Genomic DNA, 70,903 nt, shown 5'->3' on the forward strand with positions numbered 1-70,903 from the left:
AGTGAGATGATTTCCCGAGTCGGTTCTATATTCAAATCTAAAACTCGAGTCTGAAGATTCTTGTATATCCCTGAATTTCTGGACAATCATATCAGCGTCGTGCTTCCCAATGTGTTGTTTAATATCCCTGGCAAAGTTCTTAAAATCAACAACAGTAGCTCCTACATCTTCATATGAACCGATCATTGATTTAAAAATTGTATACGCTCGTGAAGCACCAATGTTTGATTTGGACGCATCAAAGATAAATGTTCTGTGGAACTCGGTTAGAGACCTACTACACCTTAGGAATTGCATTCCTCCCTTTCCTGCAAAAGGGTGATTGTGCGATTCTGTGAACTTTTTCACATAAAAACCACCTAGTTGATGTGAAGCAAGCACAAGGTCTGCATGGCATTCACACTTTGTTGAAACCGTTCTCCTCCTCTTTTGGAGTTTTCCATCAACATTTTTGTCGTCAGGACGTTCGGATCTTGAGCAAACAAAATACTTCTCTATAGTATTACCATCCTTGTCACTCCTTTCAGTGGAACGACGTACATCAAATCCAGATGATCTACCGTATTCTTTGTAGAAAATAAAAGCTTGATCAAGATCACTAAAACGCTGATCAATGTATGGTTTCAATCCCTCGGCACATTCAGGGATCCAATCTTTACCAAGCTCTCGCAAATCAACATCAAAATTTTCATCAATCCTATGGTGATCAAACACAGTATTGCTACAAGCATCTGTAAACAATAAAAGAATGAAACGTAACGGTCTAATCTCGTAGACAAGAATTCAGAAGAAAGTAATATATTATTAAGATACATAGTTCAAAACTTTCGCGAAAATGGAATCAAACCAGAATTCGAATGCACTTCAGTGTTCCTGCTAGTATTCTCCATCGCATAAAGCTCCAGTTCGAGGGCAAGGAAAGAGACGCTTGTACAGATACAACTGTATGGACACAAAAAGGAAACAGATTAATTAGAGGTAAGAATCAATCAAGGAGAGTGTAATTTGGTAAGTTTTGTAATAAATCTTAAATCGATTCAAACAAATATACGTATAGAGATTTTTTTGTTTTAAATTCTTCCGTATACTACCCTTAATCATAATTTAATACGATTTATACAGTACGTATAGTATTTGCTTAGAATACAAGATCAGGACTGATCCAACGGTCAGCATTCACGTCCCTCACGTCTCTCGCTTATGCCCCGTCTCTTTTGAACCTCCCCCTATATATATATATATATATATATATATATATATATATATATATATATATATATAGGAAACCGGTCCACAGCCATCGGTGGATAGGGTCCGGTTTCCAGCCACCAGATCACGTCCCTCCATTTTGTGATCCTACGGCTAAAAAAAAGGCTCCCTGCAATGAAACATTCCAACCCCGCAATGAAACATTGCGGGTATGAAAGACCCCGCAATGAATCATTGCGGGTATACAAGTCCCCGCAATGTTTCATTGCAGGGAGTCTCATTTTATTCCCTGGACCCTTTTACCCCTTCCTTCACATATCATATGCCTTGTAGAGTTTGTTATATTAAATTGTTATCATTTAACATTTTTAGATTAAACTAAAAATATTGTTAAAGTTTGTCAAAAAAAAATATATGTATATTGTTAAGGTTAGAAATAAGAGAAAATATTGATTTTTCTTAGTACAATATATGAATAATTTTCTATCTAATTTCTATATATTTTTATCTTATTAACTATTTTATGTCATTTTGTTATACTAATAATTTTACTTATTTGAATACTACTGCTTGTTTCCTAAATATATCGAACACATGTTTGAACTATGTAGCTCACATGCTCTTTTAAGGTTAATTAACTTTTTGTAGTTAAAGTTGAATTATTTTATTACAAATTATTCACTTTTTCCAATTCTCTTTGGTACTGGTAGTGTTTTCAAATGTACTCGAACATATTCAAATCAAAGATAAATATCGAAATTATGAATAAACATCACTTAAATTGGTTGAATATTAGTAAGAACGCATATAATTAGTATAATTTTTGACAAATTATTAACTTTTTCCAATTCTCGTATGTACAAGTAGTTTTTTCAAATATACTCGAACAAATACAAATCAAAGAAAAATATCTAAATTATTATTATATGTCACTTAAATTATTTAAATATTAATAAGAACACATATATTAATATTCTCTAGCTCAAGTTGAATAACTTCTTACAATTTATTGAACTTTTTCAAATATTTGGAATAAAATAAATAATATTATCTTCCCCGCAATGAAGCATAGCGGGGATAGTTTACCTAAATTTCATACCCGCAATGAAACATTGTGGGGATTATGTACCCCGCAATGAATCATTGTGGGGTTTTATATTTTCATTTGAAAGGTGGCTGAGTGAGTTGGATAGGATATTTATTTTAAAAGGCACCCGCCATGGGTCATTGCGGGTAGTTTACTTTTTAAAAGATACCCCGCAATGAATCATTGCGGGGAGTATGTTATACTCCAAGGCACATAGCTCACGATTCGAACACTGCACTTTCCGGTTCTACGACATTGTGAATGATAAATAATAAATAAATTTTATTGTATATTGAAATTGGTAATTTAACTTAATTTTATTTCTTATTAATTTGACATTATGAATAAGAATGTTATTTTTCTATATATTTATTTAAAAATTATGGTTATAAAAATTCAATTTTATATTAATAACAAAATAATTTAATTTAATTAATAAAATGAATAATAAAATATTTTTTAATTTTAATATTAGCTCAAATGATTTCGAATAAATAAAACAATTTCATAAAAAGAAATTAAATTAATTATATAATATAATTAATAATATACTTTAATTTTAATAATAATTCATATGATTTTGAATAATAATAAAATAATACCAAAAAATTAAAAACTCAATTAAAAACATACTTTAATTAATAATATAATTTATTTTAATAATAAATCAAATGATTTCGAATTATAATAAAATAATTTCAAAACAAAAAACATAAAATTTAATTAATATTTTATTTAAGTTTTTAAAAATTCAAATGATTTCAAATCATAATAAAATAATATCAAACAAAAACATAATGTATTACATTAATAATAAAAAAAATCAAACAACAAATAATAAATTAAATTCAAAAAATGAAATGAGAGAAGGTGATAGAGTAATTTTGTTGTTACTGGCAGGTAAAAACATTAATTACGATCCCCGCAATGTTTCATTGCGGGAAGTAAAAGTTCTGTGCAATGAAACATTGCGGGGTGTATTGGTACCCGCAATGAAACATTGCGGGGAGTATTAGTACCCGCAATGTTTCATTGCGGGGATGGGAGATGGGATAGTCGCAAGTCTACAAATAATTTCGTTGCGGGGTGATATAATATATTAGTATCATAATTAAAATTAAAATTTTAAACAAATATAACATATAAAATAATTAAAATTTTCAAAAAATATTAAGAAAAATAATTTTGTAATTTAAAATTATAAACAATTAAATATTTTAAAATATTTGTGATATACAAATAATTTAATATTATTATACATTCTAGTGATATAATTATTTTGAATAATAATATTTAAATTTTCATTTATATATATATATATATTGAATTAATGAAGATAATCGTATATTTAAAATGAATAAAAATAATTTAAAATTTAAAATGAAAGTAAAAATGTTAACTAAAACTAAAGTAGTGGAAGGATAGTTTAGGGAAGTAAAATGTTTCAGAGTTCCCCGCAATGAAACATTGCAGGGACTGAAGTACCCACAATGTTTCATTGCAGGGACTTAAGTACCCGCAATGAAACATTGCGGGGTCTTGAGTACCCGCAATGAAACATTGCGGGGTCTTGAGTACCCGCAATGTTTCATTGCGGGGAGTCTTTGTCATCCAACGGCCCAGATCTGGTGGTTCCCTATCCAACGGTGGCTGTATAACAGCCCCCATATATATATATATATATATATATATATATATATATATATATATATATATATATATATATATATATATATATTTATACTCCTCCGCCTCACGAGGAAGTTTACATCTTAGGTGGGCATAGAGGACAAAAAAGCATATAATAGCACACATACACCGTAGAATTAGTCACTCCCTTTGTCCCTCTCAGTAGTTTACACATGAGACGGACACAGAGACAAGGCGAATATTCAGGGCCAACCATGGCTAACGGATGAAATGAACCCCTATATCACAACGGAGAATCGAGCAATAGGGAATAATAATGTCGCCTCTCTGATGTGCATAAATAGGCTAGCGTGGGATGAAGAGGTAATAAGGAATATTTTCAATGAACGAGTTCAAAGTTGCATTCTGAGTATTCCGCTGGATGAGCTGCAAAATGAAGACATGTTATATTGGAGAATGGAGAAATATGGAAAATATTCGGTTTGAAGTGCTTATAACCTGTTGCAAACGCGGAAAGGTTGGTGGAATGAGACAAAGAATGATATTATTTGGACGAAGCTGTGGAAAATAAAAGCTCCTTCGAAGGTGCTTAATACTCTTTGGCGTGTTATTTCTCATTGTTTACCAACTTTGACTCAACTCCGGCAAAAGCATGTCTCGGTAAATACAACTTGTCAAGTGTGTTTGTCTAGTGCAGAAATGATTATGCATGCTTTAGTCTCATGCCCAAGTGCAGCCCAGTGTTGGAAGATAAGTATGCCAGATTTGACGTTTGAGGACACGCATGATTATGCAGAATGGTTTCTACAGGTTATGGACAGAAGCCCAAGTGAAAAGCAAGCAGAAATAATTACAATTTGTTGGAATATTTGGAAACACTGTAATGAGTTAGTGTGGAACAAGAAGCGATCTTCAGTTAATAGAATAATTGCATCTGCAAACCAGTACCTTATGCAATGGAATTTTGCCTAGGATAGATCTACAAGTGCTCTTCTTCAATCTTTAAACAGGGAAGATGGAGCTTTTACTTGGGTCAGGCCACCATCGGACACATTTAAGGTAGCAGTATATGCAGCTATTTTTGAAGACAGGAGAGAGTATGGTTTTGGATTGGTAGCTAGAGACTCATACGGTGAGCTGGTGCAGGCTAGAGCAGGTCTACGGCATGGACAGGTAAAGCCAGAATTAGCAGAAGCAATGGTTGTAAAGGAAGCTTTGAGTTGGATAAAAAATATGAATTGGCCAAAGGTGGAAATTGAAACAGATTGCTTGGTTGTTGTCCAGGCATTCAGAAGCAAAGTGAGGCTGAGATCTCCATTTGAAATGGTGATAGATGAGTGTCGAAGACTCACTTAGAGTTTAAACAAGATTGCTTTGTTATTTATTAGACGGACTGCTAATATGTTGGCCCATCAATTTGCTAGGGCAACGTATGTTTACCCAGATCGAGTTTTTGATAGGAGTTCTGTTCTTATTGACTTGAAGAAATGTATTGAGGATGATTTAAAATTCTAATAAAATTTTCTTTCATTTCGTCAAAAAAAGAAATGAAAAGTTAAGAGATCAACAATTACTTGCATATAGATTACTGTAACTTTATGGGGGGAAACAAATTAATATAGCCCGCCTAAATACAAATAAATTTTACCAAATCTGTATACATAGTACATAAACAACTTTACACAACAGCTTTTCACAAACAACTTTACACAGGTGATTCTCAAAATTACAATCAACAATACAATTTTGTCTCACAATCAGCAATGGCAGCAGTATCCAACATTCCAGACTTAAATGAAGATCCAAGCATATATGATTCTGCCATTCCAGATTTAAATGAATATCCAAGCAGCTTTGATTATGGTATTTTTGTTAACTCCTCAGTTGTTGCCTCTATAATGACCACTGAAAAAGGAAAAAGATTGATAGATATAGAGAAGAAAAAAAATTGCTCATCAGCTATCATTGAACTACAACAACATCATGCTAAAGAAAGGAACTATCAGCAAAATTGTCTCTGAATTTGGTGTCAGCCGGATGACAATTTCTAAGATATGGAAAGTTGTTTTACAATCAATCAAAGACGGAGAAGATCCTAATGTGCAGAGGAAATACAAAGGAGGCAACCAAAGATATGTTTTGAATTTACAACAGGTACAATCAATTCCTCTACATTTAAGAAGCAATATTCGGACTCTTGCTTGCCAATTGAATGCATGTAAATCCACTGTCTATAGACTCATTCAAAAGGAAAAAATTAAATCACATTCAAATGCCTTAAAGCCTTATTTGACACCTTTAAATATGGAGTCAAGGGTGAAGTTCATTTTAAATCATATAAAAAACCCAACACTTCACACAAAATCCAACCTATGGAGACATGTTGGATGTAGTTCACATAGACGAGAAGTGGTTCTATATGACACGAACATCACAGAAATACTACCTACTGCCCGGAGAAGCGGAACCACATTGAACATCCAAGTCTATTTATAACTAAGGTCATGTTTATGAGTGCGGTTGCAAGGCCTAGATATGACAAGGATGGAATTTGTACCTTTGATGGAAAAATAAGAATGTTTCCTTTTACTATCGAAGAGCCAGCAGCGAGATCAAGCAAGAATAGAGCAAAGGGTGTTATGAAAGTTAAACCTATCGACAGCATTACCAAAATTGTTGTGAAACAATGTTTGATCATAAAAATCATCCGGGCTATTAAAGCTAAATGGCCATTAGACAGCAACAAACATATAGTCATCCAACAAGACAACGCAAGACCACATATAAATGACAATGACTTGGATTTCATTGATGTTGCCCAATATGATGGATTTCACATTACATTAGCTAATCAGCCGGCTAATAGTCCGGATCTCAATATCAATGATTTGGGTTTTTTTAGAATTATACAAGGACTACAACATGAGAAAGCGCCTAAAATGATTTGTGAGTTGGTTAGTGCAGTGAATACAACATATGAAGAAGTAAGTCGGGGAGGAGAGTCTGCAACATGCCGGTTGGGTCATCGAACTTCAATTTTTTTGCTGAAAAATTGCTTGACTAATGTATTACCATGCGTTTCTTCACCCTCTCCGGAGTATCCTCCACGATTTCAAAGATATCTAGATAATTTTTGATTATATATACGCGTAATTCAGTAACCGGAGATAACAAGGATGGAGAAGATACAATTTCGGAGTCAGAATCGGAAATCTGGGCTGAATCATTTATCATCTGGGATTCCATCGGGTATATTGAATCGATAATATAAAAGGAGAGATGAAGTATGGTTTCTAGGGTTCATGAGGAAAAGTGATGGAGCGAGCTTAAAGAACGTGCGAGAGAGAGTAGAGAGTATACGTGGTCTGGGTTAAGCGTGAATAAAGTAATTGTTTAATTAAGTTAATTAAACTTGATTAACTTGTACTAATGAAAGTATTTGTGGGGATAGAGAAATAAAAACATGATTTTTATAATATTAGAAGGTTGTTGTTTTGGGTAATGTAAAGAAATGAGGGGGACGGACCACAATAGAAACTGTAAACAAATGAGGGGGACAGAGTGAGTAATTACAAAAAGTGCAGGAAGGTACATGTAATTAGCACTGGCGGAAAGTAATTACACAGTCCTGTCTAATTTACATAATTTTATATAGAAAAACTAAGAGTGTGCAAAACCGGATATCAGGTCCGGTCGTTAATAGTTAAAATGGATATTCGATTTTCCGGATCATAAAAAATTAATTTCGGTTGTGGTTTAATCAAATATATGTTTTAACCGGATCGAAAAATCTGATTATCGGGATCGGGATTGTTTACATATAATTAAGTTTAATTTAGATTTTTTCTTCAATTTAATTATTATTTTAATCAATTATAACTAAATATAAAAATTATAAATGATTAGTAGCAACTTAAAAATCAAAATTTTAACTTTTAACATCTATAAACTTATTTTTCTTACATTTATATTAATTTAGTAGAATATCTCAGTCAATTCTTATAATAGTTCTAATAATGATATTTGTGATTATCATATTGATTATAATTTTAATCAATCAAAGCGAATTCTTTTATATATACATTGTATTATCGGTCATAATGATTTATATCATTAATTACTACTTTGTTTATTATATTATGTGTTACATTTTTTATTTTTAATAAGTAAATTAATCATGAAAAAGATAAGAAATCAAATACTGGATCGGATCCAAATATCCAATTTTATCGAAAGTAATGATCCAGATCCGACTCCGAATCTATAGAAAAATTCCAGATCAGATATCCGGTTCGGTATTCTGGATAAAATATCCGAATTTTTGGATTTTTTAACCGGACACCAGACCGAAAATTCGAATAATCCGATTTTCAGATATTCATGCTAACCACTATAAGAAACTACTCAAAAATGACATAGTTAAAAACGACAGCTTCCACAACTCCATATTCAAGATAAGATACATTTTCAAATTCTGGAGAAGATGCAAGAGGTGTTTTTCTTGATACTTTAATTAAAGCCCCTACAAAAGTAAGTCGATTCAAACTCATCACTTAACAAGTAGTAAAACCTTAATTTAATCATCAAACATCAACATGCAAATCAGATTGAAGTTAACAATAAGCTTTAAAACACAAAATCACATAGCTCATAACTTGAAACTATGGTCATGGCTCCCAGCTTAGGTCATTGTCATAACCGATTCTCGTTCTCGAAGGGTCGATTCTTTCGAGTCTCAACTCGATTTAAAATCCCCAACAACCAATTTCTGACAAAAGTCCTTCCTTCATTAATACCGTAGGCATGCAACTACGAAAGCTCAACCCACCACTGCAAAACCACATGTATACAATTATTTATATGCACACACACTTACTTACATTTGAAGAAAGAGCAAAGTTGCGAGAGTAAGAGACCATCGAGAGGTGCAGAGAAGGATGGTTCGAGAATGAAGAGAAAGAGTATGGAGAAGAGAATGAAAAAAAGGCCTAGATCTCAAGAAACACACATATAATGTCTAAAATAACATATTTAAAAAAGATTACCACAAATACCAGTCAGTAACACTGGGTAATCTAGCGTTTTCAATTTTTGTGTGTCTTCAATTTTTATTTTTTTTGTGGGTGAGGTTTGTTGGGGGGGGGGGGGGGGTGTTAGTGTAGGTGCCCTAGAGGCAATACATTATTCTTTCAAACCTTTATGTCAGTTGTTCATTCAATAAATGTATTTATTATGATTTAAATTATTGCGATATTTTGTTAGCATAATAAATGTCCTTAGAATCATGATACACATTATATAGTTTAAGTACATGACTTGAACTTGAGATTATATAATATATCATATTCTTAAAGGTCCCTAGTCGAGTACTATTATATATAGGACGATAATAATACATATAAATAGACTAGTATGTTGTTTGACAAGATAACCACATCTCATTGGTTATAAGTATGGGGATACTAAAGTCAATACATAGGTACATGTAAGAGTACATGATACTGGACAGACCCACAGTGAGATTCTTCATGTTTAATAAAGTCATAAGAAAGACTCACAGTGATAATGGTGTAATGATCCTTTGACTTGACATCATTATATTTCTATGCGAGGATTAATATACTTTGACTACATTAAAAGTTACCTTTGACCGGGTGATGATAAAAGTGGACATCGGGTATATCATGAGTCGTATGAGAAATATGGATGATAGATAAAGGATTTAACCCTTCTTTAAAGAGGAGAGATATTATTGGCCTCTTGATTGAGTAAGACTATAAAAGCATGGCCATGCTCAAATAATGATTTGTCTTGATAGTCTACTCATGGATCAAGTAAACCCGGATTAAATGTTGAAGAGGATGACTAAATACATGCCTCGAGTTTAATCTATAATATATATGGTTAAAGGGATAATGTTACACGAAAAACATTAGTCACGAAAGGTTTTATCTAATCACGATTTAATTATTGTTTAATTGGGTAACAATGATGTATTACTAGATACCGCTCATTGTTTATAATTTTATTAGAGAATAAAATTATTGCCGATTAAACGATAGCCTATAGGGTTACACAAATAGAGCACTTAACGGAATAGTTAATTTAAATTATTGATTTAAATTAACTGATGATTATTTGAATTTTATTATAATTAAGTGAGACTTAATTGAGATAATATAAATTCGAATTAAAGGGAATGCTTTTGTCCATAATAATTAATTATGACTTAGTTATTAATTAAATAATAGAAATTTGTTTTATTATTTAATTCTATACCTACTAGGGTTGAGCTTTGTTGTTACGGGCCTTCCAACCAGTCATTATAAATACATAACGATGGTGAAGGAGGTCATTACGTTTTGTGAAAAAAAACCCGAGCAGCAAAAAGAGGCAAGGCAGTTCCGATCGTCGAGAAGGAGGCTAGTACGTCCATCCGTCGGTGCTCGTGTGGATACCATAGAGGTGTTTTCCGAGAGGTAGACACAAAGCGTGATAGCTAGGATCTCCGTTGAGTTTGTGAAAGTCAAGCTTTTTGAAAGGTATAATTTGTTATCTCCATAATCTGCCCATAATTATACATGGATCCTGTTATTGGGTTTCGAAATTTTTCGTTTATCCGCTGCGTTTTGTGCCTCAGAACCCAACAGGGGGGGGCTAGATCGTAACCCCAATAAAACGCTACACGAAGTATTGTTCCGTTTTTTTAACTCAACAGAATGCTACATCATATATCATTATGTTCTTTTAATCTTAACAGAACGTTACATGAGATAGCAACACTAGACAATATAGCGTTTTTGATAATGATCCAAAACGTTGCATTACGTTAATAAATGATATTCATGGCCATTTTTCAGATCGTGATAGTCTGGGCATTAATAATGGATTTTGTGATAAGGGGTACCAACGCTGAAAGAGAACGGGGTTTTTTTAATTTTATTTTTAAAAGCTTTTGGTTAGTAAATGTCCCCTTTTCATTTTCATGTTTTTTACAGAATATAAAATGTTCCTTAAACTAAATAAATTTATTGATTTTTAATAATATATGAACATCAAGGTCCAAGTTTTATGAAGTCCACAAAATATTAAAATATTTGAGTCTAAAATTGGATAAAACATAATATAATCATTTCTAATTTTAAATTTATTTTGTTTAGCATATTTGTAAACTTCCGGCACCCTGCAAATTATGTATAACAACATAATTGTTGTAATCAAAAGGTAAAGGTTGAACAATTATTTTCATAAATCGGAGACAATATGTTCTACAATATAACTCATAAGTACAAAAATGATCTTAATGATTGTTAAAGTTGAAAAATGTTAGTGATTCATTTGATTATTATGTTTAAGACTATCAATAAATACATTAAATTATATATAAATAAATAATTTAAAATATTATTTATTGATTAAAATAAAAATTTATGACTGGTATTCCTCCAAATAACTTAATACTAAAAATTGATAATATCTAGAATATAAATAAAATTCAATAAATAAAATAGGAATAACAAATCGTTAACAAATATTAAAATGAAGATTACTTAAGCTAGAATTTCATAACATGATCGCACCGATCAAATAAAAGGAAATATTTTGAAAAAACTTTATTTCGTTTAATATTATATATTATATACGTGATTTATAAATCTAGAACTAACTCTTAGAAGGGTCTTTCCCGTGTGTGCCATGACAAATACTTTTTGATGAGGTGAAAGACTTTTACTGATCATGATTTTTGTGCATATGTAGTGACCATGATTATTATAAGATTTTGACCAATAAAAACCATCCATGTCAATAAAAAGTGGTTGTTAGGATGCGCAAATCCGGTCTAACAAATTTTCATTTATTACCGTTTATAGACACACGAAATCAACTAATCCCTCCGATTACAACTTTCTGCTCATTTTTTCCCTCAACTTCCTCAACAAATCGACCATGTTTCGGAGGTACAATTCTATACACACGCACGCACAGATATATAGTGTCAATACATTCAACTTTTCTGAATGCGAATCGAACAATTAGACTTATTAATTCAGTGATGATTAAATTTAGGGTTTGTTTTTGCTTTATATATTTATTTATTGTTCTTTTAGGGCTTTTTGATGAATTATTTATGGTTTTTGAGTTTGAGAGCTTGATTCAGTTGCGTTTTGATGATACCTATTTCATGTGATTTTTTGAAGGTCTGTTTTGGGGATAAAGCAAATTAGCAGGATTCCGACACGAGCTCAAACGCAGGCAAGTGTTCTTTTTACTGAAGTTTGATTGCGGTTTAATTTTGTAATTTTGTCATTGCAAGTGGAAAAGTTATATTAAAAGCTGTGGTGTTTTACGGGATTTGTATATGTCATAATGTGTTGTGTGTTGAAGGCTTGTGATGTTCGGTTTGTGATAATATATAGTGGAGCTTCTAGAGAACAACTTAAAATGTGTAAAAACTTTGTTGAGGAGAAACTTGACAGTTGGTGACATTGTCTTGCTCGTCTGAAAATCATATGCTTATTACCTTTTGATTGGTTGTCACTTGGTTTCTGAATTAATATGAGAGATGTAAATAGCCTTTATGGCATATTAAAGTTAAAGCTTACTTATGTAAATGTGTTGATCGTGGGAAAATTGAGAACCGACTAGGCATTTATCAGTCCTTTCATGGAATACGATATTGTCCACTCTGCTACTTTAGTGCATTGGAATTTGGTTAGCCCTTTTTTAACTAAAATATTCATTTAAGAGTCCTCGCTTTACAAAAACACTCCAGTTGCCTTTTATCATGATATAAAATGACACAATGCTCATAACTTCGATATATGAACTACATTTTTATACTATCAATTTAGTTTAAAACTGCTTCTTCGAGCTTATCAATTAAAAATTTAGCGTGTCTCTTTTTGTGGATGATATAAGTATCTACTAATTAATATGTTATTTCATAAAGGGAAGTGGATAAATGCTGGGTGGTGTTGATGGTTATAGCTTTCTTTAAATTGCAAAAAGAGCAATAGTGACAGGACTAAGTAGGACTGCATAATTAAAAAACAGCATTTCTGCTCTGTGGATGTGAAGACATATATAAGACCGTGTTGTTGTCATAAGTTATAGAGCTTCCCTACAGCCCCAATAGAGGGATGCAAATTTTACGCCTGTCATAGTCTTTTGTGCAATTTTTCATAAAGCAAGACTTCTAATATAAAGCACTACATTGAAGGAAATACCCGTCACTTTCGTGAAACTGCTTAGCACTCCTATTACCGTTAGCAAGTTGTGGAGACTTAAGTATACGGAAAGAAAATGCTATAAAAATTAATATATGTGGTTATAACGCGGTCTAAAATTACAGAGAAACCTAAGCAATGTGCTCACGGCTACGAGGTGAATGATAATTTGGTTGTTATATGATAATGAACCTTTGTCAAACAGCCACAAAATAGTGTTGGTGTAGAAGACTGCGCGGCTGACAATTAGGATTTGCTAATTTCTATTTATTGTCGGTGCTGAATGGGATGTATAAATTGAGAAGGAAAACATAGTAAATCACTTTAGGGGTGCTCTCAGGAATCAATGATTCCTGAGACAGTTTTTGGGGTATTTTTGTGGTTTTTTGTAGGTTAGTGTAAGAACAAGGCAGAAAGAGTAGAATGTCGAGATGGATTCAGGTGCTTAGATGCAGAAACAGAGAAGAACAGATCTGAAAGGTGAAAAGATAACAGAATTCAGTTAGAAACTTGCAGAGAGACAAAGTTTTAGAGAGAGAAACAGTAGAGAGAGAGGGGGAGAGAGTTGCGTGTAAATAAGTCTCCTTTTTATATATTACAATCTTAATTTGAATTGTACAATGCTATCGGTATTTATGCTAGCACAAATATGTAACTAATCCTCCTAATATGACCTACCCTTAGAACTCTACTAATATCACACTACTAATACCTATAGGGTTACTAAGACACACAGATCCTGACAGGTGCAAGTCTGTACAACCATGTTACTGCTGATTAAGAGACAAGGGTATTCTGCCCAGCAAGCCTGAACTTCTGACTTCGAAAATATACTCTGGCAGATCAAAATCGCTTCATGTTTTTAATAGGCAGCCACAGCCTTTTTTCTTTGGAATTTTCTATTTAAAATTCTGAGAAATCTGGTCATTCCATCATATATCAAGTGCTTTGACATTTCCTTGGCTGTATAAATCGCTGCAACATAAATGTTTTAATTTATAGTTATTGTTGGATTTGCTTCTTGTTCAAGAAGGACCGGAAAGTATGACTTTCCTATATGCTTATAATCTCTTTATCATGAAGAGCATGTAATATAAATATAATTAGCTGGCACTAGCTTAGAGCGTTCCCTCTCGATTCACATATGCATTTTGTAGTGTAGTTGGTCATGCTTAGGCTTATTGAGCTCTGCATTTGTTTATATAACTGAGTAGAGGAAGTATTCGTTAATATGATAGCTCAGGAGAAGAATTCATTTGCTACTCTATATGATGTTCAGGCATTTTTTTTCTGTTAGTGTACACCACTGGACCAAAAAAAGTCAATTTTCTGTGACATACCTGTCTTGTTCTAGGCATCTAATGATATGTATCATTTCAATTGATTGCACGGTTGGAGCAGATACCCTCCTATCTTTTTGCGAGGAAAGATTTCTCAGCTGCATCTAAGAATAATGCCTCTGGAGAATCTGGTGCTCCAAGTGATCCATCTGGGTCAGGAAGCAATATGTCAAAAGCTGTCATCGGAAGCCTTGCACTTGGTTTTGCTGGTATAGCAGCTTACCAGACTGGTTACTTGGATAGGTTTCTTGTCAACGAGCAGCATAACACTTATGATGACAAATCTGGCAGCGGTGATCAACATCGTCAAGTTTCAACTGAACAAGGCCAAAACACGGAGACTGCTGAATCCTTGAAAGGTAAAGTACCGTCAGAACACTTTTTGAGATCCAACTTTATAAAGTCTATGTGGAACCTGATCTAAAGCACAGTAATACTATTTCAGATACCATTGACGTTAATACCTCGAGCAAAAGTAAGGATTCCAGTAACTCGCAAGCAGCACTGCCACCAGGATCATCTCAGCCCGATGTTTCTCCAATTTCTGATTATAAGTTGGCTAGCTCTGCTCAAAGCAGTGAGGCAACTGATCCTGGAAGTACCAACAATGTGACTCAAGATGAAAAGAATCACCACTCAAAGAGTCCAGATGTGAATCCTGGTGAACAGCATGAGCCGGTTGATACAACTGTTGTAGTCACTCATGCTAATGAAGTTCCTAAAGAAGTCGAGCTGAACAAGCCAACCCAGCAGACCCATATAACTGCATTAGAGGTACATCTCATCAAGCCTCCTAAACTATGTTAGAATTTTTTTTGTTTAAATTAATGCGAGAGCTTCTTGCTTTCTCAGGATAATAAAGGTAACAGTAAGGAACAATCGATTGCCCTCCTAAACGAATATCATTTGTTAGACAAGACTGAAGAAACCTCTGCTACCTCACATACTGAGCTTAAGGTTTTTGGCCAGAGAGCTTACGTTATTTTCTTTTATGTGCTCTGTACATCTGTATTTTATGCTTAAGGGTGTTTGCTGCATGCATTATGACTTATTTTATTGGATGAAAATGAAGGATTTGGATGGGGAAGTTAAAGATTCAGCTGATGTTCACGTAACCAAGGATGGCCAGTTGATCCTCGATTTCTTACAAGCTATTCATGCAGCTGAGAAGAGACAAGCTGCATTAGATGCTCAAAAGTTTGGTGAAGAAAAGAGGATAATGAAGGTATTAATTACGCTATAACCACACATTAGTATAATGATAACATTTGGTTTATATTATTCAGATTTAACTTCTAAAATTTTCTACGTTAAAAGGTTCAATTAATTATTTCACTTGAACAATGCAGGAAAAGTATGAGAAGGAGCTTAGGGATGCAATTGCTAGGGAACTAATGTATGCTGAAAGAGAAGCAATATTGGACAAGGTTTGATGATTTTGGTTCCTCTTACTTTCTTTTACTTGCAAATTGCAATCATAGCATGTTTAAGGCACTTTTTTTAAGTGTTCAATTTTTGCAAATAAAGTGATATATTTCTACTTGGCATGAAACAGAAAAAAGAGCAAGTAATGCGTTTTTTACTGATTTTGTGTCATCTTTTTTATCTGTTCTTGAGCTACACTAGTCTACCTCTTCCTATTTAACCAAAATTTTGTTTAAAATAATTCTCTACTTCCATTAGGATGTGATAACTACTTTAAAATACTACTACATGCACAAAATGTATTTAACTGGAAAAGTTGAAGGGACCAAAATTTCTTTTCATGCTCTTGTGACGATATAGTGATGCTTGGTACTAGATGTATTGGGTTACTGGGCCTATAGTTGACCTTAAGTTAATAATTTCTTTTTTACTGATTTTATCATTTACATGTACTTTATCAGTTTATCTCTACATTGATTTGATCAAAATATATATATGATTCTTATAGTAAGTCTTGAGTCTTCTAGTCAATATTGTAACTATATATATATATATATATATATATATATATATATATATATATATATATATATATATATATATATATATATATAGAGTCCTACTCCAATACATACCAAGCTAAAATACAAACTAAAAACTACTCACTCATCTACATATATATACCTTATATCTACACATACAATCTATATATATCATCACAATCATCCAATATATACTACCAAAGCCGCTACAACCATCAAATAACATCAATATATTTGATCATCAAAAATAGGGAATCACCATATTCTGTCCAGATTCTGTTCTCTGTTCTCTTTATTTCACTAATTTCTGAAGTAGTGATCACTAATTTATAAAGCAGTAATCACTAATTTCTGAAGCGAATATCACTAAAATATATAGCAGCGACCAGCGAATTTATTAGCAAATTTGCCGACTAGTGGGGCTGAGTGGAGGGGTGGCAGGGTGGTGTTCGGGACCGAGATAGGTGGTTGGATGATGGGTCATGCAAATGGGGTGCGTAGATAGTGTAAAATAAAAGGTTCTTAGTTTGTATTTTAAGAATGGTTTGTATTTGATCACTAGCCTATATATATATATATATATATATATATATATATATATATATATGTTTTGCTCAGTTTATTTGCTTTGCCGTCGTGGGTGTTAAATTTTTTAACATTTTTGAACTATTTCCTAGTTGTTCTGGTGACGCCCCTCTTGCTTGTTAAAGCAACTATGCTAGTTTCCTGAGTACATTTGTGATTTTGAAATACCTATACCTGCACTACTCTGGAATAATATTCTGGTATTATCTTGTCACTAAATATATTAATTATAAAATGTTTTTAGGAATTGAATAAAGAAAAAGTTAAAGCAGCTGCTGCTCTCAAATCCCTTGAAGAAAAGTTAGAAGAACAACTTAAAAAGGAGCTTGAACAAAAGGTAAATTTTTAGTTTATTATGCACTGCTAGCAGCATCTGACAACTTGCAATATTGAAATAATTTATTGCATTTGCAGGAAGCTGAAGCAGCTCTAGAATTGAAGAAATTTGAAGAGTTAGGAAAAGCAGAATTGGCTTCAGCAATTGCAAGTGAGAAGGCATCTCAGATTGAGAAAATGGCAGAAGCAGATCTCAATGTATGATATCTATTAAAATATCTTTTGCTATATGTAAAGAGTAGAGGCGCCTATAGGTTATAGAGTATAGACTATAATTGCAGTTATACATGTTATCAAAGATCTAACATGGCATATAGTTTGAACCAATTGGAAGTTGCACATAAATTTTCATCTTCAACCTTCAACAAAACTTCATAAAATAGACAAGCTATGTGTAGCTTGTAGACTGTAGTAGGTACTTACTAGAACACGTGTATATTAGATTATTTAGTGTATGTTAGAAAGATCTAACGTGGCATATAGTTTGAACCAATTGAAAGTTGCACATGAATTTTCACCTTCAACCTTCAACAGAACTTCATAAAATAGACAAGCTATGTGTAGCTTGTAGTAGGTACTTACTAGAACACGTGTATATTAGATTATTTAGTGTAATTAATATTTTGCATATTGCTTTGCTTGATCGTGTGCTCAGAGAATCTTATTTACTTGATTTGTAGTGATGGAAATTATTAAAGTTTGCCTTTCCATGTGTAGATCAGTGCCCTGTGCACGGCTTTCTATGCAAGATCTGAAGAGGCCCGTCAAAGTCATTCTATTTATAAGCTGACTGTGGTAAACCTTTACCCTTACATATTCGATGATTGCTTGACTTGGGCTTAAAATTTATTAATGACTCATTCATATTTGTATAATTTTGCATGTGTGTGTATTTATATGTGTGATTGCTAAAGTATGGAAGATATATACGAATTTTTGTTATGAATAAATATCAGTAGACATTTCGTCTGAGTACGTTAATATTTTTGCGGAATTTGATGTAGGGTAATTAGTTCTTTCTCCATCGACTCTTGTTGTTGTATAGTTAATAAGTTTATTTCTGATTGAATGATACCAGTCATAGTTCCTAGACTGAATTCTGAAATTATGCACTCTTTTGTGTTTGCTAGGGTACTCTGGCTATACAAGATGCACTTTCTAAAGGACTACCTATTCAGAACGAGATAAATGCTCTGCACACTTACCTTGAAGGCATTGAAAAAGACTCGCTTTTAGATGTGGTTTTATCATCCTTTCCTGAAGAAACTAGGACCGGTGGAACAGATACTCTATTGCAACTGAATCAAAAGGCAAGATCTCTTACTGACTCTTTCCTGGTGAATTATCTCATATTTTGAACACTTCCATTCCTAATTTCCTTAGATAACATTTGTCATGACTCGTACCAGTAGCTTTATTGCCTTTTACATACATATCCATGTGTCACTGGAAGTGAGCGTGGGTGTGTAACTGTGCTGACCCACAAACAAGTTCAAGGTGCACTCACGCGTGTCACATCACTTGATTACGTGTGTAATATTTATTGAAAGTTCAATCCATTGCTGAGCTATAAGAACTAAAATTACGCAATGCAAATTAATTCAAAGAAGGTTAAAATGCTGAGACATGTCTAAATTATTTAACTAGTGGACTGGACTAGTTTCGCCTTCACATTTTGTTTAGTAGACCAGCACCGTTCATCTAGTAGGCAAATACTCTGATACGAGATATATACACCATAAATTTCTTAGTCTTCTCCAAAATGCATCTTTAAGACAACTAAATTATATAATGTGTAATATATAGTTGACATTTTACCACAAGATCCATGCTTTTTGATTATGAAGCACAATGGTGGAGCAAAAATCAGACTCATAATGGTCAAAATATCTTTTATTATAATACTTGAGTCTACCACATATCAGTTAACCAATCAAAATATTTGAATTATTTTAGGACCAATCAGAGAAGACTCTTAAATTTTAGACCAATCAAATTAAAACAAAGTTTTAATTAGTTAACTCAAGCTAAACTACATATCAGTTAACCAATCAGAAAACTTGAATTATTTTAGGACCAATGAGAGAAGACTCCTAAATTTAGACCAATCAAATTAAAACAAACTTTTATTTAGTCAACTCAAGATAAACTGTACTACAGTTAAATTCATGAAATTATAATCAGAAAATGCTACTGAATTTTAGACCAAATAAATCAAATTAAAATTTAATTAATTACCTCAAATTAAACTGCAGTTGAATGAACTTAAATATCTACTTGACTACTTCTACATCAACCTCTTTATCACGTCAAACCTCCGCATATCAATATATGATCATTCACAATAATCAAGGTGCAATAATTTTAACTTGGACACAAAACATATGTGTGTCCATTTGTAATACACATAAGGTCATTCCTTTGTGTCGTAAATTTTTATTAACAAAGGAGTAATATATCGGAAGAGTTTACGAGAGAATTACATGGTCCACTGTAATACCAAGGAAAAAGAAATCACTATGCTTCCATCACTAAAGTAATTAATTCTTATAAAAAATCTATTAAAAAATTTCCTTTAATATGATTATTATATATTTATTTTTTGATTTATTTTATAAATTATCTTAAGAACATTTAATACGCTTATTCATATACTGTTTCGTAATTCAAATAAATAAGGAAAACGTATAAATTTTAATTTATCGCTACCTTACTACTCACAAGATTATTATAAATATGAAAAGGTGGTGGTAGCACTGTCATAACAAACACAAACTCCAATGAAGAATAAATTATTGTAAACTGTCTGGTTATAATCGTAAAAAGGACTTGCAAGACTTTGTCAAAAAAATTTAAAAATAAATTAATTTTAAATTTATTTAATTTAAAATCTCTGTTATAATTCTATATTAATTTGACAAATATCTATCAATATTAAATTTACAAGAAATTTAATTAGCGTTGCATCTAATAATATTTATTAGACGTCTCAAACAATTATAAATTAAAAAATTAAGTTGTACGAACGATTGAATACCCTCTTGGCCATTTTATATATGTTGATTTGCTTTTTTCCCATCTATTTAGAATAAAAAACAACATAATGATTTTATTAAAATAAAACGTACCATTTGAAAATAAATTCATATCATAACATGTATTCTGAGAACATATTTTTTTTGAAAAATAAATTTAAACATAATTAAATATCAATATGTTAATGCAGAATAAGTTTTGTATCTCAGCAATAATATTTTAAATAAGTATATGAAAAATATTATATTTCCAATATATAATAAACTTAAATAAACAAAATATTATCAGACTAACACTGAAGCAGAATATCTATTGGTTCCACTTCCTGCCATAACTATGAGAATCAAGTATTGAGATTCACGGGTTAAAGTTCGGGAACCAGAAAAAAATTATTTCATACTGAAAATTTTACCCTGGAAGAAAAATATAAATTTATATTTGTTGAAATGGGGTTTAGGATCGGGTGGATTCGTCCCAGATTTCGGACTCTGAAATTAGAAACATAGGTTGTGCTCCCCGATGGCCGATACTAAAATGACATAATAGTGGTCGATTTTGGCACAAAATAAAAATTTATCATATAAATATTTGCTCTGGAAAAATTTATCAAAGATTTTATGGGATTTTTAATAAAATTAGAGTGTAATCGGCAAATGGGTGATTTTTTTTAAAAATTAATCAGGAATTAATTGATAATTTATATTAATAAATCGGAGATTTTTAGAACATCAAGTTGAGCTTATATAGGGCCTTTTGGGTTATTTTAAAATAAGTGCTTCTTACTTAAAATAAATAAGAGTAGAAGTTAGAAGTAAGTTAAGACTTATAAGTGATTAAAGTATTTGGTATATAAGTGTAAGCCCCGAAACAAAACTAGAAACCGGCTTCTAAGTCGTTGCCGAACAGCCCCATGATACTAAAATTATTTTTGTTAAAAAAACAACATTCGATGCGTAGCACAGGTTGAGAAGGAATTATTTTAACACCAATAGGAGGTCATCTCTAAATTTTAAACTACTGATATCCATTCTCCGACTTTCTTTCCATAAAATTTTAACCAATATATTAATTACATACAAGTTACAGTTAACCAATACAATTTTTTTAAAATAAAATATAACTAATATTTCAAATGTTATGAATTTAATTATTCTTTCGAATTCTTATACTTATAAATAATGAAAAAGAGAACTGATTTTCCAAAATATATTGCAATATATAAATTAATCAGTTTTATATTATTTAAGATTTTATCAAATTCTTGCGCGATCTTTATCCCTGTTCAAACGGCAACGGGGATCAAAAAGCACATTAATACTAGATAGGTGTTGGTACAAATTCAGAAATCATGATGAAACTGAATCCAAATTATTCAGATTTTTGGTTTGAAATTGGGTGCAGAAAATTGCATTATATGATGTTTGAACCGATAATCGATTTATATGTAATATTTATTTGAAAAGTAAATATAATTTTCTATTTTTTATTTAACATAATAAGGGGATATTTTATAGTTGATCAAATCTAGAGTATTAAAAAATAATATTTGTTTAAAAAAAAATTATATCTATGTTTATGTAATAAAATTGTGTAAATGATGACAAAATAATATATAATTAAATTTATATATTAACATAATTATTTTTATTTTAAAAAACATTCGGTGCGTAGCACGGGTAAAACCCTAGTAAAGGTAAAATACCTAGACAAGGATAATAAAGATTCTGATCAAACTGATGATCTAATCCCTATATGGACCCAAGACCCACTAGTTTTAAAAGAAAAAGGTTAGCATTTTTTCTTTTTGTGATCAGTTGAGTATTTTTTTATATTGAATTTAAGACCTTAGAATATGATTGGAGCGATGTGCATGAGATTACAAATGAAAACCAAAGTGTAAAGTATTTCTTGTCTCTGCATAATTTTTTTTGGTTAAACAGCTATTAATATCATTGTAGTATAGTGTAGGTACACAAGTAGAAGTTTTTTTTAGCTTTAGAAATGGTAGTCTGGAGTGATCATCAGATATTATGTGTAATTAAAATGGCACATATGTTTATTGAATTGCTTACATATAATTGTGTCAACCTCTTGAACATGTATATTAACCTTCACGGTGTTCAGTTTGATGCATTGAAAGGAACACTTCGTCACTTTAGCCTGATTCCACCAGGTGGTGGCGGCATTTTGGTGCATTCTCTTGCTAGTGTTGCTTCCTTGCTGAAGGTACAAGATGTTTATTATCTTTATCTTGCAATAATGGTTTTACAGTGTTTGTACGGTGAATGGTGACGAATACCGTGCTTTATACTCTTTATTTTGTGTTGACATTCAGGTTAAGGAGGCTGACCGATCAGGTGATGGTATTGAATCTTTAATTAACAGAGTTGAGAGTTTCCTAGCTGACGGGAAACTCTTGGAAGCAGCTGATACTCTAGAGGATGGCCTTAAAGGTAGTGAAGCATCAGGAGTAGTTGCTGATTGGGTTCAAAAAGCAAGAAACAGAGCAATCACAGAGCAGTCATTAACTTTTTTGCACTCTTATGCTACTGCAGCCAGCCTCAGTTAAATCCAATTATGTAGTCTATGGCCCTAACTTGGGATAATAATGAGAATACACTTTGCGCGGCATGTCCAAATCAATTCATTTGTAAGTTGATTGCACTCATTTCTCAAAGTGGGTAGTTTTGTATGATCAATATATGAAAGTTACATCCCAGAAAACTATTGCTTCCAGCTCCGTCATCCTAAAGAGCTGGATCGTCACACTCGAATCTCCAGCATACACGGTCATGCTTGGTTGAGTGGTATGGTATAGGATCCGAATGCTAGGTGAAGGAAATTGCAGCTACAAGGGAAAAGCTTTCTTTTGGCTTCACCTCTGTCTCTTACAACGATTTCACAATCTATTCTTGTAAACTGTCTGTACTCCATTCACTCGGCAACTTGAACTTTAAAAACAGTACCAAGTAAAGACAACACTGCATTATATTAATATACAAAAGTGTTGGCAAGAAGGAACATGCAATACTCGACTAAAAAAACAATTTCTACAGGCACTATTGAAAGGCTTATTAGGTGTATCTTACTGGATATTTGTATTTATTTAAACTGTCAATTTAGAAGCATGTCTTTTACATTCTCTTAAAAGTAACGGTACAGTATTTGGATATTCTCTGCTATTGGTGCTTCACTCAAATTCAACTCTCCTTGGCTTAGTTGGATTTTAAAGTATAAATAATAATTGTGAATAATTGAATATTATTGCCCAGCCATCTATATAACATACGTATAATTGGTTCGTCTCATGGGCCTCACATGCAGATTTTCCTTCACAATCAAATATACCATGTGAAATCCGATGTATAGTCGGTTTATATTTTAAATCTTTAATTAAAGTCCCGTTATTTCCTTTATCACGAAATCATGAATCAGCATAGAAAAAGATCAATAAATTTAATTCATCCCTGTCCTCCCAAAATTTGAAAATTTTAGGTTATTGCTTATTTAATCAAAATGATGTTTTTAAATTGAGATATCAATTAATATAGTATGATAATCAATGTTTAAAAAATTCCCGATTTAACCCATTAATCTCCTGCAATGTTGCTGAGCGTTTCGATTTTTGTAATCTCATTAATCTCTATAAGTTTTTCTTAATCGAAAATATATAATAATTTATTAAAATTATAATACTATCACCTTAAATATGAGAGTAAATATATATTTGTTAATAATTAACTAATATACTAATAAATAAACATTAACTAATATTGTAATATTAAAATATATTCGATTTTCACTCTGATTAATCTTTCCGATTAATTTCTGATTTTCAATTAATCTTAAATTAATAATTTAATTAATTAGGTCCAATTCGCTATTTACGTAGGACAGATGATAATATGTAATATTGTAATTCACAGATCACAATAAACAACATCAGCAAAATTCAACCACCAGCTGGGATTTTTTTTTTGTTGAAGCACCACCTTGAATTAGTAAAAGGTATAGTCCATTAAAAGAAAAGGAAAAGAGTGTGCGAATTAATTTGTAGGCGCTGTCGGTGTTACTCTCACAGCACAGCTTCTAGTAGTTAGCATCTCTCTCTCTCTCTCTCTCTCTCTCTCTCTCTCTCTCTCTCTCTCTCGTGTAGACATACATTATATAGATATACACACTCTACCATCTCTCTCTCTCTCTCTCTCTCTCTCTCTCTCTCTCTCTCTCTCTCTCTCTCTCTCTCTCCGTATATACGCACAACAATATCTCTATATCATCCATATTGTTGTGAGTCTTGAGCTTCAACTATCTTTTCTTCGCTTCTTTCCTACGAAATGCATTGACAAGATCTCCCTCCCTCCCCTTTAGCTCTCTCTCTCTCTCTGCGTTTATACTGTCCCAATTGTCAGCTACCTACTTCATTCAATCTGTTCTCCAGATCTTCCTAGCTTATCTCAATCCTCACTTAACTCATTCATGTGTAATGTTCTCAATTCTGTATAATTTCTCATTTTCAGTTCATATTTACCTGCTCTTCTGAGTATTCCCATTACTTTCTCAATTTGTTGTTACTACTGTTACTTTGATTAATTCACTTGCACTGATCTTCAATTACACAATCTATATGTATTAATGTATGAATTAGAACTAACCTGCCATGATTTAGATGCAGATCACTAGTGATTCGCATTTGAGCACGAGTCGTTACTAATTTGATTGATTGCGATGTGATATGTGCGTTTTTATTTATACCAGTTAATGTGAGTTAGGTTTCTAAAAGTTTTGGTATTGCAGGAAGCTAGCTTCGCTTTGTAACTGTATTTTGGAGGTAGATCTTGAGATCTAATTAGCAAAGCTGGCGGCTACAGTAGCTTGGAGAGGGGTTGCTGCCAGCAATGGCACAGCCCTGTCATCTAATGATCTGGTACGGACTTCATTTATACTTCGATGTTCTGATCTCACATCACTCGTATATTTTGAGTATTAGTTTTGGAAGTTGGATGGCTGGTCAGTTGTGATCACAATGTTATGTTAAGAAATTTGCTATTTGGTTGTGTTTTTAACTTGTTTCTTCAAATGGAGTGATAAGGGTTGTTGTAGATGCTATTATTAGGTGGAGGGTCTATGTAACAACTTGATATATATGCCATTCTAGATATGACGACCAGCCAAATCTTGAAAATGAATATACAATTAAGATGTGTGGATTTTTGTGGTCGGATTCAAACATAATGATGAATTGGGAGATTTGTGAATCTATGTTAAACATCTGAATCAATGTAGTACAAACATCTGTATCAATGTAGGAAGAATTTGCAAATCTAGATCTTGAGAATCCCATAGTTATAGAAGGTTTTTTGCTCTTAGATTCTGAGTTTTTGCTTCCTACATGTCAATATCTTTATGGTTGTACTTTCATCCTACATAATCATTCTTTTGCTGATATATTGTATTGTTTCAGGAAAGAAATGGGGATGCTAAATCTCATGACCAAGAGCCTCCAACACCACATTCACTCTTAAAGATGAGTTCGAGGTTGGTTATACTTGCTATAAACATTGCCAATGCAATGAAATTCGTCATCTGTAACTTTAACCAAATAAGACTTCTTTCCATAAACAAAATGTGCTTGTATTATGGATGATTAAATATAGGGCTAAAAAGCCCCAACTTGGAAGTAATTTGAGCTCGAGAGCGTGTCAATTCTTCTGTTTCCTTAAGACTTCTTTCCATAAACAAAATGTCCTTGTATTATGGATGATTAAATATAGGGCTAAAAGGCCCCAACTTGGAAGTACTTTGAGCTTGAGAGCTGTGTCATTGCTTCTGTTTCCTCATGTTACATATCCGTCCTTGCAGATTTAGTTATATATATATATATAAACTAAATCTAGCTTTGAATCCTTTGGTCGGGTTCCCAATTGCATTTGTGATCCAGATATAAATTGTTTATTAACTCTTCTTGTCAAACTAGAAGATTTTCACGAGACTGATTTTTGTTGGAGTCGCTGCAAGTTTTATTTAATTGCTAAGCTCTTCTCTTATAAAAGTTCTGATGGCCACTTGGTACATGTATCCATAATGTTAAAATACAGGACTTTATCTAGAACCAATAAAAAGCACCACAGATTTTGTAAATCTGCTTTAACAAGGACTTGTCTAGATTTTTTCAACCATTTTTTCCTGCGCAATGACAATTGCAGAATTGCAGGCTATCACTTTTGTTTTCTAAACATTTTCTCTATTTAACACGGATTCAGTTGCTTAATCTGTTTAGGTTATACAATCTCTTATGGGGTATAGTATATTTTATAATTTTATGATTGAGATTTTGGTTATAAATATCTTTCTTTCGAAATTAATTGCAGGGAGCGCAGTAGCATGGAGGATCCAGATGGAACTTTAGCTAGTGTTGCTCAATGCATTGAGCAGTTGCGCCAGAGTTCCTCATCTGCACAAGAAAAAGAGTTCTCCTTAAAGCAACTATTGGAGCTTATTGATACACGTGAAAATGCTTTCAGTGCTGTTGGATCACATTCCCAGGCAGTTCCAGTGTTGGTATCCCTTCTTAGATCAGGATCACTTGGGGTAAAAATACAGGCTGCTACAGTTTTAGGGTCACTGTGCAAGGAGAATGAACTAAGGGTGAAGGTATTGCTGGGGGGTTGCATTCCACCACTTCTTGGTCTACTCAGGTCTAGCTCAGCGGAAGCTCAGATCGCTGCAGCGAAGACGATATATGCTGTTTCTCAAGGTGGTGCTAAGGATCATGTTGGCTCAAAGATATTTTCAACTGAAGGAGTTGTGCCAGTTCTGTGGGGGCAGCTTGAGAAGGGATTGAAGGCTGGAAACGTGGTTGATAACTTACTGACTGGAGCTTTGAAAAACCTTTCAAGCAGCACTGAGGGTTTCTGGTTTGCAACAATACAAGCTGGGGGATTAGATACACTTGTAAAGCTGCTTGCAACTGGACAATCTAACACCCAAGCAAATGTTTGCTTTCTCCTTGCATGCATGATGATGGAGGATGCATCTGTTTGTCCTAAAATTCTGGCCGCTGAGACTACCAAGCAACTCCTAAAGCTACTAGGGCCCGGAAATGAAGCCTCGGTCAGAGCAGAAGCTGCTGGTGCTCTAAAATCTCTATCTGCTCAGTGCAAAGAAGCAAGGCGGGAAATCGCAAGTTCTAATGGTATACCCGCTTTGATAAATGCTACAATTGCTCCTTCAAAAGAGTTTATGCAAGGTGAGTATGCACAGGCTTTGCAGGAGAATGCAATGTGTGCTCTTGCAAATATATCTGGTGGTTTGTCATTTGTCATCTCAAGTCTTGGCCAAAGTCTTGAATCCTGCACGTCGCCTGCACAGGTAGCTGACACGTTAGGGGCATTAGCTTCTGCACTAATGATTTATGACAGCAAAGCAGAAAGTACAAGAGCTTCAGATCCTGACGATGTTGAGAAGACTCTTGTGAAGCAGTTCAAACCTCGCTTGCCATTTCTTGTGCAGGAGCGTACAATAGAAGCTCTTGCCAGTTTGTATGGAAATTCCACACTTTCTGGTAAACTTGCAAATTCTGATGCAAAGCGTTTGCTAGTTGGTTTGATCACAATGGCAAGCGATGAAGTTCAGGATGAGTTGATACGATCACTTCTGGTATTGTGTAACAATGAAGGTACACTATGGCATGCCCTTCAGGGACGTGAGGGAATTCAATTATTGATCTCTCTTCTTGGGCTGTCATCTGAGCAACAACAGGAGTGTGCCGTCGCATTACTTTCCCTTTTATCCGATGAGAATGATGAAAGCAAATGGGCCATCACAGCTGCTGGAGGTATACCTCCACTTGTTCAGATATTAGAGACAGGATCTCCAAAAGCCAAGGAAGATTCTGCAACAATCCTCGGAAACCTCTGTAATCACAGTGAAGATATTAGAGCATGTGTTGAAAGTGCTGATGCTGTTCCTGCTTTGCTGTGGCTATTAAAGAATGGAAGCTCCAATGGCAAAGAAATTGCTGCAAAGACATTGAATCATCTGATCCACAAATCAGATACAGCAACCATTAGTCAGCTCACCGCATTACTTACAAGCGATCTACCCGAATCTAAAGTGTATGTTTTAGATGCACTAAAAAGTTTGCTATCTGTGGCCCCTCTTAGTGATATGTTGCGTGATGGAAGTGCTTCAAACGATGCTATCGAGACAATGATTAAAATATTAAGTTCTACCAGAGATGAGACACAGTCTAAGTCTGCATCAGCTCTTGCTGGAATATTTAATCTTAGAAAGGACTTGCGTGAAAGTCCCATAGCTGTTAAGACTGTTAGGTCGGTCATGAAGCTTTTACATGTAGAATCCGAAAGCATATTGGCGGAGTCTACTCGTTGCCTTGCTGCAATATTTCTGTCAATTAAGGAGAACCGTGACATGGCTATGATTGGGAGAGATTCATTGCCTACACTAGAGGTGCTTGCAACTTCGTCTTCACTGCAAGTTGCAGAGCAGGCCATTTGTGCTTTGGCTAACCTTCTTTTGGATAGTGAAGTTTCAGAAAAAGCCAAGCCTGAAGAAATTATTTTGCCTTCTACTAGGGTATTGCGTGAAAGCACAGTTACTGGAAGGAGCCATGCAGCAGCAGCAATTGCCCGGCTTCTGAGTTCTCGTAAAATTGATGCTGAGATTGCTGACTGTGTGAACCGTACAGGAACAGTGCTTGCATTGGTTTCGTTCCTAGAATCAGAAAATGCCGGGACTGCTGCCATATCAGAGGGGTTAGAGGCACTTGCCATTATATCGAGATCTGGAGGAGATAAAGGACAGAACAAACCTGCATGGGCAGTTCTGGCTGAATTCCCAGATAGCATAATCCCGATCGTTTCATGCATTTCTGATGCAAACCCCTTGTTGCTTGATAAGGCTATAGAAATATTGTCACGGATTTCTTTGGCTCAACCTGTTGTTTTGGGGAACAATATTGTGAGTGCTTCAGGGTGTATCTCGTCAATTGCTAGACGGGTAGTTAGCTCTTCAAAGGAAGCAGTAAAGATTGGAGGCACCACCCTTCTTGTTTGTGCTGCCAAAGTAAATCTTCAGAGAGTTGTAGATGATTTGAATGAATCATATTCTTGCGCATATCTCATTCAGTCCCTTGTAGGAATGCTGACCTACACAAAAAATCCTCTGGTTGGTGACCAGGGAAGTAATGAAGGCGTAAATATTCTTGGGCATGCTGAAGAACTAAAAGCTGGTGAGAATGAGACGAGTAGATATGTCATCTATGGTTCAAATACCGCAATATGGCTTCTCTCTGCTCTTGCTAGTAATAACGAAAAGAGCAAAACTCAGATCATGGAAGCAGGTGCCATTGAAGTTCTAACTGAGAGAATCAATCAGTGTTTATCAGAATATTCTCAGGTATCTGTATCTGGTTTGTTGGTCACCCCTGTCCTCTTCTTCTCTCCGTCTCTCTGTGTATATTATATAATCAGACTAATAATGCTTGCCTTCTCATTTGATCTTTCTTAAACTAGAGATTTAATATATATAATTGCTTTTGATGGGGCTGCTTAGCATTGATAAATCTGTAGACCCTAAAAAACCATAAAATATGGTCATAAATTTAATACAGAATTGGAATCTGTAATCCCTCATACTTTTATCTCAGTATATCCCTTTCATTAAAAAATTTCCAATATATAGGTCTTTTTGTTTTCATATTGGTCCTTGCTGAATTTGACTGTACATTTTTGAACCAGTCCTTACAGTTGTCTTATTATGTTAAACTATGCAGGTCGATTCTAAAGAGGAAAGCAGCATTTGGATATGTGCTTTACTTCTAGCAATTCTATTTCAAGATAGAGATATTATACGTGCGCATGCAACAATGAAATCTGTACCTGTACTGGCTAATTTGTTGAAGTCAGAGGAGGCAGCAAACAGATATTTTGGTGCACAAGCCATTGCCAGTCTAGTATGCAATGGTAGCAGGGGGACTCTTCTATCAGTCGCTAATTCAGGGGCTGCAGGTGGACTCATTTCACTGCTTGGGTGTGCTGATGCTGATATATGTGATATGCTTGACTTGGCAGACGAATTTTCCTTGGTGCGGTATCCTGAACAAGTTGCTCTTGAGAGGTTGTTTAGGGTTGAGGATATCAGAGTTGGTGCTACTTCAAGAAAAGCAATACCTGCACTAGTTGATCTACTTAAACCGATTCCAGATCGTCCAGGGGCACCATTTTTAACCTTAGGGCTTCTGCTTCAGCTTGGTAAAGATTGCCCTTCGAATAAAATTCTTATGGTAGAAGCTGGTGCTCTGGAAGCATTGACCAAATACCTTTCACTTGGCTTACAAGATGCAACTGAAGAAGCAGCTACGGATCTCTTAGGTATGTTATTTAGTACTGCTGAGATACGTAGACATGAAGCAGCATTTGGTGCCGTAAGCCAACTTGTAGCAGTATTGCGATTGGGTGGAAGAGGTGCAAGGTATAGTGCTGCTTTAGCATTGGAAAGCCTTTTTTCTGCAGACCATATTAGGAATGCAGAATCTTCCAGGCAGGCTGTACAGCCTTTAGTGGAAATCCTTAATACAGGTTTGGAGAAAGAGCAGCATGCTGCTATTGCTGCATTAGCTAGGTTACTGAGTGAAAATCCATCAAGAGCCTTGGCAGTTGCTGATGTTGAAATGAATGCGGTAGATGTTCTTTGCAGGATTCTTTCATCAAACTGTTCACTAGAGCTGAAGGGGGATTCGGCTGAGTTGTGCTGTGTACTTTTTGGAAATACAAAGATCAGATCCACCCTGGCTGCAGCGCGCTGTGTGGAACCTCTGGTTTCTTTGCTCGTGGCTGAGTATAGTCCTACTCAGCACTCTGTTGTCCGTGCATTAGATAAACTCGTTGATGACGATCAATTAGCTGAGCTCATTGCTGCACATGGAGCAGTTATACCTCTTGTAGGCCTTCTGTATGGCCACAACTATGTGCTCCATGAGGCTATTTCCAGAGCTCTTGTGAAGTTGGGAAAAGACAGGCCTTCTTGTAAGATGGAGATGGTGAAGGCTGGGGTGATTGAGAGTGTACTTGATATTCTCCATGATGCACCAGATTTTCTGTGTGCTGCTTTTGCAGAATTGCTACGAATATTAACCAATAATGCTACCATTGCCAAGGGTCCATCTGCAGCGAAAGTGGTTGAGCCTTTCTTTGTGTTGTTAACAAGAGCAGAGTTCGGACCTGATGGACAGCATAGTGCTTTACAAGTTCTTGTGAATATCTTAGAACATCCTCAGTGCCGTGCTGATTATACCTTAACATCACATCAAGTGATCGAACCCATCATTCCATTACTTGATTCTCCTGCACCGCCAGTGCAGCAGCTAGCAGCTGAACTTCTTTCTCATTTACTCCTAGAGGAACATCTTCAGAAGGATTCAGTTACACAGCAAGTAATTGGCCCACTTATGCGAGTTCTTGGTTCTGGTATACACATTCTGCAGCAGAGAGCTGTTAAAGCTCTTGTTAATATTGCACTGATTTGGCCCAATGAAATTGCCAAGGAGGGTGGCGTCAGTGAGCTATCCAAAGTGATATTGCTAGCTGATCCCTCTTTGCCTCATGTCTTGTGGGAATCAGCTGCTTCTGTTTTGTCCAGTATTCTTCAGTTCAGTTCTGAGTACTATTTGGAAGTGCCTATTGCGGTTTTGGTGAGATTGCTTCGATCTGGTTCAGAATCTACAGTAGTTGGTGCATTAAATGCTCTTCTAGTTCTGGAAAGTGATGATGCTACAAGTGCTGTAGCAATGGCTGAAAGTGGAGCCATTGAAGCTCTTTTAGAACTTCTTAGATGTCATCAGTGTGAGGAAACTGCTGCAAGACTTCTGGAGGTATTGCTGAACAATATTAAGATCAGAGAAACAAAAGCCACAAAGTCTGCAATAGTACCACTATCACAGTATCTCTTGGATCCACAAAGCCAAGCTCAACAAGCAAGATTACTAGCAACTCTTGCTCTAGGGGATTTATTTCAGAATGAGGTTCTTGCTCGATCTGCTGATGCTGTTTTAGCTTGCCGTGCTTTAGTAAATCTGCTTGAGGATCAACCTTCAGAAGAAATGAAAGTGGTTGCAATATGTGCATTGCAAAACCTTGTAATGTACAGTAGATCAAATAAGAGAGCAGTTGCTGAAGCTGGAGGTGTTCAGGTCGTGCTGGATCTGATTGGTTCAAGTGAACCAGATACATCAGTTCAGGCTGCAATGTTTGTTAAGCTTCTCTTCTCTAACAACACAATTCAAGAGTATGCTTCCAGCGAAACCGTTAGAGCTATAACAGGTATGATTTTATTGTTTGCTAATATACTCCCAGTACCTAACCAAACAGAGCTACTACATATTAATGCTATCATTAAACTACAAAGAAAGATGCTCTATTTTTTCTTTTTTAGTGCTGTAGCAATTTGGTCCCTGTGACCAACCACAAAAAGAGTAATATAATAGATGATGGGATTTTACTTTACCTATTACAGCATGATGTTGGTGGTCGAAAAGTAAAAGCTGTAATAGAATGTCTGCTTGATTTAATCTCAATTTGTTAGAATTGCCTGTCAATTTATGGTATTTAATGCAGCCAAAGGTGAATTTTGAACTTACTTAATTGTTCCGGTATTGCAGCTGCAATTGAAAAAGATTTATGGGCTAATGGTGTAGTGAATGAAGAGTATCTTAAAGCTCTTAATGCACTCCTTGGCAACTTCCCACGTTTAAGAGCCACAGAACCTGCAACCCTGAGCATTCCCCATCTAGTGACAGCCCTCAAGACTGGCTCAGAGACAACTCAAGAAGCAGCATTGGATTCACTGTCTCTTCTCAAGCAAGCTTGGGCAGCATGCCCTGCCGAGGTCTCCAGAGCGCAATCAACAGCTGCTTCTGAGGGGATTCCCCTGTTACAGTACTTAATTATGTCTGCCCCACCTCGAGTTCAAGATAAGGCAGACCATCTTTTGCAGTGTCTGCCGGGAACATTGACAGTGACTATAAAACGTGGAAAGAATATCAAACAGTCAGTTGGAAATCCAAGTGTGTTTTGCAAGCTAACACTTGGCAACACCCCCTCCAGGGAAACCAAGGTACAACCTAAATCTCTATAAAATCTCACAATTATATTTGTTAAATTTTTTAAATAAATTTTTAACATGCGACTTGTGAAGGTAAAAAACTAATTGCTATGGTATCCCATTAGTAACGCTCTTATCTAAACACAACTGTTTCAGTTCAGTGGTATTAAGTGGTCCGAAACTTTGCTATTTAAACAAAATTGTTTTAATTTCAGTAGAATTATCACTTTTTCTGCAAAGCCTGCTTTTCAGAAACATTCATATGCACAATGTGTGTTTGATGTCTGTGTTCTGTCCCGGTCTCTTCATTTTAGTACCTGTGTCCTTGGTTGTCAATTACTCAGTCTTGTTGCAATGTACTTAGTCTGCTGACCATGCAAGAAATATTTAAGGTTGTCATAGCATAAGAAGTAACATTGATTTATCAGGCTATTAAATTCTATTTGTATCAGTTCTAAATAACATCTCACCTTGGTTTCAATTTGATATCCAAATCTGATCAAGATGGTCATCACTGAGTGTCTTAGTTTATGTTTATACTGCTGAAGTCTACTCCAAGAATCCTATCATCACATGTTTTTTCCTCTGGCATCTGTGTTGCAATTAGTAGCTCAGCAAGCATATATTGTTTTTTCCCAATCATCCCTTCACTCACTACATTAACTGTTCTTTTGTTTTTTCTCCCAGATTGTGTCGACCGGACCAAATCCCGAGTGGGATGAGCCCTTCCAGTGGCAATTTGAAAGTCCTCCAAAAGGCCAAAAGCTTCACATTTCTTGCAAGAACAAGAGCAAGATGGGAAAGGTAAGTTACTTCAGATTTAAGTACTTCGGAAAGTGTCCAGTCAGGCACTTCCGAGTGGCTTTTAGGAATAGTTGCCATGAAGTATATAAGTAACCTATATCTACTTCTTGCAGAAATCGTTTGGAAAAGTCACTGTCCAGATTGATCGAGTCGTTACCCAAGGAGCAGCTGCAGGAGAGTACTTCCTGCTACCTGAAAGCAAGAGTGGTAGTAAAAGGAGCCTGGAAATAGAATTTCAATGGACTAATAGCAATAACATGCCTCAGTCTGAAGCTTAAAGAGATTTGCCTGGTGTTAATTTTTTCTTTTTATCGAATATAATTATTGTGCTGGTGTACATAATATCTGGAAGGTTTATTTTTGTAGTTAGTTGCTGCAATCCGGAAAGTCGGAAACTGCAATTCATTGTATTCTTTTGCAAAGTGTGGTAGTTTTAGTCATCTTCTGTTCTTTTTGTTATAGTTGTATTGGAGTTGTATTCTGTGTTTGATATTCAGACTCGAGAGGTTAATAAAATCTTGTGTATTGAATTCATTCTTACCTGTTTTCTCTTCAGGGGTTAAGTAATTCTCACTTCTGATATATGTTTGCAGAAAAATTGCTGCTCCTTCCATCTTGGTGGTTTCTTTACGTACCAGCTGGACACGGAGACAAGACAAACATATAATAATTTTTCTATAAATTTTTATAGTTAGTTAAAGATAAAGAGTACAGGTAATTAATTTTTAGAGGGAACAATTGACACCCCACTTAAAATTTGAATAGTGAGATTTAGAAGATAATAGGATAGTGACTTTTATTTTTATGATATTATTAATTTAATATTTATCGTAAGGAAAATTTTTTAAGATAATTTTTGAAAATAGAAGAACAAATATCTATTTATTATATATATAATAACCCAACACGTTCGTATCCTCATACATATTAAAAAATGTTATTCATGGTACTCGAACCAAGCCCTCTTCATTACAATTACACCACTCAAACCACTTGAGCTACACAGTCAATTAATCTTTTTATTCAAAAGCATTAAACTCATACATTAAAACTGTTGTATTTATATTCTTTTCGATATTTATTTATTTGAGTTAAGTTATTATTTCAGGTAAGTCTCATATGTTTTTTACATGATAGATTAATATCCATAAATTAATTACTTATGTAATAAATTTAAATTTGAAAAAGAATTTGAACAATTGGGCTCGAGCCATGTTTCAGACTTCAAAAAATGGATATAATTCATATTTGAATAAAATTGGACAAATCTAACTTAATACTTTAAACGAGTACCGATACAATATAGAGAAATTTAATTCATGAATGTGAGAAATAAGCACAAAAACTAAGATTTTGGTGAGCATCTTTGAAAGGAAAAATTGATGGACTTTCAACATGGAGTATGTCATATATTTTTTTTAATTATAAAAGGTGACTTATAAAGAGATTACAATATTTTGAAAAACATGAAATAAGATAACTGAAAGAATATTTTTATTTAGATTACATTTTATTTTAAACTTATGAATTCAGAATTCGACGTGTAACCAAATCTTTCTGAATTTTTTTTTATAGATATAAGAATAGTGACAAAGACATCAAATTTGGTGTTAGAAAATATGTCTAAATGATGTGATTTTGGTGATATATGAATTTGAAATATTATAACTTGTGATACAAAGGTGAATTTACGTAAATTCTATGCTGTTAATCAAAAGTCAACCAAATAATAATAAAACGTGTTCACGAGATCTACTAAAAAGAATTGAGTTATAAATTTTACTTGCTTAAAATAAAATAACACAGAGAAATAAGTTATCTATATATATATATATATATATTAAAGTCTTAAAACTATAATTTTAATATGCCATCCATCAATGTATAACATACGAGTTAAATAAAATGATTCAAACTATAATTAAATTAATTAATCATTTACAAATTAAACTAATAAAATATAATTAATTTTGAAATGGATAATCCGACACGATAAGGTGAAAACTAATATCTGATTAAACGGGAATAGAACAAGAATAATTTTTCATAATCCAGAATATCGAACACCTGATTTGATCTTTAACAACTGAACATGATATACTACATTACTCACCCCTAAGAAATAAGAGTATCAAAATATTTAAAAATGCGAGTTTGCACAAAATTAAAAAAGTAACTATACGACTAATTAAACTAAAAATTTCTTATTTTTATGAACTTCATGGTGCCTAACGTCTACTCTATTTTTGCTATTTGAGATCTGGTTTATAACAATTACATGAAAAATCATTAAAAGTCTTAATCAACAAGCTCAGAAAACTAATGATAAAAAATTAATATTTTATAACAAGACAATATTATAACCCGCGGTATCAAAGTAATAATCATCTAATATTTTAAATTAGCAAAAAAATATATAACACATTGAAGTACTATATAATTGATATGAAAATTATAAGGGTAAGCTACATCAAACGTGCCGAAATTTTTCGGGTACAATTATAAGGTTAGTAGTTCAATTGATGCTTTTATGATAAAGGGTAGGGTCCTTTACATACAATATATGTTTCAATTATTATTTATACAAGCTGTGTGCAACATATGATATAAAAGAATGTGTTGATGGTCTGTCTATCATATATCACTTAACTATTACACAAACGTACGCTAAAAAAAGAGAAATAAATATAAAACAACGCGGACCACACATCTTCATCTAATCATGATTTAGGATATCGTAATTCACATATCAAGAACAAGTTTTCATATTGGATGAAATAATTTAATAATTTTTAACAATAAATTACAAATCTTTTTAATGAGGTATAATATATTTAAATTCTAAAAGTTTCAGGATTAATTTCGAATATAATTTTGAACATGTGGATAATATGGTAGTGGCCTCTATATCCTAACGAATTAGAATATAGAAAAATCAGTTCAAATGTTGTTTTTGATCCATAATTTTTTTTTAAATATAGTACATATTATTACTATATATCAATGCTATTAGATTGCAAATGTTACATTTCATATTTACATATTCTGTTAAAAAAAAAGACGTAATAGTTATGCTCGAAATAATATGATGACACACGAATATTATGTAAAACACAACAAAAACTAGAGTCCCGTGCCTCGCATGGGCTTTTATGCTAGTTTTAAGATAATAACCGATTCTAAAAAGAACATACTCCCTCCGTTTATAAATTAATTATTTCAAATGATCATAACAGATAAAATGAGGTTGATCTAGAAAATATATGAAGTAGAATTGATTTTGAAAATATAATTTTGTATTAGAAATTGAAGTGAACTGAAATATTTTTTCTTTTTTTAAAAAAATAGATATATAAATTAAGACTGAGCGGAATTCGAATGGGGTTTTATATCAAAATGCTCACCAACTCGTTAAAATGTATCAAGTACCTACTCAATCTCCACGACGACTCATTTAAGCCCCTTAAATAATAATATATATCATTCCGTTAACTTGACATTAATTTTTTAACGGAAGTGCTGTGCTGGACAATGACGTGTAATTCCTTGATGAGTTGGCACATAACAACTGGTACATTCGACTAGACTGCAGGCATGGTCTCATGTATGTATATATTAGGCGTATATCTTTTCTGGTCATTAGCGTTTATCAGCAAACTTAAGTGCCTCTCCGTAAAGGATGCAGTACCCCTGGCCTGTGTGACGGAGCTCGGAGACACTGTAAATACGACGCTATTATGATGAAAGAACCTTGAACATAATACTGAACCAAGCAAACTCCCTTCTTCAGCTAACATTTCAAAGAATTAGGTGTCGATAACAACCTGCATAGTTGCATATCAAAGACTATGTATGAATTTTCTAACTCTTATGATGAGTCACCGGTCGCAATTGAAAGAGTACAAGAATTATAGATGTTATATGCTAAATTATGAAGTCACTCAATGGGCCAGGCCCACAAAAGGATGTATTTGGGCCATGACAACTGAGGTTGAGGCAACTTCAAGGAAGCCCTGTTAAAAGACAAGGCGCGCCCTATCATTAGGCGCGCCCTCTTGCTAGGGAAAGTTCATTTAACATATTGCAGAAGAGCAGCAGGAGATGCTTTATGTTTAAGGGGACGCCCTTACACCTAAGTAAATCCTATTATTGACATAATGAAGGCCCTACCTTGTAGTCCAAGGAGTTATCCTCCTTGGGAGGTAGAGGATAGAAGAGAAGACATATCCCGGGAGGTCCTATCTCTGTAGTCTGGCGGGTTGTCCCTGTCGGGGAGTAGGGTAGTGTCCGTGCATTTGGGGTAAGCCCAAGGGCTAGGCCTCATCGTATTGGGCCCCTTTCGGGAAGAAGATTCTAGAAGGGGAGGCCCAGCCCATATGAGTCTCTTAGGAGAAAGAACTACGTACCGGCTTGATCCCCTATAAATAGGGGTATGTAGGCAGATTGTAGGCATCGATCATTCTTGAGAGCTATTCCAGTTGGCAATCTAGAACCCTTTGCTTACAATTGCAGCCGCCTCCATAACAAACAACCAACCACTCCCTGCATTCTCGCCAACAAGAATCTTGATCCGCGCCGCGAACCTCATCTTTGTTAACCTACCAGTTTTCTCCGTTAACAAATTGGCGCTAGAAGGAGGGGCTAGTTCAAGATTTTCCATCAAGGAGAAAGATGTCGAATCACGGCGAGACAACGCCCGGCGGGAACCAACCCCCCGATCCTAGATCGGGGATAGGCAATAACACTCCCGTCGACAACACACCGGTCGGGAACACTCCCCAAGACAGGGCGATCATCATAACAGATGGGGAGCCTGTCGTCATGAGACGCCCCATCTCCAACTCGCCGCCGGTATTCATAAGCAACGAGGAGTTACTTAAGGAGTTGCATTACTTGAGAAACGAAGCAAGAGAACAGCAAGCGCTCAGAGAGCGAGTCGCTCAACTTGAGTCTCTTGTTCCCGGAACACATCGTTCCGGGAAGCAGCCCTTTGAAGAAGAGAGTCAGTCAGGCCATCGTGATGATAGAAGGTCTGTGATTGTTCCGCGGAACTTATTCGCGTCAGGCGGTCAGACTATCGTCGGAGGAGAGGGTGCCAAAGACGGAGGGAGACCCCCACAAGAGAGGCGAGCGACCGCACACCTGGAGAAGGCTAGTTGAGATGTCAAGTATGTGTATCTAAAGTATGCTTCATGTGCACTTTGTGTACCTCAAGTAGCAATTGAACACATTGTATACCTAATATATCCAATTTGGTGCAATGTGTGTGTTGATGATGTTTTCCGTTAGCTCCGTTACTGCACCTCCGTTAGTAAAGCCCTGTTGTACTCTTTTGTTCAGTATGTGATTCTAATCCTTAGATTTAAAATTTAAAATATTTATTTGTTTAACAAATCGAAATAAATTAATCCCAATATAGAATAAATTGATCTAAATCCATATATTGGTTTATTTTTATAATTGTTTTAATAAAACCTAATTTAAACTCTTAAATGAATAATGTGTCAAATTTCTTTATTATTATATTTTTAATAAGAAAATACATATACTACTTTTTTTCTCAATTAAAATATATTATTTTATGTGTTCCAAAATAACAATTCTTATTATTATATTTCTCATATAACATTATAATTATTATTATTATATTTCTCACATAAAAGTTAATTTTAATGCTTATTATTTCTCACAATCTTAAATAAATTATTATATCTTATATCAAATATATTATTTAATATCTTGAACGATTTTATATTATGAATTAAATTAATAAGGTCTTCAAATAATTAACCATTTTTTATAAGCAAATGTATGCTACACTATTAAAGCCGAAATATTAAAAGTTAGTCAGTACTCAGGTCGAATTGTGAGCGTATCTATATAATCAATTATCTTCTTTAACTACAACATATTACCTTGTTTAAAATTTTTAAACTAAAAAAACACAACCTTCTAAAAATAACATTGAGCAACATACCAATTACCATTTTTAGCTAAACACATTATCTTTTGTAGATTTTTTAATTAAAAACATGATCTTCTAAAAATAACACCAGCAACATATATATAAAAAATATAATATTATTATACATAATCATTAATAAATAACGAATGATATATTTCAATCAAAATACGTTAATATTATTTATAAATACTTTAATGGTTTCGTTTAATATTATATTACAACTTTTTATACTATTATTTGTTAACGTGGAAAGTACGATTCATTCGAGTTCGGTCAGTTACAGGCATCTTTAACTTCAAACAAATTCTAATAGTTTTTTAATTATATATTTAGTCAAAATAATTAAAAATTTGATTGTATAATTGGTCAGTATTTAGGTTTACGCATCTCTTTAGTTTATAACATGCTTTATATTATATTATTAATGACGAAATGCTAAATATAAAATATATATGAAAAAATAAATATAAAATATATACGGAAAATAGGGGTGCCCGCGGGTCGGGTTGGGCGGGTTATATGTTGAACCCTAACCCGACCCATTTAGTTCGGTTTTTTTAATTTTTAACCCAACTAAAGTTCGGTTTAAATTTCATCGGGTTGGGTCGGTTAGATTTTATTTCGATTTGGGTCGGTTTGGGTTGGGTAGAATAAATTATTAGAAAATGAGTGTGAGGTAAGTTCGCTTAGTTTTGTAATTTCACAATTTTTTCAAGACAAATTGAGCTCATTATCGAATTTGTTTGCCAATAGCTTAGTTCTTATTAAGCTTCACAGTTTTTTCAAGACAAGTTGAGCTCATTATCGAGTTTGTTTGCCAATAGCTTAGTTCTTATTGAGCGGAACTCATGATTCGTTCAAACTAGAAATCGTTTCACGCATTTATTATGAATTTAAGTAATATGTGATATAATATTAGTTTAGATAGAAAGACACCTAAAATTGTTTCAGTAAAAACAAATAAAATATGCGGGTCGGGTTAGAATGGGCGGGTTATGGGAAAAATCCTAACCCAACCCATTTAAATCGGTTTTAATAATTTTCAACCCAATCAAAATTCGGGTTAAATATTTCCGGGTTGGTTTAGAGTCGGGTTGGGTCGGTTAGATCGGTTTGGGCGGGTTTTGATAACCCATGGGCACCCCTAACGGAAAAGTAATAATGTAAACAAGTCAGCCAAATGTCATGGGGTCAGTCACTCCTAAGAACATGGGTAAACTTTGTGGTGAAACTGGGCTGTTGAAAGGATTGCAGGACATCTGATGTTGCCGCTAATTGAAAATTATAATAATAAGAATTATAATTTTATGTGAGAAATATAATAAAAAGAATTGTTATTTTGGAACACATTAAAAAATATATTTTACTTAAAAAAAAGTAGTAACATATTTTCTTTATTAAAAAATATAATAATAAAAATAAATTTGATTCATCATTTATTTAAGAGCTAACATTAAGTTTTACCAAACCAAATATAAAAATAAAATAAATTGACAAATAAGTAAGTTCTACCAATTTATCTTGTTTTAATATTATTCTAATTTTATTTATTAAACAAATAAATATTTTAAATTTAAAATCTAAATTCCAGTGTGGAACCACATACCGACTATATGTTGAAGAAAAGAGAGTACGGCAGGCTTTACTTAACGGAGGTGTAGTGACGAAGACAACGGAAAACAACCTCAACACACATATTGCACCAAATTGTATATATGAGGTACACAATGTGTTCAATTGTTACTTGAAGTACACAAAGTGCATATGAAGCATACTTTATGTACACATATTGCATTTAACTCTTTTAATTAAGTACCCATTTTCAAAACATGTAAAATCAGAGCACGATTGGATAGCTCAGTGGTGGACTTATCCTCTGTTGTCCTCGTACACTCGGGTTCGACTCTGGCTCACTCCGAAAATTATTAGAACAAATACTAATGTAAAAGATTAGCGGAAAGTTAACAAGGTGACACAGGGTGATATATGAAGATCGGACAGATACTTGATATATTTTAATGAGTTTGGTGGGCACTTTGATATAAAACCCAATTGGAATGTGTATGTTTAATTACATAAAGAAAGGACATGCGTCCTATTTTCTTATTCTCCCCTTTTTTTGTCCAGCTGGAATGCAGTCGTGTCAGCACCACACTTCCCCACGCCTCACCATCCCCTCCACGTAGATCTCCTGGCCCACCACACGTGGCGCTTCTTCCCCTCCCCCTCCCCCTCTCCCTCCCCTTTTATACACACACTCTCTTTAATCTCACAAACCCCTAGTCCTTGTCAACAATCATCAATGGCAACAAAGCTCACTCTAATCTCACTCTTCTTCTTTCTCCACTCCGCCGCGTCCGCCATGTATTCTTTTGAGCTACTGCACCGATTCTCCGACGAGCTCAAGGCGTTTGGGCCCGTCAAAAGCGCTGCTCAGTGGCCCAAGAAAGGTACTCTTGCTTATTACAAGATGTTGGCAGCTAATGATGCTTGGAGACGCAACAACATGATGAAGCTCGTCTCCGATTCTTCCGTCGTGTTTCCGGTCGACGGAAGTGATACCCAAAATCTCGGAAATGCCTTCGGATGGTAAATTTTAATTAATTTATATCAGCTGTTATTAAATATTTTCTTTTTGAATTTTTAGTAATTTTGAATTTTGAAAGATATATTTGTATGTAGTTTAGTTGTAAGTAATACTAGTAAGTAAGCATGTGATATAAATTTAGCAAAAAAAAAAAAAAAAAAAGTAAGCATGTGATATAAGTCTTAAACTAATTCAAGTTGATTTTTTTGAAATTTATTAAAATGAAATTTGAATGTATTCAAGGCAGTGATTCAAGTATTTCTGAGAACGGTTGTTCCGCACTTCTCAAAAAGTGCAGAACAATTGTTTTGGAGATTTTTCGCTCTTTGAATGTTGTATTGTTATGCAGCAACGCTCAAAACTGTTCTCCATAGAGCGCGACCCTGTATTCAAATGTTGTTATTTTTTACTCTTTATTTGTTATTTTTTAAGTTGATTTGATGCTAATATATAATATGATGCACAAAAAATATATAGCTTTGGAAAATAAAACGTATAAATAACATTGTGTTTGTAGTACAAATATATATATCTATCAGGATACAAGCTTTCTGTAATTAACACATTTACATTTCATTATGATAAAGCTTTTCTATGATAATTTCTTAAAAAAAACTGAGACATTTCTATTTCTAGTGCATCTGTGTGGTTTTTAGTGAATTTAATGGTTTGTAGCCTAAGATGGTGTATTTGAGCAGTAGGTCTTATATAGAAAACTGTTAAGCTAGAAACTAATTAAGCTAAATTTAAGTTGAAATTCCAAATGCAGTTATGTTCATCTACTAGTGTTTTTATCTGCCAAGTTTGGTTGCTTTCAATGAAGGTGGCCCACATCTTAAAAGGGCACCCTTTAGCACATCCCAGCTGCATTCTTTTTTTATCATCAACAGTGTATTTGTAGGGCCTACCAGATTCCATTGAACTAGCCCTCACAGCCTCTTTAAATTGTTTCTTATCTGTAAATATTAAACCAACCTTCCACTTAATATCTTTTGCTTTTGTTTTAGGATTAAACAATTCACCAACACCCTTCCCCTTTTTAAGAACAGGGGGGGCTGCATAACAAACTTCATCATCTGATTCCTCACTACTAATATCATCTAAATTCCCACTCTCATAAGAACTATCAGAGTCACTATCACTCCCTAAACTCTCTAAATCTTCCTCCATCCTTTGCTCATCCATTTTATCTTTTTCTAATCGACTCATCTTTAAAATTTCCCCATACTCTTCATCACTGTGGCTATGGCAGTCACTATCCTCCCTACCAGAGTCATTATCACCAGCACTAGCATTATTATTTTCATCAACATCACAGTCATTGTCATTTCCATCTAAATCATAGTCATAGTCATTTTCATCTAAATTATCATTACCATCATCCCATTCAGGTATATTAGGGCGGTACTCAAATAATTCACAAACATAATCAGACCTACTAAGCTCTACCATTTCAGCTATAGTCGAATCAGACAAGAGTCGAATACCACATACCCTACGCTTGAAGTACAACGAACCAAAAGTCGGTAGCTGGGTATGTATCTCAGCCTCCAAATCTTCAACACTACAAGCCTCCAAGTCAATGTCAGTGTAGGTTTTGTGTGTGTTGCTGCTGTAGCTAAACACAGGGATGTGTTGGAAGCAGCCGCCATAAAACACTCTCACCGTATATAGCTTCTTCCTGTAGAATTTAGAGAGGAGAACTATTTAATTAAACGATTTAGTTGAACCCTAATCTTGAAAAGGAAATGAATTAATTGAACCCTAACTAAACCCTAATCTTAAAAAGGAAATCGATTACTTACTGTGATTCGGTGGAAGATCTTGTCTTCTTGCCTTTGCCGCCGCGTTTTTTCTTCATTCTCACAGAGTCGCCGGTATGTCTCCCTGAATCGCAGCAGTGGTGTTAATCGATTTTGATATGATGATATGATATAACCCGATATATGTATCGGGTTAGGTTATAGGAATGGATCGGGTTTTGAAAGGCGGGTTATATCGGTGGATCGGGTAATTGGCTTTTCGGGTCATTTTTAACACGTGGCGGTACATGTGGCAGAAATTAACGGGGCTCCGCTAAAAGTCAACCCTACTTAACAGACATGCAATTAATATTGTGTGTAGTCAGTCGATTTCAAGTTATAAAAACTTCTATTAGGCGATCGCAAGCTTTTTCAGTTCAGTGACCCACTTGCAAGTTAGTTATGAGTTCAATTATGTTTAAGCCATTTAACCCAGTTGAAATGTATACAAATAATGCTATTTTATTGTTGCTTTTAGTAGATTTGATTTTATTTTCATTAATATCAAGCAACTAGATAAGTTTCTCTGTTATCACCCCGGTAACATTCAACATCCTTCTCCTATCTTCACCACAAACATGTAGCATGCCGTATCAAGTCGGAAAATTCAAGTACGAAACTTGAAGGGTATGGCGGATTGGCGGATTGGTAGCAGTGTCGGGGCTAAGGTTATATATAGATGATCTTGAAATTCAAGGGCCCTAGGTGCAAGTCTTGTGAGCAGACCACCGGTGGTTGTAAATGCAAATAGTCTGTGCCACCAGACCATTCTCGTTGACAACCTACCAAACACCAATAGCCTTCAACTGATTTACAGAAATCTAGGAATCTGTAGACTACCCTTCCATTCCAAGGCTATGAATATCTCCAGTTTAACACAAACACAACTTTTAAGAGCAAGAAATACAAATTTATATCTCTTAGTATCGGTCTTGTTATGTTTTGGTTTGTGTCCTGCCCAGTGACATGCTGACATATGCAACATTTCTGGGGTGATAATAGGAGACTTTGAAAGTTTTAAAGAATGCAAGAAGATATATATACTTTGGATAGCTTTGAGTTGAAATAGTTTTTTGTTAAAATATTTTAAATTGCAAACTGCCATATGTTGGTCTATATTACTAAATTTTTTGGAACAGATCTTTTCAGCGAGGCAAAAAAATATTCAAAAAGGTGTTAGTTGATTGCGAAACTGCCATAAGACATCCCAGCAACATCATAATATGAATTTTAAATTGTATATTTGTAAGCTCAACCTCTGTTACATGACATCTATGTAAATCTTCCATTTTGTAGGTCTACATAGATGCCACTTATAGTTCCTAGACTATAGTTTTGATAAAATCATTTTTCGCAAATATATCAGTCATGATTATTTAAAGGTAGACATTGCATACCTTTTAGGAAAAGAAGAAATATGTCTGATTGTTATATATAAATGGGTCAATGTGCTAACATTTTCTTTAAAAATTGTGGCTGCTTACCTTCAATGGAAATGAGAGAACTTAAAATTTTGTCAATTTTATAGGAACAGGCAAATGCGGTAGCATTTTCAGCACTAGATTTTTCTTTTTAAATTTTTTCGTTACTTCAATTTAGGAGACTTAAAATTGTGATTTCGCTATTAATATATCCAGGTTACATTACACCTGGATTGATATAGGAATGCCAGCTGTTTCTTTCTTAGTTGCACTGGACACAGGAAGCGATCTATCTTGGGTTCCTTGTGAATGTGTACAATGTGCTCCTCTATCTGCCAGTTTCTATGATCTGGTATGGTAGCATATCTTAATTGTAAATTTTGTCAGCATTACAATTTTTTATGTGAATTTTAGGAAGTTACCTATACAGTAATATATACCTTGGTCTAATACTCTACATGACATAGCTACATATTTATACTTAAAATTTTACATGCACACTAGATTAATAAACAGAAATTCCTCTAACTGTTAGTTTCCGTGTTTGTATCTCTTATTTTCTATCATGAATACTAATATAGTGATTTTAGGTGCATCCTTAGTTGAACACTTGAACTAATCTTTTGGTAGTTGGATGTGAATATATAATACATATCCAAAACCTCCTAATTGAAATAGATATTCATAGTAGTTAGCATTACATTGGTAGCTAGTGAACTGCTTTTCAGTGGAATTTAAAGTCTTCTCATAGGAAATAAAAATCGCTTCTGCAATATTTCTTATATTCATCCTGGAAATTGTTATATAACTTGTTGTTGCCCTGGAATCTATGGGGGCTGTGTGCTTACCTTCTTGAGCAGATGAGGCTGGGCCTTGAGCTCTCGAAGGAAATAACCTAAATTACCTAATTGCTCTAGATCTCTTAGTGAATGTAACATAACAAATACATCCTCAAGGAGGTCAAACAGATACTTTATCAATCATCCTTAGGAGGTCAGACTCAAACTTTATCAATTTACTGATTTCTCCTGGCAGTAGCATCTGTTTGTTTCCTCAATAAGGAAGACCCTGTCGATAGTATGTGATAAATTTGAAGGTATACCAATTGTTACAGGCAAAATTGTTTGGAATGACATAACTTCATACAATATTGTTACCAGGACCCGATTAGTTATTTTACTTACAACTATATTCATGATTATCCACTTTTCATCAGAGTTAACTCTAATAAAATAAATTTACACCAGTTCCACCTTTCATTATTGCGATGACATGATAATGCTATATTTAATATTATATCTAACTATTTTTAACGGTAGAAATTATTTTACAGAAGATATGATTCAGTAGCATTTGATCATCCAGCATTTTTATTTGATTTATCAAACACATTTGTGGCTAAGAAATAGTAAGCTTTCTCTTTTTAGTGTAGTGAAGTAATGATTATATGTACTTGTGAACCCTTTTAACGCAAGGACAATGTCGGTACATTGCTAGGCAGTGGTAGCTTTTAAGCACTTTTCCAATAATTGATATGGCAGGTGCTCCATGGTATTTGGGGCATCTATTGTGCAGGATAGGGATCTTCATATGTACAATCCATCTAGCTCAAGCAGTGGAAAGATATTACCTTGTACTCACAAGTTATGTGAACTGGGTACAAGTTGCGGAAATCCAAAGTCCCAATGCCCCTACAATGTTACGTACCTATCAGAAAACGTATCAAGTTCCGGGTTGCTGGTTGAAGACGTTATACATCTTGTATCACGCAGAGCAGAGGCATTAAACCACTACGTTCGTTCGCCAGTTATTATAGGGTACGGTTTCCTGATTTGATCTGTTATATGAGATTATAATTCTGTGTACATCACATGTTATAAAGTCCAATATAAGTGATATTTTACCCTAGTTGCCATATTAAATTTTAATTTCCACCGGTCTGGTATTACAGATGTGGTAAAAGGCAAGGTGGTGAATTCCTGGATGGGATAGCTCCTGATGGTCTTCTGGGCCTGGGAGTAAGAGAAATTTCAGTTCCTAGTTTTCTTGCGAAAGCGGGGGTTATTAAGAACTCATTCTCTCTATGTTTCAGTGAGCATTATTCAGGCAAAATATATCTTGGGGACCAGGGACCTTCTACCCAGCAAACAACATCGCTTCTCCCCTTAGATGGAAAATTGTATGTTATCATCTCTTGGATTTCGAGTGATTCATTTACTTCTACCTTTTGAAGATTCAACTTTCTTGTGGGGATTTTTGTGGTTAGTTATTTTGATATGTTTTGCGTCACTTAACAGTACAACCTATATCACTGGTGTGGAGGCATGTTGTATTGGGGATTCATGTCTTAATCAAACAAACTTTAAAGCACTAATCGATTGTGGTACATCATTTACACATTTTCCTAGTGATGTGTATGAAATAGTTGTCAAGGAGGTACCAGCTTACTCCTCTGCTGCTGAAATTTTTGATGTAGATATGCTTTCATCATTTCTAATGTGTAATTATTCTTGTAGTTTGATAGGCAAATAAATTCAACCAAAATCAGTAATGATCCTTGGGAGTATTGCTACAACGGCAGGTAGCTACTGGAGGCCAAAGATATAACCTTTTTTTTATTCCCCCTCCCCCTCTTTTAGGGTTGGTAGATTTGCTGATAATACTATAGTATGATTGTTCATTGACGGACTTCACAGTTCTAGTAGGTCGTCGAAGGTCCCGTCTGTGGTACTTAAGTTTGGCAAGAATAACACCTTTGTTGTTCATACTCCCGTTATTGACATATTTGATGATCAGGTTGGTAACCCTATTACTTGATCTTAGGTGTGTTTGATATCATGTATATTACTTTGTATTATTTCCAGTCCATTCTTATCCTCATAATTTGTTGAGCAAAGTGCCATCATGTGTTTTTCTTCACCTTTAGACTTCATATGAAAGACTAAAAGTTTCAAAGAAATTACTTAAACTAGAAAGTGTAATAAGTACATATATATGGCATTTATGAACCTAATATGCATGTGTGCGCTAATTGTCATTAAGGTTCTAGTCTTTCTGCGCAATTATATATATATAATATCACATGTATAATTTACCAACACGTGTCACTTAGACTTTGAGATTGAGCTTAATTTACGGAATAAGATATGGTGAACACTAATAAAAGGATATACTATTTCTATTTTAACATTCTTTTTATTTATTTTTCCTGTATCCGTAATGCTAGAAAGTTCTAATGATGGCAGAAATGTTGACAGATGCGGTAAATTATCTTCTCGTTTTGCAGACTCCTTGGTGTTATTGTTCTCTATAGTCTATACTAAACAATATTCTGTTGCCTCCAGAAATTAAGGCCAAAATTACCTCTAGTAATATCACATGTTTTATTTAACTACTTTTGGATTATGCTTCACATGTCATGTGGCACTTTATATTGGTAGCTTTTGCTGAATGCAACACCCTGCTCCCGAGTTTTAAACAAGGAGGAAAGCAAGTGAAGAGGAAGTAAAGTAAACTAACTTTCACTCCTATTCGTGCTCCCGAGTTCTTTAAAGGGACGAAAGCAAGTGAAAGTGAGTGCAAATATAGCATAATTTCACTCCAAAACTTTCACTCCAAAAGTGGGATGAAAGTGAAAGCACACTTGCTTTCACTTAAATTCACTTGCTTTCTCTCCTAAAAAAACTCGGGAGCAAGGCCTAAACCCATTAGTTTTCAAGCATGGAACTATAAAATTTGGTAGTTTTTAACTTCTCATTAATTAGCGCCATAAGAAAGATTTAATTGTCACATTGTTACTTAAACGTATAAAAATAAAATTAGAACTATAAGGAAATGAGATTACTAGTTTTATTTGAAAGAATCATATCTAAATATTTTTTCTTTGAAAACAAAATGAGTATGCTCGAGTTGAAATCCACTGTCATGTTGATTTATCGGGTTACTTTATCCTGAAGAGAATGAGGCCTTCGACAAATAACTAGGAAAACTTCTATGTATATATTTGCCAATTTGGGAAGTTTCTTTATTGAAGAGGAACACACCAATGATATGCATCACTTTATCCTGAAGAGAACGAGGCCTTCGAAAAATAACTAGGAAAACTTCTATGTATATATTTTGCCAAGTTGGGAAGTTTCTCTACTGAAGAGGAACACACCAATGATATGCATCATGGTCAAATGTTTTGGTCGTGGTTGATGAATAAAAAACGTGGACCTTACTATATTGGGAGTATAGTCCTGACTGAAGGAAGTAGACTAATTGTTATAGAAGGAACGGACATGCAAGAGTCATACTATATGTAGTGTATATGAAGCAAGTGGACCTAATAGGTTAATAGGATGACATTGCCACATTGGGTAGAAGTTAAGTCATATGTTGCCTATATGAAGCAAGTGAAGCCAGATTGCCACATTGGATATAAAATATGTTCTCTTTCCAGAAAGATTAATTTATTGTCCCTACCAGTGCACGGGATGTGAAGCTAGTTATTCTTAATTCGACGACTACAACAAAGTAATGACTGCAGCTACAATCTTCATTATATACTTGACTATTGTATTGTTTATCTACTGGAGCTCTGTTCATGTTCAAAAGTAATTCATTTTATGCATATAATTTAACTTTATTTTGCAGGGAATATCTGGATTTTGTTTAGCCATTCACCCCACAGATTCAAATGTTGCTTTAATTGGACGTAAGCAAGACTTAGCTATTTACATTTGTAGTTTTACCCCTCTACAGGGGGCGGAATTAATTTAGTATACTGCTAATGCATGTAGGACTTTGCTTAAAGAAGAGTTAACAGTGTTGGCTACTCATTATTGATTACTCTGCAACAAAATTCTATATGCAGAAAATTACCTGAGAGGATACCGGATGGTGTTTGACAGAGAGAATCTTAAATTGGGATGGTCTCCATCCGATTGTGAGTAGAGAAGTTCTTATGTTTATATAAGCTTCATTCGTTCTTTTATTTTCAGTTTACTGTATGTCTTTGTAATTTTTTTTTTTTAATATTGATATTAGCTGGAAGCCTTGTTCTTGCTGACAAGAGCCTTGTTCTTAGTGTTCTGCTTAATATATTATTTATATATTGGTGGTGATCGTGTGATCAGTTAATTATCATTATTGGCAGGCGGCGATGATGACAGCAGCGAAAGTTCACCACATTCTCCCCCACAAAATGGTTCTGCCTCGAATCCATTTCCGGATTTGCAGAATGCAATTCACCATGCTAATGCTGGTCCTGATGAATCTATAGCAACGCGGCTCACAGCAGGCAGACTAATTAACATGTCATATCTGGAAAATCTGTTGCTTCTGCTGCTAGCGTTCCATCAACTTGTTTGTATAGCTTGAGTTATTCAGAACATAAGTGCCTGACCAAAATAAAAAAAAAATATTTGAAATTTACATGATTTCAAAGTTCTGATATGAGCTTCTACCAAATATGGAGGAGGATGATTGTAAATAAAAAGAAAAGATAAGAAATAGTTTCCTAGGAAAATAGGGGCAACCTGCGAGATTGGTGAACATTACAGAACTCAGGCCTGTCTGCCAATAGCAGTAGCTTATTTGGAATCGTTTGGCGGGGAGAATGAAATGAAAAATTGTGAACAAGATTAAACGAGAAACAATAGAGGTAGAAGTGTAAAATGTTTAGCAAAATGCATGTAAATAGAGAATAGTAAAACACACAACCCAAATTGAACCCACTACAAATTTAGCAATTGCATGTTATCTGAAGAATACGCAAGGGGAGCAGTTCAAAAGTCATTGTAATCTAAAGATTTCTTAACCAACTCTAATGAATTTAAGGAAAATAATACGACTTTTCTTGAAATAATTGGACAGAAATAACTGGTGTAAATTTCCAAAGTATGTTTAGCCTGTCTCTGCACTGTCGCCGAATATGTTTGATTTAATTTGATGAGATGGAGAGTGAAAAGATTGATTTCATTACTAAGAGCTTCTCATCATCAAGTATTTAGAGTTTGTACTATAGAGAGCCCCATCTGCTGCACTGTCTTTAAAATTTTAGAGATAAAACACAACGTTCCTGATCCCGAATCTTTTAAATGAAATTATTTTTCGATTGTTAGATGTACATGTTATTATAAATATCTTTTTTTCCAACATGTTCAGCACTTTTCAAATTTCAACGGTAGTAAAAATAATCATTTATGAGCTAGATGATCCAAGTGAGTATTTTACTCAGCGAATAAAAGAGTTAAATGTGTTAAAATATATTATAATCCCGATGATAGCTGGGAACAGGACTTAAAACAGAAATCCTATGTGTAGTAGGACTTGGTAAAGTTCTATGACGCAGAAAAATAAAGAAAGTTATAGAAGGCACTCCAAGGGTGTTATGTATACTAGTATTTAAGCCCGCTCTGCTGGGCTTTTTCATTTTAAACTTTGTTTTCTTCTTAATTTTTTATGGAACGAAGGTTGGAGCATTCAGCTTGGTTGTTACTTATATGTTACATTGCTGATAAGAAAGAGTTACATAGTTGAAAATATAGTTACATAGCTTGCTCAGTCAAAATGAACAAAAGCATTTCACAGTTGCTTTAGTTAGACCAAAAGAACATGAGTTCAGAGCTTTTGTTTAGGATAATAGCAAAATGTAGGTTTTCAAACACTGCGTCGCTTGTTTCAGTTGCTGGCTAAGTCGATGTCCGAGAGACCTCCAGCATTGTAGGTTGAAGTTGTTGGCTGTTACAAATGGAAAAATTATGCAAATTAGTAAAGGATAGTGAATAAAATTGATTGTTTTCTGGGCAACAATGCAAGACCTGGGAAGTTTGTGCATCTTTGGCGTTAGCACTCTGATTTGTGGCACCTGGAAGGCCAACAAAGCCTTTGCATATGTTATTGGCCCGGTAAACATTGAAATTGTTTACGACATTCATTTCCCTCACTTGGATTACTAAGCTGTAGTCTTTGTCGACAATACTTAGCAAAGTTTTCGACAATCCTTCCTCAGTGAACATCTGTACATGACTCTCTGTTAAGCACTGACAAATAAACATAAGAAAATATGCTGCCTACTTAGAATACCTCATCAGCCAAATGTAAACATCTTTTTCTAATAATTGTACGTGCCTCCCTATGTCCCAAGACAACTTGAACCTTTCCAGTCATATCCTCTGCAATGACATGAAATCTGAACCTGGAAAGAGTAAATAATTCAGTTCAAATGTTCATATCCAATTAAAGTCGTTGAGGATAGAAAAGTACTTCTGATCTGGATAAGGAACATAGCGATTGCAGCTCTCACAAATTGGACACGGATTTTCCATCTTCGTTTCCTTCTCACAGCTTGTGCATGCATTGTAAAACCATCCAAAGGTTGGGTCAATGCTTTTGATTGTCACGTGTAGCATGAATAATCCCTGCATATATTGTTCTGATTAAAAAAAACTTGAAAAAGACAAATCATGACTGAAAAGTTATGTTTACCTCAATAGCATTTTTTCCAAGTTTCTTCAGCTCATCAACATTGATCTTGTGTATGGTTTTAACATTGTTTTTGCCTAATGCCTTTTTTGCAAACTCCTCATTCGCCAACCTATTTCAGTTAGTTAGTTTTGAACAGAAAGTGTACTGAAAAATGCATTTAACAGGAGATAAATTAGCAAAAAATATGATTTGACTAACAATTTCCGTAGGTGCACTACGCTGTGATGCTTGTAGTTGAGGTAAACTTTGGTTGCGTAATGATAAATCGACCTCGCCTTGAAGCAAAATTTTTTGAATTAGTTTCGCATAAATTGTATATTGCATATGAATATTTTTGTAGCCAAAAAATTACCATTCCATTTCCCGACTTTGCATCTTGATAAAATTATAATAACTGGTTTGTCTAAAGGATTCTTCATTGACTTGTCAAAGGATTCACCAAACTTATCCCAGAAGGTTACGTTAATATTTGAACTACAGCAAAAACAATTCATGGAATAAGTTTTTGGATGCTTCAAAGGATAAGGAGAGAATTCTTTTACTATTACCTCCCATCAGTGATAACCAACTTTGTTTTTTTCTGATCTTGACAATGCTTGTTCTTTAGATCTCTTATCTGATCATAATCTTTTTTGATTCCTACAACATCTGCAGAAGTATTTTCTGTTTGTATAAATGTTTACAGAATGGTTATTAGTATAAAACAACTAAATTGAAAATACCTGCCAGGTAAGTGGTTTGATTTGAAAGTTCTATCAGTTGGCTATGATCGTAGAAATCAAAAGCTTCCTGTGGGATGGTAACACCATCATCTGCTTGCTCTTGGATGATGGTGTCTTTACTGAAAATCAGCTGACTCTCGTTTCTCACCACTCTAAACTTCTCTGTCTGGCTGTATTTCTGCACCATAAATTGCTTGATGCTGAAGACTCTTCCAACAATTATCTGGCTATAAATCTCCTCTACACATTTTGTCGGAACAAAGGCATGAATCCTTTGACCCTGCATTACAAAATGCTGTTCAAGTTGTTGCTTACTATTCTGATCTTACAAAAGAACTAAAACGTGAGATACAAACCTTGTGGTCAAGGAGAATCAAGTTGAAATTTTTGAACTCCTCACCGGTTCTTGTTGAGCCTCTCCATAAGCGAATAACTCGAACTTTGATCTTGTACTCATCAACTCCAGCTTTAAGCTTGTCAAGTGTTTGATACTGTGCAGTGGCCATTGTATGTCCTCTTCTTGAAGAGTAAATTGTATTACAGTGTTTGTTTATATATAGTCGGTAATGTACAGAAAGTGAGTAAATGTTTACAACAAACAATAATAGCATTTAATTAAGGAGTAAATTATCTTATCTAAATAGATAACAAATCAGTCAAGTACAGTGCAGCATATCATAAAGCAAAAAACTGTTTAGTGCAGTTACAAATCTTAATATGCAAGCAGAAAATGAAATGTTCAGAAATATTGTTTCAGCAACAAAGCTTGCAATAATAGTAATAATACAAAAGTCCTTGTCTGAATTAAAATGCTGCAATGCTAGTTGGCAACCGAGTCATTCATTTAGAGACCTGCATTATAAGTTGACAAATGTAAAAAATGATGCCATCTAAAAATGCTGAGCTAAGTTGTAGATCAATTAAGCTTGCCTTTTCAATTTTGATATTTTTCAGTGGAGGGATTGTTGCAGTTGCAGTTTCAGTTTGATTGTACTCCAACGCTTCAGTTATCTTGCGTGCTCTGGACTTCATGTTGGTTGAATATCCGGTGTTCGGTGTTTGATTGGCAGTAGCATCCGTTTCAGTAACCTGGAAGAAAATAATTTTGTCATGCCATTGAATATTTTGTAATGAACTATAGAATAACGGGAAAATAACATACGTTCTGCATTGAAACGTCTTCCACATCAACAACTGTGGCCTTGTTTGGATCAAAGCTGTCACCTTTTTCATGCGTGTCCACAATTTGTTTGGCATTATATACCGTACAACCTTTTTCAATATTCTCCTTGTTCAGATCAAGGCTTATGGTATATTTCTATTTGAGAAGGAAATTGAGTATTTCTGGAAATTTCTCCTCCTCCGCTTCCTGTAGTAAATATCAAAGAGTAGGTTAGGAAGCGAACATATTTTCGTGTCAAGTAAAAAAGCAAGATAACCTACATCAGCACATTCAGCATGCATGTCAATAACAGTTTTGTCAATCATTCTCGTGATTTCGTTGTCTGGGAAGATAATAGTAATTGATCCAGTTTCATCAGAGCATAGAGTGCCTACTCGGAATCTAATTGCAAGTGGATTTGAGTCTGTTTAGCAAAGCAGCTTAGAGATTTCATATACACTAAACTTGTATAATAAATAATGAAACCATGAAACCTCTTCTCAGGATAAGGGTAAATCCTTCCGCAACCACCATCACGTAAGCATTTGAATTTTGCATCTTGAACTTCTAGCTCTAAATCACAACCTGTACATTTCCTGAAGTACCAACTTGATTTGTCCATGAATCTCTTCACTGTGACCTCACAATATATTATACCCTAACAGAAAAAATTCCAAAGTTAAATAAGTCCATTTTAAATTATGTGGTATTTCCACAACAAAATGTGAAACTACCTCTTCAAAATCCTTCGGAAGATTTTTTATCTCTTTCACCTTCAGTAGTTTCTTAGTTAACTCAGCTGGTTTTGGTTGATTTGGCATAAACACGACATCTGGAACTTTTTTTTTCTTCTGTCAAACTAATATTATTTTATAATTGATAGCAAGTTGGTTAGAGAAGGTTACCAAATTTTTACGGAAGAATAACCAAAGTATTTAATAAAAAATTCACCTCTTTTTTAGCCGATCCACATTATAGTGTTCTGGGTTGATAAAAACCCTTGTTGCAGGATAGTTTGATAAATGAGCGACACCTACAAAGAGTTGAGCTATTAGTAGACAGCAAATGTGTAGAAACTATTTGTAAAATATCAACACACGAATTTTCACCTTCGTATCTACCAACTTTTGCACATGAAATTATCACAAAAATACTTGTGCCGTCCAACTTCCCAAACTCTGTTTCCAATTGCTCACCAAAGTAATCAAAGAACGTCACTTGCACACTTGACCTGTAATGTAGCAAACGGAATTATATATGTGCAATGCAAGATATTGTAAATATTACTAATTTAAGTTCCCAACAAAATACCTTCCATTTGTTATTTCAAACTTGAACAACATTTTCTCGTCCTCATTTTTTTTAATCTTGATAAGCTCCTGTACATTTTTCACTTTCCCCACCATGTCTAATAAAGTATAATTGGAATTAGTTCGATATTGTAATTGGTCTGTATAAGAAAATAAAGTAGACTGCATACCAATAAGAAAGCGATTGTCATCTGCCAGTTTATCAATTTCGTCATAGTGAAAAAGGTCGAAAGCATATTTTTCAATGCTAAGTCCAATAGTATCAGCCTGCTGAAACTTAGTGTGAGGTGTAAAAAACAAATGCTTCTTGTTTCGCACAGCCCTAAATTTCTCATCAACCAAATAATCCTTTACTTTAAAGTTACATATCTCGTAAATTTGACCTTCTTTCATATCCTTTAGTAGGTCATCACAGTACTTCGAGTTTGCAAAAGCATGTATCCTTGAATTCTAAAATAAAAAAAAATAAAATATCTTAAATGTTGGAGAATTGAACTATTGCCTTAGGAAGTAGACATAACAAACAAATAGTTAGGCTACCATACCGAATCGTCAATCAATATCATATTAACTCCCCAAAATTCCTGACTTTCTCTGTTCATTCCTTTCCAAAAGGACTGCACCCTTACACAGCATTTCCATTCATAAGTGCTAGTGTCCAAGGTGTTTATAGGGTTGTAGGGATTCAACTCCATGATAACAGACTGCAAATCAATTAAATGTCTCTCCCTTTAGATCGAATTGACGGGTGCAGAAGCAATGAATAAGGAACATTAAGTGAATAAATGAAGTAACAGTGTATATCAGAAGGAACTTACAGAAGATGCAGTCGAGGTTCGGCGCGCCTTCAATTCTAGGTTTGTTGGTGGTTGTAAAGTGTTCGTGAGTTGTATGAATTGTAATAAGGCTGGGATGTGCAAATCTTCCCCTGGAGATATGTGTTCTCTCTCCGACAGCTGACACGTAGTGGAGACAAACGGCTCGGATGAAACTGACCCAATTGTCTCAGCTTACTCCTTTAAGTTTTATTACATCGAAAGAGTATATTATATATTTAATTAATTCTAAAATTGGAAATAATATTTTGTGTAACAATAACCCAACAAAATTAATAATTTTCCTTGTTCAAATATATATTAGTTACCTATGACTTAAACACTAATACTTTCTCCGTCCCGTTTTAGTTATCACATTTGCTTGTGTGCAGGTCAATTGACCAAAGGTTGACTTCAAGTTATAAATATATTATCATTTGAAAAAATAAAAAAACACATGTGACCGGAAATAACTTTTACTCTATGTTAAGAAGTAAATTTTAAATTATAAAAATAATGAAATGGTGACTTCTAAGTTTTGGTCAAAAAATTGTCAATTTGATAAACAAAAAAGAAAATGTGCCAAATAAAATGGGACGGAGGGAGTTCTTGATAACACGACTGTTATGTTATCAATTTTGGTACTCCCTTTCAGTTTTTTATTATAAGGCAGGAAGATTTATTGCACACAATTCTAGGGACTTTGATCACCCACTTAAAATAAATGTTTGGAATTTTTTCTTTTTATAAAAAAAAATATTTGAGAGATATTTAAATTTAGAAATAGAAAATTTTTAAAAAAGAATTTTCAATTCAGTAAACACACATTAGTAGTTGGCTGATTGAAATTTAATTTATATATATGATGACATTTTCAAAGAAATGTAATACTAATTGTACTAATGTTGAAGGGAGCTATATATCCTTTATCAGTTTGGTATTATTTAATATAAGTAAACATAAAATAGTAGCTGGCTGATAAAAGTATGTTATGAAAATTGTTTAAAAAAATATAACTTCGAAGAGAAATGAACTTTAATTAATATAATGACATTTGAGAAAAAATATAATATATGAAGTTAACTTGCTTGACTAATAATAATTATTATGAATTAAATTTTGTTATTTTTAGTTTGCTCAATGGTGTAACACTTCCGTACTAAATTTAATATTATACAGAAAGCAACATAAAATTGAATACAACATTATATTATACATATCTTGAAGGAAGATAAGTCTCCTTTTGAAAAAATAAACATTAGAAAAATTATTAGGTCAATATCTTTCGGCCAACTGTTTTTTGATCAAAAGCATAGAATTTCAATAAATCGAGATTGTTCGAAACTACCAATTATTTTTTTGACCATAATTTAGTGACACGGATTGTAAAAAATCGTTTTGCAAATTTATATTAAATTGCACACGTGTCAGTAAAGGTTAATTTTCTTGTATTGATTTGGTAGAAGGCTTTAATTTTAATTCACATTTTCTTGGAAAACAAAGTTCAGTAAATGAACCATAATTTTTAAAGACTTGTTGACAATAGAGTATTGGATACGTTAGTGTAATATAACTGTTAACAATGCCATATCAATAGCTGATTAGCAGGGCTTAAATATATTTTAACTATGGTAATAGATGTGTGACAGTTAGCAGACTTTAACACACTCATATAAGAAAACTCCTCCTCTTCCTCACAAAAACAGTTTGACGCCATTGTTTGATCTCTACGAAAACCCTTACCATTGTCGTCGATCAGGTCTTTACTTTAACAATTTAAGTTTCCAAATATCATGCATGGTTCAAATCTTTAACTCTTCATCTTGTTATTTCTACAGGATGTCTGCAAGAACAAAAAAAGGTATGCACGAAGGGGTTTTTGATCGGTTTTACTAATTAGCTTATCTTGTGGAACTAATACTTGGTTGTGCTTTTTTGTAAGCAGCCAAGCTCCCGATGAGGAAATCAATGGGTGAGAAGCTGTTTCTATGTCGCATTGTCGAAGGCCAAAATCAGAATGCCGTACTGGTAATAGAGGAATTAAACACACTTCCCTTTTTATAATATTTGTGATGACCTATATTTTGGTTTGTTTACATGCTATTTGCCTTAATTGTCAGAAATTTCCCTCCGAATTTGCTGCGTCATTTGGATCAATGGGTTTGAATAATATTGGTTTGCATTTGCCTATGACAAATTCTTGGCTTGCTCGTTATGTTAGTTCGTCTGAAACAGTAGAAGGTCTTGAAAAGTTATTCAAAACTTACAATGTCAATCCGTGGTATATGTTTGTTTTTAAGTATATTGGTGGTACGGAATTTCAAGTAGAGATTTTTAATGAGTACGCAGTGGAAATAGATTACTCAAAAAAGGTTGCCTGTTCAAATCAAACTGTTAGAGCAACTGATAAAGGAAGAATCAGTAGCAACCCTGTTTTTGATCTTATATTACTGACATCGAGAAAGATAAGCTGTCCTCAACATTTTCATACAACGCTTGCTCAGTGTTTGATTTGGAGTTTGAAATTGACATCAATAATGGGCACTTGGAAGGAAAGAAGTACACAAAGGTAGACAATGTTATCTAATAATAGTTATATGTAAAAAATGTATGGTCAGTGTGCTAATTGGACTAAATTTGGTATAGGTAATGTCAACAGAAGAAGCTATGGATATTGGTCTTGTACCACCAATGGATTCTGTAGAATTGGGTTTTAAAAACTTTCTGTGGAGAGTGAAGATGCAGTGGGAGGACAATGGTCTCTGGCTGGGTAGGGAGTGGAATCATTTTGCTAGAACATCTAATCTGAAAATAGGTGACAAATGCTTGCTGATAAGCACGTCTGAAGAAAGGAAATTTGAAGTAGCAGTGCTTCATAGAGATCAGATGGAAGCAGTTTACGAAAGTGGTAATTCATTGGAACTCTTAAAATCTTTTTATATTAACAGAATTGCTTTTATTTACAATGTTGGAATAACTTGTAATATTCTTTGGGAATTATATTAGGTTCTGTAAAGGGAAAAGCCAATCTGAAATGGTTCAAGAAATTAAACAGGATAAGTGTTTTCACGGGAGAAGTGGTAAAAAATTTTATTAATGAAATGTGTTTTACAGTTCAATGTTAAATACCTAATTTGCATGCTTAAATAATTGATTCTTTTAGGAAGTACCTTATGTGTTTGCGATGAAGTACGGAGGTTTGATCAATAAGACAACTGAAATTATCTTGCCTGATGGAAAAGTTTACAGCTGTTACTTTGCTGGTACTGGTAAATTGTTGTACGTCATAAAAAACTTGATGACCAAATATGGTGTGAAGGAGAATTTCACAATGTTCTTTGATTACCTTGGAAATTCTAAGTTCTATGCTTCAGTATACAATGAAGCTGGCTTGGAAATCTTTAATGGTTTGCAAGAGAGGTTATCTACGTATACAATGGGAAAGGTAATAGTACCTGAGGCGTGTGATCTGTCTGCCGCTGATGAGGATGAAGGTAAAGTTAATTGAAGTTATTTTTTACAAACACTGCTTTAATGAACATGTTAAGAATTTTTTCCTTTAACTCAGATAATGGAATGGTTGACAATTCGGATGCGGAATCTGGGCATCAGCAGGATTTAGCAAATGAAGATGTGCAAGGTATAATTCTCACCATTAGGAAATATCAGCACTCTGGAAAGGAATTTTATCATGGTATCCATCCTCACCATTAGGAAATAAAAGTGGATATTGCAGTGCCATAAACTTCGGATGTATGTACGAAACACGCTGCAGTTTCCCAGACTTGGCCTCAATTATTACATCACGGTCTAGAGTAGTATTCGAGCTAGAACCAACCATTATGCCTGCAACCTCATCAGAGGCAGATATATGGTTCTCCCGCCCGTTTTGTGCACGGCATATTTTGAGCTCCACTTTTAAATCACAAATATCATTGTTCTCCCAACGACCGCGGGCAATGCGGAATTTATCCACCAGCTCATTAGTGTCATCGAGTATCTGCATCAAACCTTGAACAATTTCCACATTCACAGGTTGTTCATCAGAGACCTTGACCCAACGCAAATGGTTGTTAACTTCATTGGCAGTATCATATATATAAAGCTGACAAAATTTTGGAGTGTCCCCATCATCAGGTATTAGGGAGCCAAAAACATGGTGATTTTGACCATTCAAGCGGTATATATATGGACCCCTACCCCTGTTTATAGAATGATCAACATTTCCACGAGCAGAGGTAAACGCAAACATAGCATTGTAAAGCCTTATGCTTCTTCCAAATTTAGAACCTCTAACATCATCCCTATAGAGATTTAGCAAGTAGTTTGGAGTGGCCTCTGGTTCTGGTCACCTCTACGACAGCAAATAGAGAACAGAGGTTTGCCTTTTGTAACACACTTGTTGACACGCTCCTCATGCCACATTTGCGCATTGCAATGACTGCATATCCTTGAAGGAGCACCAAGTGTGGCATATTCTTCTGGTATGACATATCTGGAAGCACGACTTGTTCTCTTTCTACGTTGGGGAAGATTGCAGTTGGAATTTTCTGTGAAAATAGAAAAAACTATATGTCAAGAAAAAATACACCACCCAGTGTATGCTTCAAGTGGTAATGAGAGTTAATGGCATATGAAAGTTACAAACCTATGTCTGATTCGCCGCTACTGCTGTCTTCCGAAATAGGATCGACATAATCATCTAGGACAAAAGAAAAACATTGTATTAAAAAAACAATTACTTAACACAGGGAAACATGCTTATACAAATGGCTTACCATCTGAGTTGTCTGAATCGAAAAGCGGATCACCAGATTCTTGAAAACTAGTTTCCTCTACAATTTTGAAAAATTGACAACAAAGCAGTTATTAGCATTGCACATAATCAACAGACTTATTTAGAAGGCATTGCTGAAAAAAGTTAAATCAATAAAGCATACCACAATTCTCATCATAGACAATGCCAGTTGTGATCCCACCATGAATAAATTCCTCTTCGAATAAGTTTCGAGAACATTCTTTCAGCTCAGCATTCTCTATTCTGGTGTTTTTTGTTCTGGACTTATCTCTATTTCTCTTCCCTTTTTTTTACAGTGCGGTCTTGGTTCGTTATATCAGTAAAGGGCCTTCTCGCAGGAATGTCCTCTTTGATAACCCTTTTCCTATCAGTGCTTCTAACCATCTCAGCTGACATAAATAGGTATTTAACAATTTAAATTATGTCTAATTTACTAAGACAAAATAGGTCTACACAGGATAAATTTATATGTTCTCAAATTCAGTCTAACGTTATCAAGTACAACATAAATCACGTAAGCATTACATAATTTTTTTACTACCTGAAGATTGGTAATCATACATCATACTTTCTTTTATGTATTATATACATAAAAAAAATTTATACAAAGATAAGCACCACATAGGTAAATGAGTTTCGAACATTTACATGTACCAACAGCGGCAGATGACTCTGCTGTGCGCGGTGCATCGGAATTGTCTGAACAGAAGGCCTGTGCAGCTGCAGTACTCCCCCTCTCTTTTTTCTTGACATTCCTAGTTGTCTTTTTGCGCTTAAGTGACTTGTAACCTACCAAAAAAAGGAGAAAAAATCAAGCTCAAGTTCCAAACTGCGTAAAAACCATATAATCTAATCCCCGTACAAAAGTATTAAACCTTCAATCATATCTTCAGAGGTGAATAAACGCCAAGAACGGTCTTCATCACCATCCTGCTGGGAGTACAAAATTTAGAAGGAAATAAACTCAAAAGAAGTATGAATAGAGATTGTTAAAGCTGAGAACATACAGCTGCCATTGCCTATAAAGTGCGAAAGAAGGGAACAATCGCCGGGAACTGGAAAGTGGAAATCGGCGCCAGAAGAAACATATGAGAGAAGCTTTAGCCATTCTTTTTGTTTTGGTGTTTTTGATTTGAACAATAAGCTTCCATGAGAAGCTGTAGACAGCTTCTCATACAGGTGTCGCCGCGGGAGGTTTACACGATAAGCATCAGTGGAGTAAATAGTCAGTGGCATTTTTGAAATAAAGTAGAAGGGCAGGGTCAAGCTTTCAAGGGTATTTACTATAGCGAACAGAGTTCAGAAACTATTATATAAAGAGATTTTTTAGCTGTAATATGGCGTATGGATAATCATCTAAAATTATAGCTAAGAAGTTCTGGTTTCACTCCAATGGTGTTATGTATAATTATATTATCTAAAATTATACATAATAACTTTAGAGGTTTTACAAATGTAACTACCCCAATTTTAGTTATCTATATTTTTTTGCTAAGAGATTATGGCTGGAGTGTTGAATTTTTACATATTATCTAAAATATACCACATAGATAATATGTAGGTGCCACATAAGCAGTTTTACCTAACAATCTAATGCCTTGGAGTTGCTCTACCAAGCTCCCTTTCTGGATATGACATGATTTAAATTGCTTCACACAAATGAATTAACAATTAAGTTCGAAAAACAATACTGCCAACTTTTCAGGGTGAAATGTTCAAATTACACCAGGAGCCATCTTTCTAGGCAGCTACAAACTCTCCGGACCAAACCTTACTCTTTCCACCACAAAAATCGAGCAATTTAACCAATCTAATAAAACCGCTATTCATTTTCAATTAAATTTCGAAATAAAAACTGCATTCGAGCATACTCTCGTCTTTTTTCCCCTGTTTCATATTTTCTGATACGCAGAAGAAGAAAGGCCAAACATGGGCCGTAACAAGCTTCTGATTCAGAAAATTGAAAACGTCACCAACAGACAAGTCACATTCTCCAAACGCAGAAATGGACTTATCAAAAAGGCTTATGAGCTTTCCATTCTTTGCGACATTGATATTGCTCTCCTCATGTTCTCTCCCTCGGGCCGTCTTAGCCATTTCTCTGGCAAAAGAAGGTTGCATTTCCTTTTTCATGCAAATATATGAAAATTTATCAGCCATTTCTCTGACAAAAGAAGGTCACATTTCTTTTTTCATGCAAAAATATGAAAATTTACGAGTCATTTCTCCGACAAAAGGTCACATTTTTTTAATGCAAAGATATGAAAAAAAAAACGACCATCAGGATTATGTACGTGTTATTAGTTTATGAGTCACTTCTTGACAAAAAGAAGGTTACTCATCTTATTTTATGCAAAAATATGAAAAAATACGATCATTACTTATGTATGTGTTATTTATTTATTGAAATTATCATTGTAGGATCGAAGATGTGCTTCACAGATATGTCAGTCTCCCGGATCACGACAGAGGAGGGTATGCTAACTTGCTGTATAGCTATTTCAGATGATTTAGTTTAGTCTCTGGTTAAGATTTTACTAACCGAAATATCTTTTCTTATATTGACTGCAGCATTATGCAACACAGAGAGGTATGTTAAAGACTTATTCTCATCTTCATGCTAATTCAAAATACATTTGATGAAATTATCTGATGGAATATGTATTATGGTTCTCATGCAGTACTTGATCAACACACTCAACAGGCTTAAGACCGAAAATGACATAGCCACCCAAATTTCCAGGTTAGTTTCTCTCACAGACTAACATCTTCTCAACAGTTTTGCTATAAAATAATGCATTGCATAAAATTACCTTTGTTTAATATTTTTTTAAAAATCAACTTAATAATTTCTATTTTGTTTTTTTTTTTCCTGGAAACAGTCCTGTCGCTGTTAATGCAAATGCAGAGGTAAGCAACAATTCTTAAGTATATTTTTGAAAAGGTTTCCGAATTTGTTCTCGAAAGTATAGTGGCCAAATTACATTTATGCCCTAGCTCTCTATTTGAAAAATACATATCATCCAATTATTTGAGTATTGTATTTCGCTTTCAATTCATTGATGTGAAAGTCTTATAAATACATATCCAATCAACTTTTGTCAACTAGGCATCCCGAAATAAATAGGGGTACCTTTACCGGTCCCTACCCTTTATCAATACTTTTTTCTTATGGTCAGGAACTTCAGCAGCAGATCAACGGTTTACAGCAACAGCTCATGATGGTCGAGGAGCAATTGAGGTTCAATCAAAGCCATTCTACAATAACAATTTTTCTTCACTAATCTTTATATTGAACAAATGTATGTAATTTTGCTGATCTCTTTGTGTCTGTTCCTGAAGGATATTCGAGCCTGATCCACTTCGATTTACTTCCATGGATGAACTTGAATCCTGCGAAAAAAATCTTTCCAAGGCATTAAAGCGTGTCTCTGAGCGAAAGGTAGTACGAAAGAATCCTGATTAGTTCTAAAGCTCATTATTAAAAATGCAGAATTTTTGTACTAATTCATCCCGTAAATCTCATTTTTCGTGTTTTCTTCCTGCAGAAATACCTTCTGAGTAACCATCTATCAACTTATGATCCATCAACTCTGCAGGTACTAAAACTAAATGCATCATTCTTTTTATTTAAACTTTTATAAAGAACAAGTGCTTCTATCTTCATGCACATGAGTAAACCATTGGCTATTTACTCTGTCCTGAAGCAAATAAACTCAGCCGTAAAGCTAATGTTCGAGGCCCAAAATGGAACCAATTCATTTGGAAACAACGCGATGAACTGCTGGCAAGAGATGAATGGTAATAATAACGGTGGAGTTAGCGGTCACAATCACGAAAATATTTTAGTATCCCCTGACACTACTTGCATGCCTTTGAGGTACCTTGACTCTGTCAAGTCTGGTTCGATTTATCTCCAATTACAAGCTTAATCTCCACCTGAACAATAATAATTATAGATGTTTGTATTCATATTATAGCAATTCCCCGCCAGGAGTGTATGAATCAACGAGTACTAACAATGGGGAGACACAGAGTGTGGGAGTGCATCACATAAACAATCCAGGTGAAGAAGAATGTCTCCAACAATGGCAGCATCAGTCAAGTCATGATTTCCTCAATGCTCTATTGCCTCCGCATGACTCCTTCTCTCTCGTCAAGGTACAATTTCTTGCAGACTGTCATATATAAGCAGTTTTGATTATGACGTGCTTGAGTTACTAGTGACAAACCTTGGTCAATAGGCTATCCCTGCACAATCGATCTCGTTGCTATAATTGAATTTACGTATGCTTGGCAGGACGAATTGCTACCTAATTCAATGCTGACACCCTTGATTCAGCAGCAGCCAATCGACGAGGCTTCACCAAGTGTACAACTCCCATCCAGCGAGGAAAGTGCAAATTATGAGCACAAGCTAAAGCTACCAAAGATTAACTAGCATGGATTAATATGTAATGTTCCATTTCCTCTAGAAATTGACTTCAAACACATTGTAGGTTGATAATGGTCATTTTGTATGGGTGCTTAAACCACAGATTGTTGTTAGCTATTGTACTAATCGAAACTACAGTTACTACTTATCAATATTTGTATATATATTAATGTATTAATCAGTTGAGTAACTTTGTATCTTTTGTGGGATAATAAATTATTATCTTTGTATCCACCATTTTTGTAGGTGTAGGCAGCTTTTGCCAGCATCTGCAGACTAACAACAAGATGAAGCTTTTTGAATATCACCTATTGCATGCATGAGTGATAACAATATAACTTAAAACCCAAGTGACATAAACTCATGTTTTTGTCACAAGAAATTTCTGGACACATATGAGCACCATACTATGATACCATTTTCATTCATTAAAGCTAAAGTATAGCCTTTCGAAATTTGCTCATCAAACCAACCGAGCCCCCACATAGCCTACAACACTCTTTCACAACAGTTGTAGTGTAGAATTTTGGCCTGTATATAACAGAAAATAATTGAGTTAGTATTATCAAAATGTGAGCCATAAATATAGAGCACTTATAGTAACAAATAATATGTAAATGTGATAATTTTTTTTATTTATTACAAGCCGACAATTTTGAAGAAAATAATATTCATGGTAAGAGAATATATACAAAAGTTTTTCACACTTTTAATATTTGAGGTTTGGTGTAAAAGTGAGTTGATGTGCGTGCGTCAGAGTTGAGAATATTAGATTTGGTGAATTTTGTCACGCGGATGATAGAGGCTAGTTGCGTCTTTATAATTGTTATTTTGTGACAGGTTTTTGGATTTAAAAATTATGTATTTTATTTTTGAATTCAGTATCTTTAATATTCTGAAAAGTTGGGATGTTACCGTTGATATCAGGGTAGTCTTTATTTCACAGGTATTAGGTATGAGACTAGTGCATTTGGTACTATGTGTTTCATGGATCCTGGTTTAATTTTAACTTATTTGTGATTAGTAAACTTTTATGTAAGTCTCCAAATTTTTAAACGGATTTTCTAGTGTGTGGCCATGAGCACACACTAATAACCACTTTTTGAGTAGGTGGAGCATTTCTATTGGTTAAAATTCATTAATAATCATGACCCCTTGCATATGCACAAAAATCATGATCAGTAAAAACCCTCCACCTCAACAAAAAGTAGTTGTTAGTGTGTGCCCATGGGCACACACTAGAAAGACCCATTTTTAAATAGTATTTTGGAGAGTAGACTTGGGAAATTTTCTTTATATTGTTTGTCTTATTGTGAAATTTTCTTTATATTGTTAGATTACTTGTGCTCAAGTCTTTTGTTCTTGTTATCGAAAATATGTGTTTGATATGTGATTAATAAGAAAGGTATTTTCAAATTCCCCAGTTTTAGTCACGAAAAGTGTGTGATCCCGATCGCCAGAAAAGTGCGAGAAGTAGTTTGTGAACGTTCTCAGAACACATCGATACCTTGTCAAACTTCTGTTTCACTTGACGATGGACGTAAACTAGCCCCATCGAATAAGAATAATATCCCGATCACTTGAAAAAGTGTGACGTAAAGTATAAGATCCCGGTCACTTGGAAAAGTGAGACATAAAGTATAAGATCTCGGTCATTTGCGAAAATGTGATATAAAGTATTAAATCCGGGTCACTTAAAAAAATGTGACATAAAAAAATAGATGCTGTCACTGATGATAAAGTGTGACATAAAAAAAATAGATGCGGTCACTGATGATAAAGTGTGACATAAGGTATGACCTAGGATTGTGGGAATAAATCTAAGGATACAATGCTAAGATATTTTTATTGATTAAGAATATTGACTTTGTGAATTATATTTTATATCTTGTAGATCATTCGGATAATTGTTATGGAATATATTTTGGGTATATGTGTTCAAAATATAATCGAGCATGATGTGTGGCTTTATGTGATAAAAATTATGTGTTACATTGTTAAGTTGTGTTTTTGTAATAGATAAAAAATATTATGTTGAGCAGACAATATATAGTTACTTGGTTTCGCAGTTTTTTCGTTTAATATATCAGGTTTTGTGAACGAGTCAGTTGATGTGCATCATAGCTTTTTTTTTTTTTTTGACAGATGATGTGCATCATAGTTGAAAATATTAGAATCTGAGAAATTTGATAGTCGGGTCATAGATGTTAGGTGACACTTTGTAATAGGTATTTTTGTCATATATTTTTGGAGTAATTAAATATATTATATTTTAGTTTTGTATTTAGTATTAATATTCTGAAAAGTGGGGATGTTACAATGAACGTGCTAGCATTGTGAGGAGAGAAAAAATGTTTGTAAGGTGTTATATCAGTCAAACAGGAAAAAAAATGCTTGTAAGGTGTTATATCAGTGAAACGTACAATCTCTTCAGTCAAATTATTCTAATTTTTCAACTGTTACAATTTATAACGTTTAAGCTCCACTGTTACAGATAAATAAAATTCATCGAATATATTAATCAGATATCTGGGATAAGGTTCTGAGCGTATTATATATTCAGCTCAGTTTTGCCTTTACCGCACCCACAGATTGAAAACAAGCCGTTTGAGACATATACTTGAGAGAAGCTGTAGCTGTTTCATAATGGTTATTTTAGGAGAACTAAATTCCTCATCTGACTACCAAAGGTGTACAGATATATATTATTAATGTGCTCAATCGCCTAATTATCTAGCTATACTGATACGGATTGTTCTTGCAGGGTTGAAGGAGGTCAGGCTCAGCCAAGGGCCAGAAAAGTGGGGAGTAATACCCCGATTCCACCAAAATTTATTGTACCAGCTCCAGATCCACCAAAACAATATCCTCAGAAATCAGTTAAACCTATCATCAGTGAGGTGAGCATGAAAATTTTCTACATCAGCTTTCTTATTTTTTTCCAGCTTAATAGGCAAGAAAACCTTACTTATCTGGTTACGATGATTTGCATGACAAGGCACCATCTAAAGCCCACCCAGCCTGGATTAAGAAGATGCAAGATACTCCACAATGGGAATGGGATCATCTATACATGGAATGGGATCTCAGGGAATTGCTGAACATAGGGAAAGTCACTATCATGGAATAGCTTTCTCTTATCATGTGTTATCATATATAGATATCATATATACATATGGAACAAAATCTTGATGATAAATCCTTAATGATAAAATTTTCCAATTAGAATGATGGGGAAGGAGTTTGGAGAATGGAATAAAAATATTTTAAGCGAAGTTATTGGTAAAAAAAATTATGATATTTATAATTATGTTGAGAAAAAATTAGAAGTCGCAGAGAAATGATAAAATGTAATTGTATATCAAATTTTTTCTTATTCATATTCATGAATGACCTCTTTGTTAAGATATCTATCACTAATACAATACAAATGGGTAACAAAAATTAGTGTCACCTCTTCAAATTAAAAATACACAAAACTTATATGAATGGCAAGGAGATTTACTTTAATACTTAAAAAATATTTCCATTCTTAGGAACTAAAATCAAAATGAAAGGCTAAGAAAATCAAATTAGCAAACAAAACATTGCTTGATAGAATGGAATTTCCAATTCCAACTTGAGTTCTTATCAGATACATAATGTATCTACAATTTTGAAAATCTAAGTAGGGCTATAACATTTGTTCATTTTAATAGGATAATTATTAATGTCTAGAGCATGATAAAAAATTTGTGATGAGAGATATAAAGACCTTCATATAATATAAGGATCCAAATAATATATAATATATAATATATACATATATACATATCCCTATATATATAGTTTTATTCTACTAAAAACTTCCTTTATTCTATAAACTACAAACTGAGGAGCAATATCACATATTTCTAAAATGAATTGGATTGAACAGCCCATCTATCTAGCTTCCTTAAATCTATTCCCCTTCTTGGTGCAACACAACTCTGGCAGCCTCCCATACATACCACTAGCTGTTCTTGCAAGGCTTTCTGTGGGGCTACCAACAACAACCACCCTCCATTACTC

The 70,903-nt window shown here is 34.2% G+C and overlaps 8 protein-coding genes and 1 long non-coding RNA gene across 10 annotated transcripts in view; 4 read left to right on the forward strand and 5 right to left on the reverse strand.

Moving 5' to 3' along the window:
- The window catches only part of LOC108217550 (protein FAR1-RELATED SEQUENCE 5-like), a 1,986-nt gene extending 1,096 nt beyond the window's left edge, over positions 1-890 (reverse strand). The window contains exons 1-2 of the mRNA XM_064088129.1: positions 848-890; positions 1-731 (exon numbers count right to left, since the gene is read on the reverse strand). The exon at positions 1-731 is cut by the window's left edge and continues 348 nt beyond it. Of these exons, the coding sequence (XP_063944199.1) occupies positions 1-731; positions 848-890 (774 nt within the window). The remainder of the gene's footprint in view (positions 732-847) is intronic.
- A 10,856-nt stretch (positions 891-11,746) lies between these two features.
- On the forward strand, positions 11,747-23,540 carry LOC108204980 (MICOS complex subunit MIC60, mitochondrial). Of its 2 annotated transcripts, XM_017374710.2 has the most exons (13): positions 11,747-11,904; positions 12,145-12,199; positions 14,575-14,872; positions 14,959-15,287; positions 15,366-15,470; positions 15,586-15,738; positions 15,863-15,940; positions 17,310-17,402; positions 17,480-17,599; positions 18,119-18,196; positions 18,532-18,711; positions 22,562-22,663; positions 22,773-23,540. In XM_017374710.2, exons 1-13 carry the CDS (start codon positions 11,894-11,896, stop codon positions 23,004-23,006), a joined length of 1,836 nt encoding a protein of 611 aa, XP_017230199.1. In that variant the 5' UTR covers positions 11,747-11,893; the 3' UTR covers positions 23,007-23,540. The 2 variants fall into 2 exon arrangements, with proteins under 2 accessions (XP_017230199.1, XP_063947948.1); XM_064091878.1 differs by lacking the exon at positions 15,366-15,470 and having other exon boundaries at positions 11,764-11,904; positions 22,773-23,189.
- A 1,059-nt stretch (positions 23,541-24,599) lies between these two features.
- LOC108201126 (protein CELLULOSE SYNTHASE INTERACTIVE 1-like) lies at positions 24,600-34,897 on the forward strand. The gene is made up of 8 exons (XM_017369430.2): positions 24,600-24,920; positions 25,235-25,364; positions 25,902-25,975; positions 26,809-29,857; positions 30,234-32,778; positions 33,117-33,571; positions 34,247-34,363; positions 34,477-34,897. The coding sequence occupies exons 3-8, from the start codon at positions 25,965-25,967 to the stop codon at positions 34,639-34,641; spliced, it is 6,342 nt and encodes a 2,113-aa protein (XP_017224919.2). The 5' UTR covers positions 24,600-24,920; positions 25,235-25,364; positions 25,902-25,964; the 3' UTR covers positions 34,642-34,897.
- A 7,599-nt stretch (positions 34,898-42,496) lies between these two features.
- LOC108201132 (aspartic proteinase-like protein 1) lies at positions 42,497-51,561 on the forward strand. The gene is made up of 10 exons (XM_017369437.2): positions 42,497-42,917; positions 46,355-46,490; positions 47,714-47,955; positions 48,090-48,317; positions 48,436-48,574; positions 48,655-48,719; positions 48,835-48,934; positions 50,777-50,837; positions 50,997-51,068; positions 51,279-51,561. Exons 1-10 carry the CDS (start codon positions 42,631-42,633, stop codon positions 51,500-51,502), a joined length of 1,554 nt encoding a protein of 517 aa, XP_017224926.1. The 5' UTR covers positions 42,497-42,630; the 3' UTR covers positions 51,503-51,561.
- On the reverse strand, positions 43,568-44,858 carry LOC108201142 (uncharacterized). Its single transcript, XM_017369447.2, has 2 exons — positions 44,721-44,858; positions 43,568-44,596 (listed from the first exon to the last, which is right to left on the reverse strand). Exons 1-2 carry the CDS (start codon positions 44,774-44,776, stop codon positions 43,651-43,653), a joined length of 1,002 nt encoding a protein of 333 aa, XP_017224936.2. The 5' UTR covers positions 44,777-44,858; the 3' UTR covers positions 43,568-43,650.
- Positions 51,562-52,593: 1,032 nt separating the features above from the next.
- On the reverse strand, positions 52,594-56,149 carry LOC135150787 (uncharacterized). The gene is made up of 12 exons (XM_064087911.1): positions 55,990-56,149; positions 55,777-55,897; positions 55,496-55,702; positions 55,264-55,422; positions 54,690-55,185; positions 54,334-54,613; positions 54,160-54,259; positions 53,612-53,720; positions 53,390-53,544; positions 53,210-53,321; positions 52,945-53,142; positions 52,594-52,864 (listed from the first exon to the last, which is right to left on the reverse strand). The coding sequence occupies exons 5-12, from the start codon at positions 54,942-54,944 to the stop codon at positions 52,805-52,807; spliced, it is 1,269 nt and encodes a 422-aa protein (XP_063943981.1). The 5' UTR covers positions 54,945-55,185; positions 55,264-55,422; positions 55,496-55,702; positions 55,777-55,897; positions 55,990-56,149; the 3' UTR covers positions 52,594-52,804.
- A 128-nt stretch (positions 56,150-56,277) lies between these two features.
- Positions 56,278-56,598, reverse strand: LOC135150788 (uncharacterized). Its single transcript, XR_010289059.1, has 2 exons — positions 56,447-56,598; positions 56,278-56,354 (listed from the first exon to the last, which is right to left on the reverse strand). It is a non-coding gene; the product is annotated as an uncharacterized LOC135150788 (long non-coding RNA).
- A 5,968-nt stretch (positions 56,599-62,566) lies between these two features.
- LOC135150863 (uncharacterized) lies at positions 62,567-63,563 on the reverse strand. Its single transcript, XM_064088373.1, has 4 exons — positions 63,426-63,563; positions 63,294-63,348; positions 63,067-63,207; positions 62,567-62,807 (listed from the first exon to the last, which is right to left on the reverse strand). Exons 1-4 carry the CDS (start codon positions 63,432-63,434, stop codon positions 62,689-62,691), a joined length of 324 nt encoding a protein of 107 aa, XP_063944443.1. The 5' UTR covers positions 63,435-63,563; the 3' UTR covers positions 62,567-62,688.
- A 689-nt stretch (positions 63,564-64,252) lies between these two features.
- LOC108199546 (agamous-like MADS-box protein AGL66) lies at positions 64,253-67,032 on the forward strand. Its single transcript, XM_017367412.2, has 11 exons — positions 64,253-64,532; positions 64,840-64,893; positions 64,990-65,008; positions 65,100-65,161; positions 65,301-65,328; positions 65,598-65,659; positions 65,761-65,860; positions 65,967-66,017; positions 66,126-66,298; positions 66,399-66,579; positions 66,719-67,032. Exons 1-11 carry the CDS (start codon positions 64,348-64,350, stop codon positions 66,857-66,859), a joined length of 1,056 nt encoding a protein of 351 aa, XP_017222901.2. The 5' UTR covers positions 64,253-64,347; the 3' UTR covers positions 66,860-67,032.
- The last annotated feature ends 3,871 nt before the right edge of the window (positions 67,033-70,903 follow it).

Source organism: Daucus carota, chromosome 1 (genome assembly GCF_001625215.2).
Source record: "Daucus carota subsp. sativus chromosome 1, DH1 v3.0, whole genome shotgun sequence".
Taxonomy (NCBI): domain Eukaryota; kingdom Viridiplantae; phylum Streptophyta; class Magnoliopsida; order Apiales; family Apiaceae; genus Daucus; species Daucus carota.

Coding starts and splice junctions, on each gene's coding strand:
- LOC108204980 (XM_017374710.2), top strand. Junction 15,941..17,309: donor GAGAAGCAATATTGGACAAG/GTTTGATGATTT, acceptor AAATGTTTTTAG/GAATTGAATAAAGAAAAAGT. Junction 17,403..17,479: donor AAAAGGAGCTTGAACAAAAG/GTAAATTTTTAG, acceptor TTGCATTTGCAG/GAAGCTGAAGCAGCTCTAGA.
- LOC108201126 (XM_017369430.2), top strand. Junction 29,858..30,233: donor GTTTATCAGAATATTCTCAG/GTATCTGTATCT, acceptor TAAACTATGCAG/GTCGATTCTAAAGAGGAAAG. Junction 33,572..34,246: donor CCCCCTCCAGGGAAACCAAG/GTACAACCTAAA, acceptor TTTTTCTCCCAG/ATTGTGTCGACCGGACCAAA.
- LOC108201132 (XM_017369437.2), top strand. CDS start 42,631: ATGGCAACAAAGCTCACTCTAATCTCACTCTTCTTCTTTCTCCACTCC. Junction 47,956..48,089: donor CGTTCGCCAGTTATTATAGG/GTACGGTTTCCT, acceptor CTGGTATTACAG/ATGTGGTAAAAGGCAAGGTG. Junction 48,318..48,435: donor CTCCCCTTAGATGGAAAATT/GTATGTTATCAT, acceptor GTCACTTAACAG/TACAACCTATATCACTGGTG.
- LOC108201142 (XM_017369447.2), bottom strand. CDS start 44,776: ATGAAGAAAAAACGCGGCGGCAAAGGCAAGAAGACAAGATCTTCCACC. Junction 44,597..44,720: donor AGATCTTCCACCGAATCACA/GTAAGTAATCGA, acceptor TAAATTCTACAG/GAAGAAGCTATATACGGTGA.
- LOC135150787 (XM_064087911.1), bottom strand. CDS start 54,944: ATGCTATTATTGTTTGTTGTAAACATTTACTCACTTTCTGTACATTAC. Junction 53,322..53,389: donor GTTCCTTATCCAGATCAGAA/GTACTTTTCTAT, acceptor TACTCTTTCCAG/GTTCAGATTTCATGTCATTG. Junction 53,143..53,209: donor GTTTACATTTGGCTGATGAG/GTATTCTAAGTA, acceptor AGTCATGTACAG/ATGTTCACTGAGGAAGGATT.
- LOC135150863 (XM_064088373.1), bottom strand. Junction 63,208..63,293: donor CTCTGAAGATATGATTGAAG/GTTTAATACTTT, acceptor TTTTTTTGGTAG/GTTACAAGTCACTTAAGCGC. Junction 62,808..63,066: donor ATCTGCCGCTGTTGGTACAT/GTAAATGTTCGA, acceptor TATTTATGTCAG/CTGAGATGGTTAGAAGCACT.
- LOC108199546 (XM_017367412.2), top strand. CDS start 64,348: ATGGGCCGTAACAAGCTTCTGATTCAGAAAATTGAAAACGTCACCAAC. Junction 66,018..66,125: donor ATGATCCATCAACTCTGCAG/GTACTAAAACTA, acceptor TCTGTCCTGAAG/CAAATAAACTCAGCCGTAAA. Junction 66,299..66,398: donor ACTACTTGCATGCCTTTGAG/GTACCTTGACTC, acceptor TTCATATTATAG/CAATTCCCCGCCAGGAGTGT.